The following is a 72,089-nucleotide window of genomic DNA, read 5'->3' on the forward strand; positions in this document are numbered from 1 at the left end:
GTTAGAGTCCTACCATTCTGTTATGACAAAATATGTACCAAAACGTGAGCATTTTTGTTACAACGGAATGATAGCTCGAACTCAGTTAGCTGTCTTAGATCACAATGCAAATGTGGATAGGAGTCAGGCAGAAGTCATGAAGGGCCAGAGCAAAGGTGAGAAGAGGTACAAGGTTGTTTGTGGCAAACAGAGGAAGAATTGGGTGGCCAAGGAGATCAAGACCCCAAAGTCCTACAGCCATGTTATGGGTATGATGAATGATGTCATTTTGTACAAGGAAGGCAAAAAAAAAATTAAGTATAAGCCAACTACCCAAGCTAAATGCATAGCACCAACTCCCAAGCCACCAAAACAAGATGTTATTGAACAACACAAAACCAGATTGAACCAAAAACAGTGAAATACTTGTTGTTTTGGTGAACTGGGAGTCTTTGTGTATTGTGATAGTGAAGTCAAATACCTCAAATATTAACACTGTAACAATAAAGCTATTCATCAGGAAAATGAAATCCAACAAACACAAAGTCATCTTCATCACCTGGTGGTGGATAGTGTGCTCGAATACAGCTAACAGCACAAGATGGAAGAACAACTCGTATTTCTTTCCCTATTACTCCCCAACACCATCGTACTAGCTGACGGTACGCGACATGCCGAAAGACTTTGTGTTCGGGACCTTCATAGGCTCTACTTCCATACTCCTGTTTGTATTGTAACCAAGCAGCCTGAAAAACCTATCGATTTAAACAGACTACTTGAAAACCAGGATTATCTGTTATGCAGTGATGTGGCATGGTTGGCTTTTCGTGTAGGAAAACCTCATCATTTTTATAAGCGACATGCTCAATTTCATGGCAGCAAACGCATTCTTCCTCCCTATCCATTATCTGGCAATGTCCGCATAAACACCTAACAACAAATGATTATGCTGGCAGTGATACGCTTAAAGGGCAAGAAGACTTAATTTGCCAAATATAAACCAAAAAGGTACGGTGTTTTACCAGTCAAGGTTACCCAAATGTTCCTCATTGTCAATCGACATACGCTCGTCTTCTATGTCAGCCGATGATTCACCACTATTGCCGTTGGAATCTCGTCTTGGTTCGAACTGATAGCCCAGGACATCGCCCGCTTGTATAATATTCAAATGAAATTCGTCTAAACTCTCACCTGAGGAACTAGAACTGCTTGAATCTTATGAATTCTCCATTGAGGAACTTAAAATGTTGGCATTCGTGACAAACTCTATACAAAACACTTGAAAAGCGAAGCAACAACAAGCGTCGAAGCACGCAATGACGTCAAAAATGAGGGCGCTGACCGAATTCGCGTTTGCACTGGAAATAACAAAATGGCGTTGAAATATGCAAAAATCGCGAACTTTGACGAGCGATTTCTGCTTTACTATAAAGAATTAGACCGAAATACTTCAGGAACAATCTGTTCAAGGTATCATCTTTCAGATAAACCAAACTTGTTTTGGGAGTGGAGTTCCCCTTTAAAGTCGCCGGTTAGCAATATGCCACATCCTGGGTAAGTGCTTTCTGCAGAAATAAGTGTGGTTGTTAGGAAATCTAACATCGTTCTGTCGTCGGAGCTTAGCGGATGGTATACAATTCCCAGGATAATACAGGACATACCACGGGGTAGTCTGCGGGGCCTAAGATAAGACCAGAGCACCTCCATCTGGGGGTCTTCGAATTCAAGTAAGCGTTTGTATGGAATTGGGGTTCTAACGTATAAGCACACGCCTCAATGTAATTGAGAAACACGGTTTTTAAACATGAAACTATAACCAGGGATAAGGAGATGTTCATTGATGATTAGATCTTGTAGCCATGTTTCGGTGAGGCAGACTAAGTCAGGATTCTCCTCTCGGATAACACAGCAAACCTCGTCAATCATGGGTAAAAGGGACATAGTATTTGCGACCAATAGACTAGGACCGAAGTTGTAGATCGTTGAACATGCGCCTTTGGGAGGGTAACTACAATTTGTCCGTTCATGGCTTCTTGTCCCATTTAACGGTTTATAATTCAAGGTGCCCTATTACCAATACTGACAACTGGGATATTATCTCAGGGTAGTTTATGTTCGTGTTATCCTGTAGACCGTCTTTAGATAGTCCGTCTATTCTTTTTCCTGAGAGCGCTTCCGAAAATTTGCTGCTTTGCTATGTTTAATGTGGTAGATAAGTTCTAGATGTGTTGTATTACGCAGTGGGAGATTAGGTTGCCTTCTTGTTGACTTGATAGGCCTTTTTACCCTTTGACTGAATTCTTTAGATGGTTGTACTTTGTTACGTGAGCCTAGCTTTCTCTGAGTTGATGTATTCGAAGCAGTATAATGAAGCTTGCCAGATTTGTCCCGATACGGGAAAGGAGGTCCCCCAAAGAACTGCGAGGATTCATATGTAGGTCGATGGGTTGACTCGAACGATTCTGTCACGCTGGACTCATCAGGAAGTTCCTGATGGACGTTTGATTTTCGGGTAGCACTAACAGACTTTTTAGGATTAGGAACGTCTGACTTAGTTGGTGAATATATTAAATCAATCAGTGGTAACCTGTCGATCTTTAACGGTATCTGTGTTATATGTTTGCGGAGTTGGCTTTCCTCGGAGACTTCATCCAGGTTATTATGGTCACCTTTAGCAGAGTTCTTGCTTAGCTTTAAAGTTGAAATCTCATTGCTACAAGGAGATGGCTTCATGTTAGGCGTATAGTGTTTAGTTCTGTGCTAAAATTTAGGTTCTTACGTTTTAAATGATCGACTTCGATTGGGCTATTACGAGAGGCTAAGACTTGTTGGTTCTGCTGGTTTGAGCTTAAGTAATTCATCTTGACGGGATCACCAAATTCGTTGGGTAGTTTTAACTGTGGTGAGGTTTTGCTTAGATTTGACTTAAGGGATTTGGCTGAATAGATTTGCATAATTATTGCCCTTAACGATTCGTTATTTGTTTCAGCTGCTTTTAGATTGTTCTCAAGGGAGGCAATAGTTTTACTTAATTCATTTATCTCTTGGTTTCTTCCACTGATTAAAGTGGATATATCGCTCTCTAGTTGATTACACTTTCTCCTTTCGTTATCGAGATCTCCTTTAAGACTGATAACTTCGTCTTTCTCCCGATCACTCATAGTTACCGATATCTTCGACTCTAATTTCCTATTGATAATGGCCATATCAAGCTTGACTCCCTCAAGCTCAGCAGTCAGGACGTTACAGCCACACACCGGGTTGTTTAATTGACAAACAGACGGAACCAATCCAACATTTTTATGTTCCTTTGCTTGGGCATCGATCACAGATAGGTGGTCGCTTGTTTGTGTTAATAGGTTAAGTATTGGAATCGGATTTAAGTTCTTAGTGTCATGCGATTTGAATACATTTCTATTGTCGGCTCTCAAACGTTCGCTTACGCGTGCACTCATACAATCCTCGCCCGTACTCACAATTCCAGTATTACTTGAGTTTTCTGTACAGAATCTAATACAAAATTTATGTAAGGTATCACCGTCCTTTCCTTGAAAGGTCAAGGAGTTTTGTTTGTCCGGGCACCATACGAAGCTAAGGTCGAAACAAGAGCTTTGAAATTTTTTCCTTCTGCCACCGGGCGAAGTCCATTTGCCCTCAAAATGAAAGGTGTGTGATGTTATTTGCTTCAATAGGGCTAGATCTCCGTTCCATTTGACGCTCTTTCCATCATAATTGAACTTAGAGAGGTTCTCTTCTGTTAAAGCAACTAAAATAATTAATGATTCTTAACCAATTTGGTATTTTTGATTATTCTGCTCGCTGTGCTGTGAGACACGTCCGCACACCGCCATGTTTAATATGAACCGCAGAACAAACTTGTCTATCATATCATTGTGTTGAAGATTCTGAGTTTGTTGCGGGGTGACAGGGCTGAGGAGCTCCAGATGAGACGTAGGAAGTTGTTAGCAACATAAGCACTGTTTAATGTCATTACTAGAAATACATGCATCTACCACCCTTGCCATTTTCAACCAAGAAAATAATCTCCTAGCCAATTTTATAAAAAAGTTGTGTGAATTTGCAATTAAATTGCTGACGTTATTATTGAAATACAAATTTCTGACTCAGCCAATCAGAAACTTGCTGATTAACGGTTTCCACTCATTCAAATTTCGCGCATGCCCATAACTAACAAAACCATTTAACGTCCATGACATAGAATTTTCACAACTTTGGATTCCGCTATGTTCTGTCACAATATCCTAGTGTAATTCCTAATTAATTCTTGCACGGTGCTCCTCGTAATCCTCGCATGGTGCTCAGTGCTCCGCACCGGCTCGGGGATGATAGAAAAGCATATCTTTTCTGCCAGTATTCAGCCATAAAACCAGTCGCACAGCTTGAAACAATAATTGCATTAGCGAAGTAGATCCGCCACTAGAATTGGGGGAGATATTCATATGTTAATATCCGCTTACCTTTAAGGCCGGCGCACACTAGAGCTATGTGCTTAGCAAAAAGTCATTCGTGACCATTAGCGTAAGCCAGTTGCTATCGTCATTCGTGCCAAAAGTCGCCGGAAAAGTCGCCCGCACACGAGAGCAACTGGCTTACGCCAATGGCCATGAATGACTTTTTGCTAAGCACATAGCTCTACTGTGCGCCGGCCTTCAAAGAGCCTTGAAATGGAATCAGTGCGGCAAAAGACGATCATATATAAGAATATACACTTCTATAATTAAATGTAGTAAATATTGGCTTTAAATCTCACTACTACAATAGACTCTAGAACTCACTTGAATCCCAATTTTTACTTCTCCGTCTTTTATATCTCTCTTTTATCAGTCTCTGTCTCTGAACGTACGTGTTCTCTCTCCTTTCTCTATTTTTTGATTGGTTCACAGACTCCCAAAATAAAAAGTTAATTTTAAGCTTTATGTCCTATGTCGACGACATAAACTTCCAGCAACGCCTCTAAACAGAGCAAGCCGGTTTTGACGAATCGGGATTACTCCATGCGCGTCTGATCTTTGAAGGTCGCGTCACAAATTGTACTAATTACACGTATTAGGAGCCACCCTAACAAACGTACTATGGTTTTTCCTTCGATTATATGACTTACGTTGTGCCTTTAAAGTAAAGTGAAGTAAGTGTCTTGTTTTTATGAGAACAATCTCCCAATCATTTCCTTCTCTAATTTCAGGGATTTTCAAGTTAAAGATCAGTTTAATGGATCCAATAAAAAGCAAAGCTAATTATTCCCGGGTTTGTCAACTGTTGGTAGATAAAGGAGGAGATGCTTTGAGACTTGCTCTACATTCGGTGCATCCACCTTCCACCTTGTCCTCCGCATTGAATGCCAACAAGAAGACCCTGCAGAGAATACGATACAATATAATTAAAGCCCCGCAATGGGATCTACTCTTCCCAATATCTGGTGCACCAGATTCAAACAACTTTGATATCACCTTACTGACTGTCCTACTTCGAAATATTTGTGGATTGTCTCCACCAGCGACTGGGTGGAATGTTATGCCTCTAGGTAGCGATACATCTATATCAGCGAACATTTTGAGGGTCAAAATGTTCAGGAATGAAGTGTATGGTCATATTCCAACTGCAAGTTTGGACGACACAACGTTTGAAAAATTGTGGCAAGAAATTTCGGTACTGTTGGTCAACTTGGGAATTCCTCAAAAGGATATTGATCAGTTGAAAGTGGCACCTCTCAGCTCTGAAGAAGAAAGTTATATTGAAAGATTAAAAGAATGGAAACTACGAGACGATGACTTGAAATCAGAATTAACTGATGTTAGAAGTGAAGTAGTCAAGCTAAGAAAAACAGTAGATGAGAATGTTCATCACTCAACTGTTGAATGGAAACTACAAAACGATGATTTAAAATCAGAATTAAGTGATGTTAAAAGTGAAGTAGTCGAGTTAAGAAAAACTGTAGATGAGAATGCTCATCACTCAACTGTCGAGAAACTCGCTAAATTCGACTTTACTGGAAAGATTGATGACCTTTGTAAAAAATTTCATGAAGGCACAAGAAAATGGTTTTTTGATCAACTCTCAAGTTGGTTTGTGACTAAAGAAACCAGGGTTATGATCCTAACTGCAGGTCCAGGCGTTGGAAAAAGTGTTTTGTCTGGAAAGATCTCTGAGCTATATAGAGAACGTGGCCAACTCGCAGCTCACCATTTCTGCGACTTTCAAAATTCTGATTACAGCAATCCTCACAGAATCCTCCAGTCCCTTGCAAGCCAAATGTGTGATAATGTTGATGGATTCCTTGATAAACTAACCGAAATCCTTCGTCGTGAACATTCACGGGACTCGCTGTCAGACGCATTTCGTGTTCTTTTAAACGATCCACTACACTCTCTTCGCAGAAATAATCCAATGTTGATCATTGTTGATGCCTTGGACGAGAGCAAAACTGATATGAAGAGCGAGTTTTTCGAGTTGATATCTGAGAAATTTTGTGAACTGCCTGATTGGATTAAGATATTCATTTCGAGCAGACCGGAGCTACAAGTACGGAAGGTTCTTCAACATTTACAGCCGTTAGAAATCCTTCCTGATGATGAAGATCACAATCAAGATATTGAGCTTTTCATTCGTGGTGACTTACCTAACCTTCCTGATGATAGCATATGGTCAGTTGTTTCGAAGTGTGAGGGATCGTTTTTATACGCTTATCACTTAATTCATGAATTAAGAGAAAAGGGCTTGGGAATTGAACCCGATCTAAGTGATTGCATTCCCAATTGTATTGCCGGATGTTACAAAAAAAAGTTCAAACGTTTGAAAAGCCGCCTCCAACGTTTAAAGCAAGATACCTTTTCATCTATCTTAAAAAGTTTTATCAATGTTATTGCCGCCGCATTCATGCCTCTCCCACTGAAAATTCTTTTTACATGCATGGGTCTGCCGTGGAAAGAATTCGAAATACGCACGGCGATTATTGAGATTATGTCAGAAATTCTTCCAGTTTATGATGGTTGCCTAACTCTTCATCATAAGTCATTATGGGATTGGATGACATTGAATGGGTTTAAGGAACATTCGTTTGTTGCAGATCTTAAGGACGGAGTTAGACGTCTTTGGCGGGCTTGTGAGAAAGAATTCTGTGAGATAGAATCTTTGAAGTCTGTTTTAGAATTTCAAATTTCACCCGAGAATAAGTACGCTTTGGAAAATGGTAGAAGATATTTAGTTGATACAGGTAAGGTCGAGGAATTTCACTGGTTGGTGCATGTTGCCGTAAACTATTTGAGACTAAGATTTAATATTCGCACCGTCTATATTGATTTTAAGCAAATCCTTAATACGTATGGTAGTGTTCTTCCCAAAGATGTTTATTACAGGATCATTCAATTGCATTCTTTCTTCGTACAGATGGAAGAGAATTTTTTTGGAGAGAAGCGCCCTCCATCATATCGTGACAATTATTTGAGAGATCTTTCAAACGGATACTTTGATTTTTCACAAAATAATGTCTGTCCTAGAAATGTTGCTAGAAATATCTTGGATACAATAAATGAGATTTGGATAGAACGTGTGACAACTGAAAAGAATCATAATTCAAATCATGTCACCCATGCCTTAGTTGATTCATGTCCCTGTTCTGTCTCACCAGACAATACGATGTTTGCCCTCTTTAATACTCAAACATGGACAGTACAAGTCCTTAAAATACCAAGCTTCACGACTCTTTTCAAAATACAAGTAGATGAGATACAGCGTTTTCTTAACGTCTTCTTTGGCTTTTCTCCTGATTCCTCCTATTTTTTATCCAATTCCATTCGGTCATGCGTCCTTGTTAAAGAACGAATGGAAGTGCCCTTCATTGCACACGGCCCCAAAGACATTTGGAGTTGTTCTTTTTCTTCCTGTGGAGTGAAACTTGCTACATTTGGGCAGACATTGATCCAAGTGTGGGATGTAATGAGGAAAACCCTATTAGCAGAAGTTGACAATTTGTTTTGGAGATTTAGGTGTGATTGTTTGTTTAGTTTATGTGGCTCCTACATTCTCCTTTTTGGTAGGGATTACGACTCATCAATATGTACGAATGTCTTGCGCTCTGAGAATTTGGAAGAAGTGTATATTGAAAAGAATTCTGTTGCTCCGTGTTTGTCAAGTAAAGATTCCATTCAGATACATATACCAGACGGTATCTTGCATCATTACGGATCATGCGGTAAGATTAGCTTTGATCATGTTCGCTTGCCATCTGGTGAGATAGTTCTTATCCCTAATAAAAAATGTTCAAAAACCTTTTTATGGAAGGACAATAAAAAGTGTGTAGCATTTTGCGATTACTCCTCCGCAAGTGCTGCAGCTCTGATGATATACGATTTTATAAACCAAAAGATCGTTGACGTCTTTCAGATTGATTGTTTGCCTGCTCGATATGTTTTCCATTATATTTCAAAATTAGAAGGGTCGAAATTCCTTTTACATAATTCGAATCCAAGCCTAGTATTTATTTTATCTCTGGAATGTCCTGATGCTACTTTTGTCGACAACGCCCCTATAGATTGCTGTGCATTATCTCCGGACACCTTGTATGTAGCGTGCTGTTTTGAAAATTGTATTCTTTCAATAAGAAGTATCGACAGTGGGGAAACATTGAAAACTGTTGCACTGAAACAACGAGCAGTGGCGTGTTGGTGGTCTGAGTCGTATCTTTGGTTGGTCTGTGAAGGCGTTGTTGTTAAATATCCTTATGAACCTTTGAATTCAAATATCTTAGGAAATCAAACTGAAGAATCTATTTTAAATTTTAGTCGTGTTTTTAAATTTACCAAAGATGTTCTTATAATTAGCGCTAATGGGAGAATTTCTATTTTGAAAATTTGTGGTGAAAATCTCAGTCATCAAGAAATACCTTCTTGGAATTTTGACGAGGCCCATAGTGAAAAGTTCACTTCTGTCGCAATAAGTTATGATGGGTGTGCCGTTATGTTGCATTGCAATTTGAGGAAAATCTATGAATTGTGGGAAATAGAATGTGGCAACAGATGGTTTGTACGTTCAACGGGAGAGTTGAATGAATCAGTTGAATGGTTCTGTTTAACTGGTACTAATTTGACTCGTAGTTTAGTATTAGTGTCATCTGACAATGCAATAATTGCCGAAGAGATTTTTTTTTTATTTTTTATTACGTTCCGAAAAAATGGTATAAGAATTGCGCATAGTGTTTCTATTAGATCTTTTCAGAAGGCTTTTTACATGGATTGCGGAATTGTAGGTCTTTTCACTAGTGGTAATAAGATGCATTTTGTTAATGTGTCCAAAGGCAAAATCATATCCTCTACAATTCTACCTTTCGCGTCTCCCAATGAATATTTTCATTTTTTCCTCCCATCGACGTGTTCTTTTCTATCCGTGGGAATGAATTGTAACAAACATTTTAAAATTCATAATTTTGAAACGTATTTATCGCTTCCTTGGCGTAATGATCCTTGAAAATGCGACTTTCTGTCTTAGATGAGGAAATATCACGAATCATTAATTAATACTAAAAAAAATATTTATCGAAAGAAAATATTGAGGTAAATAAGTATTGCCAATTAAACTTACGGATAATATCCCACAACTTAATTTGAATAAACGACGTAATATTAGGGACAAACCATCAGATGTGTCAAATGTTTGAACTGTGCCGAATTTGTTAAAAGAAATAAAAAAAATCCATTTTTGACTAAATCTTGTATAGTCTTTATAGCATAAGAGTCGATTGATTTAAATATTTGCTACGAAGGTACTTGTGGTAAGCGTGCAAATATACAGCTGATTCAAGAAACGGTTTCCATACACCTACATGTGACGTCGCCAGCTCGTTAGGTCGGGTAGGGGATACTCGTGTATTTGTGTTCTACATATAGTCCTAACACAAATCCATTATTCTAGCTGTCAGTGAACATACATGGATATATAAATGTGCTCAATAATAATGCTGGTACGTCACTGGTCATATAAAAGTCAAAACGAAAATTAATCAAAACAATTTCTTTCCGATTGTTTGATGGAAAATTATATGTGCACGTGTAAATAAGTCTGCGTATGCACAACATACCTGGACCATGAATCTTTGCATACCTATAACGAAATATTCTTATGTTTAAGGTTTTAACTTGTTTGGCACTTCTTTTTCTTCTTGAGTTGGCTGTTTACCGCGATCTCTTGCATATATAATAGTTGGTGCCCAAATGCGCTTGCCGCAAATTCTAATTTTAAATACTGTACTGTTTATTTCTTGTCAGTTTTTGAACATTGACATCGTAGAGTCTGTTATATGTTGTTTTGTGACGGTGAGCACCATGCATGGGACTTTGTGTCTCGTTCGTGCTTGGCCGTTTGGGTCTTCTACAAACTGTGTTATGTTGTTATTTAGTTGAGGTTCTGTTTGTAAGTTGTTGTATTTGTTCTTGTGCGTGTTTGTTTTATCGTTTTAAGACTTTAATAGTAGACTTTGTAGAATACTGAAAGAAATGAAATGAAATAACTTGGTTTACTCTAAGCAATGACGTAAAAATTGATATGAACGTTACCTGAGCAAATACTTTTCTCAGCATTGGATAATTAAGGGCAATATATTCATCAATTAAAAACCTTAATTTTAGTTCATCTGATGTCATTACTATAGTTAATCTCACGCGTAAGGCCCAATTACACTATACGGGGTCGCTATTGAATACAGTCAAATTTTTTATGTCTGATCCAAAAAAATCTACCAAATCTATCAAACCAATGAGCTTTTACTAGTAACCATTTCTTGTTAGCGACAAACGAAAGGTCGTGACCAGCTAATCCTGTGTCGTGTAATGTAGGCCTTAGTCACATAAAATTACTGTTACTTGTATATCTAAGATTATTTCAAGATAATTGGAAACTTGATTTAGCCAATATTAAGCTACATTTGAATGTTGGCGTAACTGATTACATGCTAATTGAACGATAACAAAGGTGGACCTACAGTACTGTCCTAAAAAAAACCTACCAAAAACCGCGGTTAACCTAGGTCAAACCTAGGTCTGATCGTGGTTCAACTGAGGTCAGACCGGGGTCGAATCGCTGTGAGATGGAGATTAAACCTCGGCCTCATTCTCGGTATGAGAGAGATTTCTTAAGGTTTTTTCGATTTTTTATTGTGTTGTTTTATTGTATTGCTTTTTACCTGCGAAGGTATTTTTTCCTTTGCGGTCGTCTGCGGTTTCTATCGGTCGACCGCAACCTAACCGAACTGCAACCGCAGTGTTAGGTTATGTTAGGTTATTTCTGGACACTACTGTAAGTTTGTGCAGTTCTGATTTTATCCTGGAGATCTTGAGGCTAGATCATATTTAATTGCAGATCATATTGTGGCCAATTTATACCACCTTCGGTATACTCATTTTAATAATTGTGTTTGTTTGAAAATTATTGTTCCAAAACCCTGCATGTTTTTTCGCGTCCATTAAATTCTTATAAGAATAAAAATTGTTTATTATTGGCTACTTTTCGAACATTTTTTATGCTTGTCTTCAGATTTAAAAAATGAAGTTAGAGTTAAGTTTGAAAGCGATTAGATAAACTGCAGAAACTTTCGTGTATTCCTATATTCATTTAATCAGTTAAAAACAAAGTAAAAATAAAAAAGTGAACGGAGAAAGAAAAAAACCTTCGAAACGAGGATGGTCGAATATGATTTGGTTGAACCAAGTTTCCCCAGATACTGTCAGAGATAAACTGCTTAAGGCTCATTTACACGATGTCGGATCCAATTCACTTCTGACGTATGGAATGTAGTTGTTTATTGATAAACCAGTAGTGCATTGACTTTAGTTCATTTGTTGTCCACATACGTTGCAAGTTAACAGACGATAAAACATCGATCAGAAGTGAATTGGATGCGACAAAATTGGATCGTGTGAACAGACCTTAAGGAAGCTTTAGAGGGTACATAGAAGAAAAAACATTTGAAAAGTTATAATGTTTGCCAGAATTATTTCCATTTAATTAACTGGTAATATTTTCTTATTAGTAGAAGAGCTTCAACCAGCAACAATATCGAAATACTTATTAGTGACTAATATTTTGGTAATTAATGTTTTTTTAACTTTTAACTCTTTCTTATTACTTGCATGTAAATCCACATCTGTCGTATGTATCTAAACACGTCGTTGTCCGAGTGTCAACCTTTTTATGATTGTATAAATCCTATTACTCTCTTTGATTTTAGACAATTTAGAACTATGGTTAAGATTATATGTGTGTAGCTTAGCAACAAATGAAATAAAATAAATCAATGCGTTAATAATTGTCTTTTCGTTTGCTATAAAAAGATTTCAAAGAGGAAAGATGCTTCGAAGAACAAACTTTCGCGGCTGTACGTCAAAAAAATTCTGCTACTAGAGTTATATCTTGTTGAATATCTGTTTTTAGTCTCATCATATGTTCAACGGCATACATGCACGATATCTTCATTATCAACGTGGCGTTTAACAAATAGCTCAGTCTAGTGCTGTACAACCAATGCCCTCGTTCTTCAGTTTTGTCTTTTAGCATGGTTGCTACCAGACCTAGTTGTACCTAGAACGAGAATTCAAAACGTTAACCTTCGCGGCGCATAACGACAGCAGCAAGGTCAAGGGCGACAATTCAGTCCACTGACATCAGACAAGTCAGCAACAAAAAGCATTACAGTACAACCTAAACAATTGTTTACGTTGGGAGAATTCCATGGTTAAAAGTTTGAAAAGAATTGTATCTTTGTTACAATTTATTTCTTATACTAGAATACATAGCAGTACTGTAAGTTTGTGCAGTTCTGATTTTATCCTGGAGATTTTGAGGCTAGATCATATTTAATCCCAGATCATATTGTGGCCAATTTATACCACTTTCGGTATACTCATTTTAATAATTGTGTTTCTTTGAAAATTCTTGTTGCAAAATCCTGCATGTTTTTTTGCGTCCATTAAATTTTTAAGATTAAAAATTGTTTATTATTGGCTACTTTTCGAACATTTTTTATGCTTGTCTTCAGATTTAAAAAATAAAGTTAGAGTTAAGTTTGAAGGCGATTAGATAAACTGCAGAGCCTTTTTTGTATTCCTATGTTCTTTTAATCAGTTAAAAACAAAGTAAAAATACCAAATGAAAGGACAAAGACAAAAACCGTCGAAACGAGGATGGTCGAATATGATTTGGTTGAACCAAGTTTCCCCAGATACTGTCAGAGATAAACTGTCTTAAGGCCCATTTACACGATCCAACTGTTGGATCCAATTCACTTCTGACGTAATTGCAATGTAGTTGGTTATTGATAGCAATAATACAAAAGCAAGGAATACAAAATTTTCTTTATTGCTCCCAAGTTATATCGTCATACTCATTTATCAAATATCGGTTGTGTTGTGGTGCAAACAAATTTTGATTCTTCAGCTTCAGCCTCGTATTCAGGCGCTTTAAAAGTAAATATATAACGTTGCATTCAGTTATTGTATAGGGGTCAGTTGAGAGAAGGCGAGAGCGCAGGGATATTTGGAGTGATTTGGAGAAAGGAAGCTTCTTTCTTCCGTAGCGTCAACCCCAAGCACCCCCGCGTGCTCACCTTTTTTTAACTGACCTCTATACAAAAAACTGAATGCAACGCCTGGGTACGAGGCTGGTGCTCCTTTGAGTGTTAAAACGTTTCTAATTCGAGATCAGAAATTTGGCTGACGTTCGATAGAGATCTTGTAATATAATTTTTAAAATCGACCCAGAGAGCGTTTACGGTTTTTTAAAATAAATATTAACTTCATCGGGCAGTTTATAGGTCACATTTTGGTCGCGTCGAATGCAATTCAAACAATAGATAATAAGATTTAAACCTCATTACCATCTAATCATCTTTTGCTTGAATTGCATTCGACGCGATCAAAATGCGACGTATAAACTGGGCGTTAATGCCAGTTTGTTCTGGTGGTGTCTTTCAGGAGCTGCCCACATTCATTACCATTGCCGGAAATAGTTCAATCGTCAATTTACGTCAAATAGCGTCACATTGCAACGCCCAACGAACGTGACTAATACTTCCGTTAAACGCTCAGCCTGTATCGGCTGTAACAATACACCAGCTATATACCTCGGTTATGTACACGTTGTTCCTCAAAAATTTCTTGTTTTTATAATTCTTATCTCCGAATTGTAACATTCAGGAATAAACAAGGGTATTACTGTGTTCAAATTGTATTTAAATATCAAGGTATTTGTCAGTTGTTATAATTATTAGTATATTAGATATTACAAATGTAGAACGTAGGATACTGTGGTACTATTGTAGTGTTATTTCATCTTTGAACTGTTTCATCTGCCTTTAATTGTTCATTTGGGAATAAGACAAGTTTTTTCACAATAATAATGCTGTTTAAACCTCTCCCGTGAAGAATTATTCGTATTTTAAGAACAATTTATGCGAACAGCACATTATATGGTTGGATGGTCGTGGCTCTGCTTGTTTCCGTTGCTTTGAATGCTTTGAGCATTTTCATTGTTTACACATTTTATTGTCAGTTGGACATATAAATATCTCGGCTAGCATGATATTTACGAGGATAATTTAAAATCAAGCTTTTGTTATAATTTGGATGCCTTATTAATTATTATTATGCTAAACCCATCGACGCGTAAAATTGAAAGTGAATGCTCAATCTAATTACAATGTGTAAATGACACACCAGTGCACTAATCATGCATACAAATTCCTACAAGAGCTTAATTTCAATTGTTATAGGGATACTCTTTTACAGCTTGTACCAGGTGTATAAAAAGAAAGGCAACCAACCATAAAATATTCATAAATACTCATTTTGTCTTTGACTATACATGGTATATAAAAAAACTGCAATGCCATGTTACATGACTTATATGGTGCATTTTTCTAGCAACTTGTAATGCAATCCTACTTTTAAGAGATGTAAATTAGTACCGAGTATTCAAAATGCAGTTAACTCAAATAAGACTGGATCACTGGAGCGCTCACTTTCCCTCGATCATTAATGAGTGAAGTTAAGATGGCAGATCATGAAGCCTTTCTTGTTGGTATGATCCACTGAGATATACTATAATTCCTGGCGGACTTGCCCGCGACCAAAAAGTGAAGCCAAAAACATGACGGATTTTTGCGTTTGCTGACGCCAGATTCACGCCACTGGTTCGCCGTGCTAGTTATCACTGACCAAGGCTCAATTCTGAGCCCGCTACAAATGCACTCCCCCCTGATTTTTTTTAAGAATAGTATTATTTCTCATTATCTTTTCCAGTCAATATTTTTGAACTCAAAACTTTTGATCAAATATGTTCGACGTTTTTGTGAAGATGTCGAAGTCGTACACGTTGGTCTAATACTCTTTTATTGGAAAAGTGTTTTTGCATCTGTCTTTGTAATTAATGCATGTTTATCATTATTATCTCTGCAACCATGATAATGTAATTTTTTATAGTCAAACTGTTAATATCTGAAACTTAACAGGTTTTCTTACCTTTTTCATTAAGAATCTGGATTCATTTTCACTGTGTGTGGTAACTATGTTCCAAATTGAATGATGTCTTTGCTCTGCTATTGAATGGGAAGGTAAGGGATTGTGGTTTATTACACATTTTGTATCTCCAGTTTCTGTTCATTCATTTAATAACTATATCAGCAGATGTGCATATATAAATATCTTTATTATACCAAATTCTCATTTTATGAAGTGGGAAAAGTGAACACTAGTGTATAATCCCAAAAACGGGAGATCACTAACCACTAAGGGCTGAACATTTTTATGGGGGAAGTGCTGAAATTTGGAGGAAGTTTTAGAAAAAGTAGATAACCAAAATATAAATTTTAAGGTATTGTAACATGTGAAGTTGATGTCGCAGAATTCACTGGCTTCGTTAAGTAAATTAACCTGCACACACTGGTTTTATTTTTATCTTTAATTTACAACAATTTAACATAACAACTCTCGTACAAAAATCTAAACAATCTCAAAACGATCTAAAACAATCTGCCCATAATACAGCTTTACACATTTACTTATAGTCCCAGTTCGGAAACCGTTCTGACGTACTTCGATTACCTCAAACCACTAACTTGGCACAACCAAAATACTTTGGACATCGTGCCCGTTTCGATACATTTTGGATCGTTTCCTGTTATTTTTCGTTATTTTACATTCATCTTGTTTGTTCCATGCATTATATAGTAAATATATTTATCGCTTACATAAACACACTTACAACCACGCACATTTACTAACATATTCACACAGACACCCAATATTTCCAACAGTTGACTGACAGGAACTATTTTCATGTGGATATCATCACATGGTCAAGAAAATTATGTCGAGATCCTACATAGAAAGATACATGAGTGTTGTAATGAATTATAGCCGAAACTTTGTCTATTTCAATTTATTTTCCACGAACACGTTTACAAAACATAAAACTACAAATATCGAAACTCAGCTGTCCTTGGCAGTCCTAAAAGCACATGCATTCAGTCACGTGATTGCCCGAAATTTAGGTTCAGTTTGTCGCCTTCATGTAGGCCTATTTATGTTCTTGACACTCCCCAGGCTGGTTACTGAAGTAAACAGAACTAATTAACAACAATTTATTTAAAGTAATTTATTCCTTAAGAGTTCTTCTCTAAAAAAGGCATTGGCAACCGCTGCCGCACGTCGAGGCCGACCCGTTTCCCTTGACTCTTCGACAACCGCCGAATTTTCAGTTTGTGTTTGCGCGGTTTCGTTTACGTTAGAGGGGTCTTGACCAACTTCGAGAGGCACCAGATGTTGGATGGGCCTACGCAACACGTCCGACCTTCCGTTTTCGCTACTGACCCTAACCTTAGCCGCACGAACCTTTCCATCATCACCTGGTATAAGTTCCTCAATCTTTCCAAGTCGCCAAAAATTTCTGTTCGTTTTCTCATTCTTAACAATAACGATATCGTCTTTCTTTAAATGTTCCGTTTTTTGACGTTTGCTGTTCACTTGTGCATTCTCGCGTAAATTCCTCAAATATTCCTTTCGCCAACGTGTTGTAAACTGACTCAAAATCTGCTTGTGACGCCGCGCTCTTTTGGTTAACGATGTATTCGTGCTAATGATCTCGTAATGTTGACTGTTTGGGCTTAAACAAATACGCCGTCCGTTGATTAATTGTGATGGTGAAAGCGCATACGAAATTGATTCTTCGTCATCGTAAACGTAAGTTATTGGCCGTGCGTTGATTATTCCTTCAATCTCTATGAGCACAGTTGACAGTTCGTCATAATCGAGAGTGGCTCTACCGAGAATTTTCTTAAGAACAATCTTTACACTTCCTACTAGTCGTTCCCAAAAACCACCCCACCAAGGGGCCTTTTCCACGATAAATTGCCATGTCACGCCCCAACCCACGAGAAAGTCTTGTACTTCCTTGGACCTACAAATTCGTTCCACTTCCCTGCATGCAGATTTGAACGTCTTTGCGTTGTCCGATATCAAAACGGTAGGTAACCCTCGTCGGCTCGCAAAACGTCGGAAGCTCAGCAGGAACGCCTGTGTACTAAGGGCTCGAGTTAATTCAAGGTGAACTGCACGAGTGGCGGCACATGTAAATAAACATACATAAATTTTTTCTGACGAAGTTCCGTCCGTTGAGTTCCTTTCGGTTGTATATAAGGGGCCTAAGAAATCTAGTCCAGTGTTCGCAAATGGTGGTGCGTCATCGACTCTAATTTTGGGTAAATCTGGCGTAGGTTGTGGACTGAGCGGTCTTGCCTGGTGCCGACGACATACTACGCATTCTCTTAGAATTCGTTTCACGGTTTCTCGTCCTCGCAACACCCAGAATCTTTCGCGCAACGTGGATAACGTGTGATTGATACCGCTATGTTTAACATCTTCGTGAATGCTTCGAATCGTCAATTTCGTAAAATGGTGTTTCGATGGGAGAAGAATCGGTCGTTTTTCTGATTCGGTAATAAGCGCGTTGTTTAATCTACCCTTGCACTTTAGCATACCGTCTTGATCGACATATAGCCCTAAGTTACTAACATTCGAGGGGGGTGATTCCTTCGACTTACTTCGCAGGTATTTCAATTCTTCAGTGAAACTCGATTCTTGAACGCTCCGGATCCACAAATTTTCAGCCTCTAAAATCTGGGTCGCAGATAGATTTAAACTGTTAGCAAACACCTGTCCATTGGGTTGCTTGACTCTGCTCTTCAAAAGGTAGATAAACCGATTGACATATGCAGTTACTCTTAGAAGCTTCAATTTATCGCTGAATCGATCACAATCGATCACAGATGCCACGTCGTGAGCTTGAGAACCAACAGCACCAACTAACACACGAGTGACAGTTTTAGGTTGTTTGACAATCTCATTCTCTGCTGCCTTATCGATTTCTTTAGGAAACTCCAGTTTAGGCCATTCGTCCTCGGGTTGTCGTAAAAATGCAGGTCCATTCCACCACAGGGAATTGGAAACCATCTCGTCGACTCGTATACCTCGCGATGGTATATCAGCTGGATTCATTGCTCCCGGACAATGATTCCATGACTCCTTATCCGTCAATTTTCGAATTTCATTTACACGTTGATTGACGTATTGCTTCCAGCTCTTCTGGTTACGAATCCAACATAGAACGGTTGTAGAATCTGTCCAATGAAATCTACGCAGTTCTCCGATCTTAATCACTAGCGCGTTATTTACTGAACTTGACAATCGAGCTAAAATATTGGCCCCAAGTAACTCCAAGCGAGGAATTGTTTGTTGCTTGATTGGACAAACGTTGGACTTAACTGCGATTAGCCGCACGACGATTACTCCACTTTCATAAACTGTTCGTAAATAAACCACCCCTGCGAACGCATGTTCGCTAGCATCTGAAAACCCGTGTAACTGAACTTGTACTATCTTCATCTTCGGAACAAAGTAGCATCGTGGTACCGTTATCCCGCCCAATTTCTCCATCTCCAAAAGGAGGTCCTTGTAAAGCTTGAGCATGTCAACTGACAGTTCGTCATCCCACTTCGTTTTCTCTTTGCACAGTGTTTGGAACAACATCTTAAATCTCACTGTCAAGGGACTAAGAAAACCAATAGGGTCGAAAATTTGTGCTGCCGTTTTTAATACTGATGGTTTAGTTTGCGGAAGTTGCTTCGCACAACTTGCTACCTCGGAAAACTCGAAAAAAAGTTCATCTTTTTTCGTGTCCCAGCTCAACCCTAATATCTTTGTCTTGCTCTCGTCCACAGCTTGCGGTCCCACAACAGTTTCAACGTAAGTACGATCATCTTCAACTACGCTCGCCTTCTCGGGTAAGTTGTCCATATTGAACGCGTTCATTGCCTCACATTCACCAATTCGGTCGCTCAATTCCTTCGAATTGGACTTCCATTTTCGAAGGTTGAATCCACCACGTTTCATTACTCGCTTTGTTGATTCGTAGATTTCAAAAGCCTTCTCTTCATTTGTAGCTCCAGTTGGTAAGTCGTCCACATACAAATCCCGTAACGCTTGCACAGCTTCGGGCTCAGTTTCATTGTGTTTTTCTAGGTGATGGTTGATTGTTGCGCCCAAGATTGCAGGACTCGGTTTTAACCCAAAGACTAAGCGACAAAATCTTAAGTGTAGTAGCTCGTCCTTCTCATTCATCCACAAGAACCTTAACTTGTCTCGATCTTCTGGCTTTATTTCGATTTGCAGAAATGCCTTCTCAATGTCCGCAGTGAGTGCGATCGGATAACTTCGAAATTTTATCAAAGTGTCGAATAATGATGGTATATAATTGGGACCAGCGTCCAAATGATCATTTATTGATTGTTTACTTTCGTTTTCCTTCGCGCTTCCATCGAACACTACTCGTAGCTTCGTCGTTTCCTTCTCGCTTCGCACAACACCGTGATGAGGAAAGTAATGAGCCTCGATGGTGTTAAGTTCACTTAATGGAACCTTTTCTACTATCCCGCTTTGCAACTGATCTTGAATTATATGATTATACTCAGCTAGGAGCTCCGGATTCCTTTTGAGTCTGCTGACTAACGATCGTAGACGATTGGTACAAAGTTCCAAATCGCAGGTCACCAACTGCCCTTGATCCTCCTTCTAGGGCAGACCGACCTCATCCGTTGACCCTTGAACTTGATGTCTTCCAAAAACTTTCTTTCATTGCTTTCGTTTATCTCGGTTATGCCCAACGATTCCAGATCCCAGAACCTTTTAAGAGCATCAGTTAACATGCAATTCTCATTTTCCAACGGATGGCTGGCTCCACGCCCATCGATGACCAAGTTAGCAACTGTGTGGGTAGGCGGTACACCACTTATCTTGACAGGACCTGTTAGCAACCAGCCAAATCTACTCTGAACAGCAGTCGGACCAACATCGCCTTTAATGATTTCTCCTGTCACAACTTCATAATAATAATCGGCCCCCAATAATATATCGATATCTTCATTCACACCATCGATCTCGTCTGCAAATTCAAGCCCATCAAGTTGGGGATACTCCGCTGTATCCACCCGTGTGGCCACAGGTGAACATATGACTGGAAACGCTAGGGCCTCCACTTCAATGGTAAATGCACCATCCAATCCTTGAATGCCTATCTCGACCATTTCACAACTTTGTTTCTTAAACTGTTCATCACCAAATGTGTTTAAATGTACTGTCTCCCTTTTTACAGCAGATAGCCCTAATCTTGCCTTTAAACTAGTGGTTACATAACTTCTTTGACTGCCTGAGTCAAAGAGAACCCTAACCTTTGTACTTCTGGAATTTTCTGTGTTGACAGCGTAGACTGTTGCTGTCTGCAGTAAGACTCGAGTTCCGTTTCTGTTCCTGTGTCCAGTGTTGGCCGTCGTACTGATCACTTGTTCAGGGTTTTTCAAAGATGTCTCACGTTTTGCTGTTGCATCCTTTTCCTTTGAGTCTGCGGGTTTCTCTTCGTTTTCATGGTTTGGGTGTACCACAGTACAAATCGATTGATGGTGAGAGCCTCGACACTTCCTACAGTTGTTAACCTTGTTGCACTCTCTTGCTCGATGACCTCGTTGAAGACACACAAAACACCGTCTGTCCCGTCTTAATATTTCCTTTCGTTTGTCGATGTTTGTGACCTTTTCACAGGAAGCTGAGTAATGATACTCATCACAGTAAACACACCGTATTTTGCTCCTCGTCTCACCTTGTAATGCAGCTAATGCTGCTGCTGAATTCTTGACACGACTTCGATTACCATCTTGAGTTCCTTGACTGTAGGGGCTACTTGTACTTGTCTTAGCTGTTTCACTTGCCTCCCGTGCTTCCACCTCAAACTTGATCGTGTTCAATAACTCATTAATTTTCCAGACACCACTGGCCGATTTCCTTGCTATTTCAAGTCGAATTTCATTTGGTAATTTTGCCATTATTATGGGTATCAAGAGACTCCCATACTGATCAGACGACACCCCCAGGGACTGTAGTCCTCGTACATGAACACTAAGACTGTCATATACAAAACGAAGAGAAGACAATCGTTCACCAGTGCATGCTGGTATTTTTAAGATTTCATCCATATGAGCTGTGATTACTTGTTGGGGTCTCTCAAACCGATCTTTTAGAATCTCTATTGCTGCATCGTAATTGGCCTCAGTCAATGTTAAGCCTTGGATTGCACGCAAGGCTGCACCTTCAAGCAAAGAGTTAAGATAATTGAATTTGTCAATCCTTGAAATTACGCTGTTATTGTGTATAGCGGACTTGTATGTGTCCCAAAATGGACCCCATTTTATCCTTCGTTTCAGCCATAATATCGCTCGAATATTTTCGCTTGGGACTTTAGCTTGATACCAACAAATCAAAGCCGCCCCACGTTGGGCGCCATGTAATGAAATTATAGCCGAAACTTTGTCTATTTCAATTTATTTTCCACGAACACGTTTACAAAACATAAAACTACAAATATCGAAACTCAGCTGTCCTTGGCAGTCCTAAAAGCACATGCATTTAGTCACGTGATTGCCCGAAATTTAGGTTCAGTTTGTCGCCTGCATGTAGGCCTATTTATGTTCTTGACAAGTGTTAATTGAGAAAGACAAAAAACTGTTTCTGGTCAAACTAAATGACAATATCTTGCTAATTACATAATTCACACACTGTTTCTATGTAAATGCATTGCTTTCAGTCCAGCTCTTGAAAACGTCAACAACCTTGACTGTTTGTATGAATGGCTCATGTATCAGTAGCAACATCGTAAGTGTTCGTAATTTTTCGGTTGTTATGGCTGATCATATTTCAAAAACTGAGTACCCCATGCAATACCTGATGTCCAGGAATCTAATGTCCAGCTAGCAGCTTCCATTATGTTGGCAATTGGCAATTGCACTGATTTGCTTTGCTTGTGGAAGCCGCTCGAGTGCTGTGAGGTCGATATATTGCTGTGTCAACACCAGCACACTTCATAACATGTTTTATCCATTGTCTGATAGTGCCTTTTGAGACCTTCTTATATGGACGAACAAAACTAATGAACAACTGCGACTCTTGTAACCGCAGTATCTTTGTACGATCAAGGTACTCCTCATACGTTAATAAATAAACACTTAACCGGTGAACCTGAAATAATTTTGGTTTGATAAAGATCGGGTTTTTTCTGCCTGCAGGGGCAGATTGCTTCGCCAACTCATTTATAGCACATTGATAGGCAGATGAGTTCTTTGTTAGAGAGTCCAAGTTCATGAGGTGTAAAGTCTGACAACGTTGCCCTGTAACTAAGGCGCATAGCATTATTAATTTGTATGTCAGGTCACGTAGTTTAATTCTGTGAAGCTCAGTAAAAGTTTGTAATAAATAGCGTAAAACTTTATTAGTATCCCAAGTGTCTTGGTAACGAGATAAGGAAGGTTTTGTTTGGAACACCCCTTTTGCCAGCCTCTGAACCAGAGGATGATTCCCAATTGTAATGTTTCCTTCAATTGTTGTCAACTAAGACAGGGTACATCTGTATGTATTAATCCCTGAGTAGCCTAAGCCATCATTATACAAATTAGATTAAGAAATCCAAAACATAATTCCCAGGTGGGTGAAAGGGATCAATTGATTGTTCACTACTAAAGGTTTGCCATTTATTCCAGTATGTATGATATTGTTTCCGAGTGCCCTGTCTCCAGGAGTTGAGGATACGTTCCTAGATGAGCCGGCTGTGAAATTCCTTTACTCTCCAAGGCTGACCGGATAATCCACAAGCCATTATATAGTTGAAGCTTTCTTTCCAGTAGGTCACGCTTGTCTGGATTGATGCTGTTTCGCGTTTGATAATCCCTCCCATAGTGTGGCTTTGTCAGGCATGTCAGACGAGTCAACGATTGCTTCACCTAAGCGTTTCATCAACATCTCTTGCATTTTTGCCAGCGGACATCCATGGCTCTGGTTGATTTTTGGCTAATGTCGCAGATTTCTTGGTTGACTTTCGTTACTTTTAACTGAATTTGCAATTTTCTGGTCGTCAATTTTTTTCCTTTTTTGAGGTGGCATTCTTTTCATTAAAGCCATGAGGGAGAATGCTGTTTAGTACCAACCCGATTTTCCCTTGCAATGCAGCTCCAGTTTGTTTTCTGTAATTTCAAGAATAAGGGAATCCACGATACCCGCCTCGGTCTCTGAACTGTGAAGATTTTCATTTTTCGTAGCGGCGCGATAGTAGAATAGTAGACAGATCGTCAGTGTGACTTTTGGCGCTATTGTTTTCACCATCGGAATCGCTTCTCAACAGGTCAACCTCGACCCTGGAAAGCTCTTGGTCGTAAGCCGCTTTCAGCTCACAAACGATGGGGACCACCCCCGCAACGTCGCTGACAATAGATGTTACTTTGTCTATGTTCGCATTAATTCTGCTTTCGAAATCGTCCACTGCAGTTTGACCTTTTTCCGAAGCGTCTAACTCTGCACTATACGAGATCGTTTCTCACTCGCTTTCTTCCTTATCGACCCCACTTGTCTCGATCGAGGTTTTTTCTTTTCCACTTGTACCTGGCTTCGGCATCGCCGTACCAGAAAAATCATTACTGGACGAGCACTGGTTCGAAATCACGCTGGTTTCGAGCTGGTCCATGATTTTCAAAGCGGGATATTTCCTCTATCCAGAAAATATTTCGCGGATAAACCATTCAAGAGTAAATCACAATTACCTTAAATTGCTGAATTGGTATCGATTGAAGCTCGATGTCCGAAAAAAGGAAGATACTTGAAGAAAAATTTTATTCGAAACGATCAGCAAACCAAAATGGTGTCCAGCGAAACGTGTTATGATCAGCGCAGCGCATGCGTGCTCTCTCATGGAATCTCTGCGGTGGTAAGACTGATAGAGTTAGGCAATGTTTGGCCTAAAGGAGTGTGGAGACTGAGTGATGAGAGGCAATGTTTGAAGTTGATCAAAGTGCTTTAATTGTTATTCATCAGAAAGCGGAGATGAAAACTTGAGTAAAATATCCAAAATAGTCAACACATTGTGGATGATATTTAATATACCTATATATCTATAATATGTTCCATTTTGGATATTTTGGATACTTTTATTGTTTTACTAAAAGTTGGTGAATATCACATGACATCTCTTAATTCGTTTGCTACGCCCTGGTTTTCAGGAACTCACAAAGGTACAACATGATAAACAAACACCGCAGAAATTGGTGTTTATGAGGTTTTAACATGCACGAAAATCTACTCAATGGTTCAGAATTGTGCATTTTTGTATCACTATCATAGAGAATAAGTTGAATTTCGAAATACGCATTCCGCAATCTTTTTTGACAGCTCATATATCATGCACATCTGACAGCTGTGAAATTGCCATTTTGGGGCTTAAATTATACCCAAGACGCCGGTTGTATGAAAGCCGGATGGCGCTATTGTGGCTATATTCAATCGCTTTAAAATCAGCCATTGTTTGCCAAAATCAGCCGACCCAACGTTATTAATTCAGACGATTCATTTTTACCGTGTGTGCAAGCTTTAAAATAATCTTTTGTTCAAGTTATATTTCGTTGAGCATTTGTGCTAACAGTAACAGAACAAGAACACGCTCATTAAAAGCTAGGAAATTGTTTTAGCAACGTTGTTTAAATGCTTAAGACTCTGGATTTCCTGGGGAACATCGGGCCTCAACGACGTTCCTCCAACGCACTCTGTTTTGGGCGTTCCTTTTCATCTGAGCCAGGGCGCTGTAAAACACGGGGGGGGGACGGCTGTACTCCCCTGATCTATGTGCGGTACGCGTACCTCCCGAACCTTTTTGTATTTTTATTATTTTCAACTTTAAAAAAAAACATGATAGGACGATACAAAGCGCCTAAGAGTTATTACTCTTAGAGTAGCAGAATTTTCAGTCAAGCAGTTTAATGCTATAAACAAATGTGTGTTACTATAATAATTATGAATAGTTGCCGTTCTTTCGCAGATATAAATTACATTATGCGTGTGTTCATGCGTGTGTTCCAATGCCGGAATAATAAATAAGAAATTTGCGTTGACGTTGGTTTACAGTGTTTGCGGCAAACCGTTTTAATAATTATTTTCAGGGTCGCTTGTGTCAAAAAGTTTATCGACTTTTTCTCTCTTAGACAACTGAAAAAGCCACTAAAAACCCCTTTCAATTTTATGTATTTCATATATCCCGTAACATTTCCCACAACCTAGCTGAGTTTTTAAAAAATTATTTACGTTTATATTTTGTTCCTGTCTTTGTTTGAAAAAGGTTTTCACGACTTTGTTGGCATTTGTTGCCGACATATTGCTGGCAGCCGAATATGAATTCGCTTATTTTGTATTTTTAAGATACACCCGCTCGTGCCAGGCCTTTGATGCATCGCACGTACTTTGTGTGACTATATATTGGCGTTTCCCTGCCCGTGTTTACAGCGCCCTGGCTGATCCCATGTCATCCCGGCGGTCTTCACTTCTGCGTCTATGCCTCGTCAGGTCTGCTTCAGGCTGCCCACTTTTCTTTCCCCCTGTGAGTTGGAGTCTGCGGCCTGTCTTAATTGTGCTGTTGGAATCCGGTTTTTCGTAGGGTTCAACATATCCATCCCCATTTTCTCTTCTTGATGTCAACGACAATGGGCCTTTGTCCCGTTCTTTCCCATAGTTCTCTGTTGGAGATGACATCTGGCCAGCAAACATTGAGAATGGTTTTGAGACATCTGTTGATGAAAGTTTGTAGTTTGTGGGCGCAGGTCTTTTTTTTGCTCCATGTTTCTGAACCATACAGCAGCAATGACTTCACATTTGTGTTGAAGAGTCTCAGTTTGTTGCGGGGTGAAAGGGCTGAGGAGCTCCAGATGAGGCGTAGGAAGTTGTTTAGCAACATAAGCACTGTTTAATGCCATTACTAGAAATACATGCATGTAGCACCCCTCGCCATTTTCAACCAAGAAAATAATCCCCTAGCCGGGCCTAGATCAGCTATAACTACACTGCGTCCAAAAATTATATGCAAATATATTTTTTCAAAATAACATTAGCAATTACGTTTAGGCCTATGGAAATAAAATTTGGTATACAATATTAAAACGTTGGTTCTTTCTGTCTTGTGAAATGTTTCTCATCAGTTGAGATATCCTTTGCCGTGGCTTGGATGGCATTCCAAAGTTCTTGTTTTTAATTGAACTGCTTTCCAGCCGCGTAAACCTTGCGCTTGATAATGCTCCACATATTCTCGATCGGATTAAGATCAGGGGAGTATGGAGGCCATTCCATGATTGTAGCGTTTTAGACCAAAGATTTCTTCAAGAAATCCAATGTTAGACGTGCTGCATGCGATGGTGCATTATCTTGCATGAATATCATTCTCCTCCTGAATGACAAACTTTTCTTTTTGTACCAAGGTAGAAGAAACTCTATTAAAAAGCGGTATACGTTTCTGCAGTGATTTTCACCCCATCTTTAACTTTAAAAGTTCCAACTATTTCATTTTTGATGATACCTGCCCAGAACATAATTCTTCCACCACCAGCTTACTGACGTCGTAATCTTTGAGGAGCAGTTGACTGTGCATCATACCATCCTCTACTTCAACCATCCGGACCATCGAGGGTTGCCCTGCATTCATCGGTGGATAATACGTTCTCAAAATTCACTTTGATGTTATTTTCTGCCCATGCACTTTAGTCTCTTTTGACGATGGACGCTCTTCAAAGGAAGTCTAGTCACAGGTTTTCCACATTTGCTTATGCGCTTCAGGATGAGACATCTTGTACTTTTGGGTGTATGTGGTAGACCACCTGCCTCAAAAATTTCTTTGCTAATTTGGGGAGGGTTGCGGCGAATCTCTCTTTTCAAACGCTTGACCATTCGGGGACATACAACTGAGCTCCTCCGAGATTTACCTTTGTCTGACCTTCCATTAAACGATGCTGGGTTTGCAACAATTTTTTTTATCGTTCGATGGTCACGACTAAGTTTTTTCGCTATTTGGAGGGTTGCTTGTTTCGCATGAAGGCTCTGAATTATTGCTGTTTTTTCATTGTCAGTCAAAGTGACTTTTCTGCCCATGGTGCATAAAATTATTGGACAATCCCTGAATGTTAAAAGTCTGAAATATAATTGCTATCATTTGTTTACTAGTCCGCAGAACTGCACGACACACTTTGCACACAAAATTCTGTAAATTTCTTCTCAATACTGCCCTACATATTTTGGAAAAATATATTTGCATATAATTTTTGGACGCAGTGTATAAGTTTATGCGTCATTATTGAGTCATAATGAAATGACTTAATGGCAAAGCATCGATGGCCAATATTTTTATCATTTGGTACAAAATATAGTCATAACATTGCATGAAGGTGATGTCACCCGTTTTCTACCGGTGTTTATACACCCTACCACCTTAGCTGTTAAAATTTTAACATTTGAGGCTTCAGAAAAACATCAAAACAGTAAAAAATCTTCAAGTACAGAACCTCAAATATTCTTCGAATATATTATGCCGTTGACTGTAAAAGCTTCAGCCTCACGTGATTTTGAAGCGACAGTTTACATATAATTATAAATGATTTAATTTTTAAAAAACCCTTTTGGAAGTTATGAAGAGTGGTGTGAAAAGCCTTTCAATATGACTTTGAAAAACGACATCAAATATATAAATAAACTGCATCCTTCTTCAAAAAGCAAACACAGAATGTTATAAACAACTATACTATGGACATGTACCGATTTAAAACATTTCAAAACTTTATGCAGAATATAAATCGTTCCATTTTCGAGCAACCCTTTTTGTTTTGTTTTTGATAAATGTCTCTTGATGATTTTCATTGGATCTCTTATTAAATTTTCCCATTTTATTTGGTGTAATTTTTACAAACAGCTTTATAAAAAAGTTCTGTGAATTTGCAGTTAAATTGCTGACGTTATTATTGAAATAAAAAAATTCTGACTCAGCCAATCAGAAAGTTGCTGATTAACGGTTTCCACTCATTTAAATTTCGCGCATGCCCACAAGTAAGAAAACCACCCAACGTCCATGACATAGAATTTTCTTAACTTTGGATTCCGTTATGTTCTGTCACAATACTCGGGTGTAATTCCCAATCTCCGGACGGAATTAGTACCCTCGCACAGTGCTCAATGCTCCGCACCGGCTCGGGGATAATAGAGAAACATGTCTTTTTCTGCCAGTATTTAGCCATAAAAACCAGTCGCGCAGCTTGAAACGATGATTGCATTGGGGAAGTAGATCCGCGACTGAAATTCGTGGAGAATATTCATATGTTTATATCCACTTACCCTAAAAACAATAGCCTTGAAATGGAATCAGTGCGGCATATGACGATCATATATAAGAATATACAATTCTAATTAAATATAGGAAATATTGGCTCTGAATCTCACTACTACAATAGACTTCTATAACTCAATTAAATCGAAATTTTCACTTCTCTGTCTCCTATATCTCTGTTTTATCAGTCTCTGTCTCTGAACGTACGTTCTCTATCCTCTCTCTATTTTTTGATTGATTGACAAACTCCCAAAATAAAAAGCTAATTTTAAACTTTATGTCCTATGTCTACGACATAAACTTCCAGCAACGCCTCTAAACAGAGCGAGCCGTTTTTGACGAATCGCGATTACTCCATGCGCGTCTGATCTTGATAGATCGCGTCTCAAACTGTACTAATTTCACGTATTGGGAACCACCTTAACAAACGTACCATGGCTCCTTCGAATATATGACTGCATGCTTGTGAAGATGTGCTGTTCCATTTTAACTCACTGAATTTGGTCATCCTTTTCTCTGAGTAGCTGGTACTAGGAACGTGGCATGCTTGTAAATTTTGTCAATGGCTTTCTAGAATTATCTATATATCGTGTCTTGTTTATATGAGAACAATCTCCCAATCATTTCCTTCTCTGATTTCAGGGATTTTCAAGTTAATGATCAAAAACAACAATGGATCGAATAAAAAGCAAAGCTAATTATTCCCGGGTATGTCAACTGTTGGTAGATAAAGGAGGAGATGCTTTGAGAGCTGCACTAAATTCAGTGCATCCACCTTCCACCTTAGCTTCCGCATTGAATGCCAACAAGAAGACCCTGCTGGGAATACGATACAATATAATTAAAGCCTCGCAATGGGACTTACTCTTCCCAATATCTGGTGCACCAGATTCAAACAACTTCGATATCACCTTACTGACTGTCTTACTTCGAAATATTTGTGGATTGTCTCCACCAGCGACTGGGTGGAATGTTATGCCTCCAGTTAGCGATACATTTATATCAGCAAACATTTTGAGAGTCAAAATGTTCAGGAATGAAGTGTATGGTCATATTCCAACTGCAAGTTTGGACGACACAACGTTTGAAAAACTGTGGCAAGAAATTTCGGTACCGTTGGTCAACTTGGGAATTCCTCAAAAGGATATTGATGAGTTGAAAGTGGCTCCTCTCAGCCCTGAAGAAGAAAGTTATACTGAAAGATTAAAAGAATGGAAACAACAAGACGATGACTTGAAATCAGAATTAAGTGATGTTAGAAGTGAAGTAGTCAAGCTAAGAAAAACAGTAGATGAGAATGTTCATCACTCAACTGTCGAATCGAAACAACAAGACGATGACTTAAAATCAGAACTAACTGATGTTAAAAGTGAAGTAGTCAAGCTAAGAAAAAAAGTTGATGAGAATGTTAATCACTCAACTGTCGAAAAACTCGCTAAATTTGACTTTACTGGAAAGATTGACGACCTTTGTAAAAAATTTCATGACGGCACTAGAAAATGGTTGTTTGATAAACTCTCAAGTTGGTTTGTGAGTAAAGAAACCCGGGTTATGATCCTAACTGCAGGTCCAGGCGCTGGAAAAAGTGTTTTGTCTGGAAAGATCTTTGAGCTGTATAGAAAACGTGGCCAACTCGCAGCTCACCATTTCTGCGACTTTCGAAATTCTGATTACAGCAATCCTCACAGAATCCTCCAGTCCCTTGCCAGCCAAATGTGTGATAATGTTGATGGATTCCTTGATAAACTTACCGAAATCCTTCGTCGTGAACATTCTCGGGACTCGCTGTCTGACGCATTTCGTGTTCTTTTAAACGATCCACTACACTCTCTTCGCAGAAATGATCCAATGTTGATCATTGTTGATGCCTTGGACGAGAGCAAAACTGATATGAAGAGCGAATTTTTGGAGTTGATATCCGAGAAATTTTGTGAACTGCCTGATTGGATTAAGATATTCATTTCGAGCAGACCGGAGCTAGAAGTACGGAAGGTCCTTCAACATTTACAGCCGTTAGAAATCCGTCCTGATGATGAAGATCACAATCAAGATATTGAGGTTTTCATTCGTCATGAATTACTTAACCTTCTTGGTCATAGCATAAGGTCAGTTATTTCGAAGTGTGAGGGATCGTTTTTGTACGCTTATCACTTAGTTCATGAATTAAGAGAAAAGGGCTTGGGAATTGAACCCGACTTAAGTGATTGCATCCCCAGTGGTATTGCCGGATATTACGAAAAACAGTTCAAACGTTTGAAAAGCCGCCTCCAACTTTTAATGCAAGATACCTTTTCATCTATCTTAAAAAGTTTTATCAATGTTATTGCCGCCGCATTCGTGCCTCTCCCACTGAAAATTCTTTTTACATGCATGGGTCTGCCCTGGGAAAAATTCGAAATACGCACGGCGATTATCGACATTATGTCAGAAATTCTTCCAGTTTATGATGGTTGCCTGACTCTTTATCATAAGTCATTATGGGATTGGATGACGTTGAATGGGTATGAGAACATGCGTTTGTTGCAGATGTTAAGACGGAAATAGACGTCTTTGGCGTGCTTGTGAGAGATTCTGTGAGATAGAATCTTTAAAGTCTGTTTTAGAATTTCAAACTTCACCGGAGAATAAGTATGCTTTAAAAAATGGTAGAGGATATTTGATAAAAACAGGTAAGGTGGAGGAATTTCACTGGTTGGTGCATGTTGGCGTAAACTATTTAAGACTAAAATTTTTTTATTGGATCAACGATATTGATTTGAAGCAAATCCTTGACACGTATGGTAGTGTTCTTTCCAAAGATATTTATTACGGCATCATTCAACTGCATTCTTTGTTAGAAAAGATCGGAGATGTGTATTTTACGGCACAAGGCCGTCTAGCATATTGTGAGCGTTATTTGAAAGTTCTTGCAAACGGATACTTTGATTTTCACCAATATGTCTGTCCTAAAACGTTGCTAGAATATCTTGGTACAATAGATATTTGGATAGAACGTGTGACAATGAAAAGAATCATAATTTAAATCATGTCTCCTGTGCTTTAGTTGATTCATTTACCAGTTCTCTGTCACCGGACAATACGATGTTTGCCCTCTTAAAAACTCGTACATGGACAGTGCAAGTGCTTAAAATACCAAGCCTCGTGACTCTTTTCGAAATACAAGTGCATAAGACACGCAATTATATTGACCCCTTCTTTGCGTTTACTCCTGATTCCTCCTATTTGTTATGCAATTCAATTCGGTCATGCGTCCTTGTTAAAGAACAAAAGGAAGTACCCTTCATTGCACACGGCCCCGAAGACATTTGGAGTGGTTCTTTTTCTTCCTGTGGAATGAAACTTGCTACATCAGGGCCGGAATTGATTCAAGTGTGGGATGTAATGAGGAAAACCCTATTAGCAGAAGTTGACAATGTGAATTGTGAACCTGGGTGTCGTTGTTTGTTTAGTTTGTGTGGCTCCTACATTCTCCTTTTTGTTGGGGATGATGGTTGGGATGACGTCTCGGTCTTATCAATATGTACGGACTCATCAATATGCACGGACTCATCAATATATACGAATGTCTTGCGCTCTGACAATTTAGAAGAAGTGTATATTGAAAAGAATTCTGTTGCGCCGTGTTTGTCGAGTAAAGATTCTATTCAGATTTGTTCACCGGATGGCCTATTCGATAATGACGAACCATCCCGTTGGATTAGCTTTGATCATGTTTGCTTGCCATCTGGTGAGATAGTCTTTTTCTCTAATAAAGGCTGTTCAAAAATCTTTTTATGGAAGGGAAAAAAGTGTGCAGCATTTACCAATTACTCCTCCGAAGGTGTTGTAACTCTGATAATATACGATTTTGTAGCCCAAAAGGTGGTTGACGTCTTTCAGATTGATTGTTTGCCTGTTGGATTTATTTTCCTTCGCATTTCAAAATTAGAAGGGACGAACTTCCTTTTACATATTGGGGAACCAAGCCTTGTATTTATTATATCTCTTGAATCTCCTGATGCTTCTTTTGTCGACTACGGCGAAATAGATTGCTGTGCATTATCTCCGAAAAACTTGTATGTAGCGTGCTGTTTTAAAAATTGTATTCTTTCAATAAGAAGTATCGACAATGGGGAAACATTGCAAACTGTTGCACTGAAACAACAAGCAGTGGCGTGTTGGTGGTCTGAGTCGTATCTTTGGTTGGTCTGTGAAGGCGTGCTTGTTAAATATCCTTATGAACCTTTGAATTCAAATATCTTAGGAAATCAAACTGAAGAATCTATTTTAAATTTTAGTCGTGTTGTTAAGTTTACAAAAGATGTTCTTGTAATTAGCACTAATGGGAGAATTTCTATTTTAAAAATTTGTGGTGAAAATCTCAGTCATCAAGAAATACCTTCTTGGAATTTTGACGAGGCCCATAGTGAAAAGTTCACTTCTGTCGCAATAAGTTATGATGGGTGTGCTGTTATGTTACATTGCAATTTGAGGAAAATTTATGAATTGTGGGAAATAGAATGTGGCAACAGATGGTTTGTACGTTCAACGGGACAGTTGAATGAATCTGTTGATTGGTTCTGTTTAACTGGTACTAATATGACTCGTAGTTTAGTATTAGTGTCATCCGACAATCTATTAATTACCTGTGAGAATTTTGTTTTAAGTTCTATTGCGTTTCCAAGAACTGGTATAAGAATTGCGCATACTCTTCCTATTGGATCTTTTCGGAAGGCTTTTTACATGGATGCCGAAATTTTAGGTCTTTTCACTAGTGATATGATGCATTTTGTTGATGTGTCCGAAGGCAGAATCATATCCTCTGTAAGTTTAACTTTTGGTTTTCCCAATGGATATTTTCATTTTTTCCTCCCATCGACTTGTTCTTTTCTATCCGTCGGGAGATATGGTAACAAACGTTTTAGAGTTCATAACTTTAAAAAGTATTTATCGCCTCCTTTGCGTAATGATCCTGGAAAATGCGACTTTTTGTCTTAGATGAGGAAAGATCATGAATCATTAATTAATACTAAAAAAATTATTTCTTGATAGAAAATGTTCAGGTAGATAAGTATTGCCAATTAAACTTACGGATAATAACCCACAACTTAATTTGAATAAACGTCGTAATATTAGGGACAAACCAACAGATATGTCAAATGTTTGAACTGTGCCGATTTTGTTAAAAGAAATAAAAAAATCCATTTTTGACTAAATCTTGTATCGTCTTTATAGCATAAGAGTCGATTGATTCAAATATTTGCTACGAATGTACTTGTGGTAAGCGTGCAAATATACAGCTAATTCAAGAAACGGTTTCCATACACATACATGTGACGTCGCCAGCTCGTTAGGTCGGGTGGAGGATACTCGTGTATTTATGTTCTACATATAGTCCTAACACAAATCGATTGTTCTAGCGGTCAGTGAACATACATGGATATATAAATGTGCTCCTTAATATTGCTGGTACGTCACTGGTCATATAAAAGTCAAAACGCAAACTAACAAAAACAATTTCTTTCCGATTGTTTCATGGAAAATTATATATGTGCACGTGTAAATAAGTCTGCGTATGCACAACATACGTGGACCATTAATCTTTGCATACCTATAACCAAATATTCTGATGTTTAAAGTTTTAACTTGCTTGGCATTTCTTTTTTTTCTTGAGTTGGCTGTTTACGGCGATTTCTTGCATATATAACTTGGTTTACTCTGAGCAATGTCGTAAAAATTGAAATGATCGTTACCTGAGCAAATACTTTTCTTAGCATTGGGTAATTAAGGGCAATATATTCATCAAATAAAAACCTAAATTTTAGGTCATCTGATGTCGTTACTATAGTTAACCTCACGCGTAAGGCCCAATTACACTATACGGGGTCGCTATTGAATACAGTCAAATTTTTTGGCTGCTAAAAGGCTGTGAATATTTTTTATGTCTGATCCAAAAAAATCTATCAAATCTACCAAATCTATCAAACCAATGAGCTTTTACTACCAACCATTTCTTGTTAACGGCAAACGAAAGTGTCGTGAGCAGCTAATCCTGTGTCGTCTAATGTGGGCCTTAGTCACAGATAAAATTACTGTTACTTGTATATCTGCACAGTACTGTAAGTTTGTGCAGTTCTGATTTTATCCTGGAAATCTTGAGGCTAGATCATATTTAATCCCAGGTCATATATGGTGACCAATTTATACCACTTTCGGTATACTCGTTTTAATAATTGTGTTTGTTTGAAAATTATTGTTTAAGAATAAAAATTGTTTATTATTGGTTACTTTTCGGACATATTTTATGCTTGTCTTCAGATTTAAAAAATGAGGTTAGAGTTAAGTTTGAAGGCGATTAGATAAACTGCAGAGACTTTCGGGTATTCCTATATTTATTTAATCAGTTAAAAAAAAGTTAAAATAAAAAGGGAATGGACAAAGATAAAAACGTTCGAAACGAGGATGGTCGAATATGATTTGGTTGAACCAAGCTTCCCCAGATACTGTCAGAGATAAACTTTCTTAAGGCCCATTTACACGATCCAACTGTCGGATCAAATTCACTTTTGACGTATGGAATGTAGTTGGTTATTGATAAAGCAGTAGTACATTGACTTTTGTTCATTTGTTGTCCACATACGTTGCAATTTAACAGACTATAAAACATCCATCAGAAGTGAGTTGGATCAGACAAAATTGGATCCTGTGAACAGACCTTGAGGAAGCTTATGAGGGTATATAGAAGAAAAAACAATTGAAAAGTTATAATGTTTGCCAGAAATATTCCATTTAATTAACTGGTAATCTTTTCTTATTAGTAGAAGAGCTTCAACCAGCAACAATATCGAACACTTAAAAATGACTAATCTTTTGATTATTAATGTTTTTTTAACTTTTAACTTTTTCTTATTACTCGTAAATCCACATCTGTCGTATGTATCTAAACACGTCGTTGTCCGAAAGTCAATCTTTTTATGATTGTATAAATCTTATTACTCTCTTTGATTTCAGACAATTTAGAACTATGGTTAGGATTATCAGCGTGTAAATAAATAAATGCGTTAATGATTGTCTTTGCGTTTGTTATAAAAAGATTTCAAAGAGGAAAGATGCTTCCAAGAACAAACCTTCGCGGCTGTACGTCAAGATAATTCTGCTACTAGAATTACAGTAGGAGGCAAAAGTTTGAGTCCAGTGACTGTATTTCTTTGTTTCAGCAGCATATATTAATATTCTACAGAAAACCTTACCGATAAGTGAACTAGAAAAAAGTAAACAAGTAAACAGAAAAATACATGCTGTACAACAACTATGAGATGTTATGATATTCATTTTTACGTATTTTAATGTGCAAACATGCATTTACATGTCATTGCTTAGTTCCCTCTTTTTTGCTCTTGAAATGACCTTTATTCTTGCTCGCATAGATTCCATAGGTTTTTTAATGTCACACGTTCAATACCTTGCCAGCATTCGTTGACCACTTGCCTCAAGTCAGCCTGGCTGGCGGGTCTGTGCCTCGCCCTCTTCCGGTTAAAACGGTTCTACAAGTGCTCCATAGGTTTTAGATCTGGAATATGAGGTGGAAAGCCATGACAACGAGATCACCAGAATGAGTTTGCTTCTAAACGATTTCTGGCACATAGAAGATGTGCATGTGCTTAGGGTGATTATCATGTAGTTAGACGTGCGATCATCTTTGTACCAGATGAAATTCCATGTCCTTGAAGAATTGGATGATACTTTTCTTTAATTAGGATCCTATTATATCTTTCAATATTGCCAAACCGAGCATGACCAAAGCAGCTAAAAGTTTGCTTGAGTAGGATTTAGTTTCTTCGAACCTCTCCAAGGTTAGTTGCATACCACCTTTTTAAATTCTCACTTCTTCTGCGATCTTACGAGGAAAGAATCCTTCAATACTTAATGGAACTATTTGTCCTTGTGCACCATCACTTTGCCCTTTTTCCTACCCATCTTGGGCAGTGTAAAGGAATGAGAACTTTATTTTGTTATAATTTAGATCATTAGGACCAAAACAGTGTGCAATTAATATAGTTTACAGTACTGAAACACTAGCACGCATGTCTTAACTCCAATACGCTGCCAGGATTTAATACTGGAATTCTACAACGACTGGACTCAAACTTTTGCCTCCTACTGTATATCTTGTTGAATATCTATTTTTAAGCTCATCATATGTTCAACAGCATACATGCACGATATCTTTAACATCAACGCAGCGTTTATCAAATAGCTCGGTCTAGTGCTGCACAACCAATGCCCTCGTTCTTCAGTTTTTTCTTCCAGCATGCCTGCTACCAGACCTTGTAGTACCTAGTACTAGAATTCAAAAACGCGCCCACGTCAACCTTCGCGGCGCATAACGACGGCAGCAAGGTCGACAATTCAGTCCACTGACATCAGACAAGTCCGCAACAAAAAGTACAACAGTTAGTGTAACATAAACAATTGTTTACGTAAGAAGAATTCCATGGTTAAAAGTTTGAAAAGAATTGTATCTTTGTAACAATTTATTTCTTATACTAGAAATACATGCATGCAGCAACCCCTCGCCATTTCAAACGAAGCAAAATATTTCCTGAGTTAACCAGAGCTAAACCTCTAAGCTTATAGTATGAAATGACTTAAATATAATTATGCCGATATAGCTGATGTTTCAAATTTTTCGGAAGTAAACACAAACATATAAAAGGTGGAGTGAAATTCTGCTGAGGTAACTATGTTGCATGCAATTTATAGACTTTCACAGTTTAGGCCTGGTTCACACTTGTCCTAGGAATCTGGGGTTCCCTTTGTTTGAGCCTCTGAGTCCTTTGAAACGTCGAATGTTGATTTTCGATTATTGAATTCATGCAGAGATTGCAGTCGACTGTATAAAAGCTTGAAAGTGATATTTGTTGTATACAAACTACGAATTACACTCTCAAGAACTCGTTTTAAAGTTAAAACGATGATGCAAAGAATAAAAAATAGTCGGTTAGAAATATAATTTGTGCTTTTTTTTATTTTATTCCATCTGGTTTTACATGTTTATATTGCTTGCCATCTTGAAAAAAAGATCTTTGAATAAATTAATATTAGAATGTGACATCATCCCCTATTTTTTGAAGATTTTATAAATATGTTAAAATCCTATCTATGAATTCCAATATAGCCAGGGAGCAGCGTGGCAGCGTCTTCAAACAACTTCGTCCTGACGAAGGCCCTCAGGTCGAAACGTCGAGAAGTGTTTCGTCTAATTTACACAGTTGTTATACCACATTTGATGCTAACCTATCTATGAGTGTTAATGGAGTAACGTTCTATTAGGGATTCGTTCCTTACGCCGTAATGAAGGTCTAGCCTGCTTCTGTCCGTCCTCTTCTGCATTCGCTTAAGGCCATTGAATTTCTTCAGTACCTTCAGTAACCTCCAGTTCTTTTTCATAACTCTGCTCCCTTATTTTAAAAAGTTTTATATCATCTGGTTGTCGGCACAACGTTAGTCAGGTTTCCCTTGCTCCACGATAATCTTGTTTCCTACATTGTTAATATCAATGATCTTAAACGGTTGGTCAAGGAAGACCGGATGAAATTTCGCTGACCGGCGGTATTTTCTGATCAGCACCTTCTCCCCCACGTTAAAGTTTGTTTTGTTTCTGTATTTGGAGATATTGACCTCCTTCTCGTAATTGGCTTTTCTATTTTGTCCGTTCCCTTTGCTTCCCTCACTTCTTCTTCGGTTGCATATCTTCTTGGAAACCGTGAACGTTGCCCATCTTGAAAGAGCATGGCTGCTGGAGGCATACCCGTTGCTGGATGAGGTGTTTGCCGGTAACTGTTCATTGCTTTTTTCAGAGTTTCGTTGTCGGCCACGCCCTTCTGATGCAAAATCTTCATGGCCTTACCCAAAGGTCGCATAAATGTATCTACAGGGTTCGAAAAGGTCCAGTGGAGGTGTGTATCGCAGTTCAATTGATCTATTTGTTGGGCACTTCTGTATTCGAGCGCTATTAAATGGTGGGCCATTATCCGATATCATCTGCACCTCTCATGAATTTAACTGAGTGCTGGAATGACTCTGTCTGCTTTCGTTGATGTGACCAGTTTGGCTGCGGGAAATCGCGACGCTAGATCATGCTCGACTACAACGTGTTTTGAAGATGGCATCGGTCCAAACAAGTCGACTGCTACCGTGTCCCAACATTTTTCTGGGACTTTGTGTGGCTTGGTTGGTTCTTTAGTCTTATCTACACACATAGTACAGCCGTCGCGCGCATGACTCAACCAACTCCTTCACTTTCCTATTCATATCAAGGAAGAAGAAGTGGTATCTAAGCCTTCTTTCTGGTCCGGTTTGGCCGGGATGCGATCCTCTGTGGGCAATTTTAATTGCCATCGCCTGAAGTTTCTCCGGTAGAACGATTCTTTCATCTTTCAATATTATACCATTTCCAGTGACCGTAAGCTGTGGCAGGATCTCTTTAAAACGCTGCATCTCGCTTGCCTCCGACTTCGGAATCCATGTTATATTAGGCCTTGATTTATGAGCTTCCCGATCTTTACAAGAGTTGGATCTTCCTTCGTACATTGTACAATTCTTGCATAGCCGATGCAGTCGAGTACCGAAGTGTTGTGGAGCACGTATAATAGATTATTTAAGTCGCCCGCTTTCTCTTGCTCTGACTGTGGCAGCTTTTGGAGCGGTTTTGCATGCCGTTATATGTAATCCGACTGGTTAATTTTCCCTCGCTAGTAAACCAAGATAAACTGAATGTCTTGATGTCTCAGCTTGACTCTTTCGGTTCGAATTTAACCTTGCCGTTTACCGTAAAAAATTGAGCATAAAAGTTGATGGTCTGTTATCACTTGTATTTTTGTTGGAACACCAACGACGTAGTTGCTGAATCTTCTCAAGACGAAGTCGATGCCATGGGCTTCCAGATCAGTCTGAGGATACGGATACTCGTTCGAAAACATTGTAAGATGTCTTGAAGAGCAGACTTATCGTTAGATTGTATCAGTTTCACCGGATGAAAATAGATTAATTAAGTCGTCCGCTTCCTCTTGCTCTGACTGTGGCAGCTTTTGGAGCGGTTTTGCATGCCGTTATATGTAATCTAGCTGGCTAATGCTGGTAAACCAAGATAAACCGAATGTCTTGATGTCTCAGTGTCGGGATTCGCTTTACCCGGCATATAAATCACGTTTTGTTTAGTTTAAATTCACTTTATTTCTGATCACACGCTCACGTTTTTTCCTCCTTCCCATAATTCCATGCCAACTACAAAACTACCAAATATCAACCAAAAGATTACTAGATATGCCAAACTCGCGACACTCTCCCCCTATTTTATACTGTAAGTATTAAATATTATACTGTCCGTAACGTAAACCTTATCAACTAGAAGTTTATGAATAAATTTACTGTATGGTTCAAGTAGTTAGTTCCTCTTGATTTGCAATCTCTTTTATTCGTTCTCTCGCAACTACGGCTGCTTTTCTAGGAGCAAATTCTCTTGCTCTGGGATTAAGTTCTGCACCTTTCTTTGTATTTTGTGGTATATCACAGGATAATTCCATTGGACATAACTGCTGCACCGCTCTTTCAATAAATGACTTTCCAGCTCTTAGCCTTACTGCACGAACGACGCCGTCTCTCCCTTTAATCAACTTCACTACCACACCTATATTCCATTTTCCTCTATTCCGCTCATCTGATGTTATTAATACCACATCTCCAGGTTTGATAGAAAGTTGCTTGGTCTTATGGTTAAGGTTATGTCTCTCTCTCAAGCCTTTCACGTACTCTCCAGACCATCTGGACCACAATGCATTCTTGCACCGCCTTAGATATCTTGCTCTCTTTCTCAGGTTATTATCTTCGATCGATTCGGTATCTTCCTCCGGCAATAGATTCGACTGTTCGAACATCATTGAATTTGGGGTAAGAACGGGTAACTGAATGTCATCTTCGACGTATGACAATGGGCGATTATTTAGTGCGATTTCGACATCGAGTAACAATTCTTCGAATTCGTTCCAGGTTAATTTAGCACGTCCGCTGGACTTATACAAGGCTCGTTTCACTAGCCCCACTAGTCTCTAAAATTGTCCTCCCCACCAGGGAGCTCTGCTCAAATTAAATTGCCATGCTATGTACTGGTGGGCGAGGTAATTTTGAAGCTGCTCGTCCTTCATAATCGCTCTGAGCCACTTCGCTGCAGCTACAAACCCTTTGGCGTTGTCGGAATAGATCTTAGCAGGTCTACCGCGTCTCGCTACAAACCGCTTTAAACTTCTGATGAACCCCTCAGTCGTTTGATCTTTCAAAAGCTCGAGATGGATGGCTCGGGTAAGACTACACGCGAACAACAGGATATGTGCTTTGCCATGTTTTGTCGAACTGATCTTGTATTCCATTGGCCCCGCATAATCGACACCGATTACTTGGAAAGGGGTTGAACCAATGGTCCGGTCTGTTGGTAGATTCCCAGGTGGTGGACTGTGGAACGCAGTGGCACGGAATTTCTTGCACCCAAAGCACTTGTTGATAACTTTCTTTGTTAACTGCCTTAATCGTGGGATCCAATAGTCACGTCTAACGAAAGTCATTGTGAGGCCAACTCCCCCGTGCAGAGTCAAGATGTGGGCGTCCTCAACGATCTTCCTAGATAACCTTGCTGCAGGTGGTAAATATAGAGGGAATTCTCCTTGAATGCGACCACGGCACTCGTACAACCCAGCTGGGTTCAGCTGTAGGTTCAGTTTTAACTTATCCTCTTGAAACTCCTCTGTACTGCTGGCGCTGTCTTGGGTTCGTTTGATCCACCACTCAACTTGTTGATGTATATCTTTAGTTGTCAAAGGACCAGTAACTCTAGCTAGTTTCTTCAACTTACAGTTCTTTAAGAACCTTCTAATCCAAGCCATGATACGGACTGCAGACCAAAAACGATGTTCCGACAATAACTTTTCGAACTCATCATTTATCTCTATGGCTGCTGCGAATAATTCTCGGCTCAGTTTCGCTTCTTCGGCAGTCTCTTTGCTTGCCGTAGGAACAATCAACTCCGGCCACTGGTTGGGGTATGGTAGCCATACTGGTCCGTTTAACCAAATCTTAGGGAGATTGCTTCCAAGGCACCCTCTGCTTCCGACGTCAGCTGGATTCTGGTCGGTGGTTACATGTCTCCACTCGATGAACTCCTTCTCGTTTATCTTACGCACTCTGTTAGCCACGAACTGTTTATAAGTTCCACCCCCTTTTATCCAATACAGGGCCACGGTGCTATCTAGCCATCCTGTAACAGACCTCACCGGTTGACCCTCAAGGGCATTCTTTGTATTCTCCGCCAGGTTTGCCGCCATGTGCGCTGAAACAAGCTCTAGCCTCGGGATAGACAAGCCTTTCTTCGCTAAACGAGACTTCGCGGTGAGTAGACCCTGGCTAACTCCTGACTCTTGATGAACAACCGCATAAACTGCTGCGGACGTCCCAACTCCACTCGTGTCTCCAAAAACATGTAGATCTATCGCTTTAGTCGGTTCTTGGATTGTTGTGATACTTCGTGGTACCTCCACTCTCTCAGGTAAGCTGTTCTCGAATTTGCACCACTGATCCGCAATGCTTTCCGACACTTTCGCGTCCCAGGGTATATGTTGGTCACAAACTTGCCGATACATCAGCTTTCCTGTAAGTGTTGTGGGTGTCGCTAACCCCAGTGGGTCATATATCGAAGCTAAGAATCGTAACATTTCTCTCTTGGTCGTTTCAAAAATTGGTTGTGGAAAAGTAACAGATAAAGTGTCATCGTTTTTATTCCACGGCAATCCCAGCATTTTGGTTTCTCCTGCTTTGACTCCTAGCTGATCCTTCGCGTAACTCTGCTTCTCATCACCAAGTTCACTGTTCGCTTCTAACACGGACTCATTTGAGTGCCACTTGTAAAACTCAAACTTGGCTTCTTCGAGTATTGCTACAGTGTTCTCCTTTAGATCAAGCACTTCGTGTTTTGTGTCTCCCCCCGTGATGACATCATCAACGTATAGACTTTTTCCAATTTCTGCGACTTCATTTGGATATCGTTCCTTTAAACTTTCTAGATGTTGTTTCAGCGTTGCTCCGAGTAGAAACGGTGACTGTACTAACCCAAACAGAGCTCTGGTGAATCTGAGAACTTCTATCTCTGATGTTTTCTCCTTGACCCAGTGGAATCTTAAGACATCTCGATGCTCTGGTCGGATTCTGATCTGGAGAAACGCCTTTTTGAGGTCACCGGCTAATGCAACAGGTTTCAACCGATTTCTCACCAACACATCCCAGAGGATATTTTGCACGGGCGGCCCTGTCTCTAAACAGTCGTTCAGTGATTGACATTTGTCATTGGCTTTAGCTGACGCATCAAACACGATACGTGTTTTGGTGGATTCTGCTGACTGCCTTATGACAGGCTTATGCGGAAGGTAGAATTCTTCCCCGACTGGATCACTGGTTACTCGTTCAACAACACCCTCAGCAATTTGATTTTGAATGATCTCATCATATTCATTCATAAGGTTGGGATCTCTTCGCAGTTTCTTGACTAAATTGTCTAATCGTTTTAAACTGCCATGTTCATTACTCGGAAGGGGACCATGACCCTGTTTCCAAATCAATCCCGTCTCATACCACCCCTCCTCGCTTCGTCTAAGCTGCTCTTTGAAATCATCATACACTAACTGCTGGTCACCTTGTGCTCGATCTTCCAAACCCAGAACATCCAAATTACATAACTGTTCGTAGTCTCCAAACGATGTTCTGGTAAGGTAGGTATTGCTAAGATTCATTTCTTTTCCTGGGGACATCAACGACCAACCAAGTGCTGTCAATTCTGCAACCGGCTCACCAGGATTTCCAATCTTGGGCTTCGTGTCTGTCTTTATGCGAGAGTACTCACTGGCACCCAGGATTAAATGGATTGGTAAAACAGGTTTGCTATCGTTATCACCCATCACCACTCCTTCTAGATGAGGATACTGGTTGATTTTTTCTGCATAACTTGGATTTGGAACTGCCAAGAGAACTCCCTTATCCACTTTACTGACTTCTGCTTCCATGGAAAATTTCCCTGTGACGCTAGAAACATTCACATTATACACTTCGATCTTCTGTACTGTTGAACACATCATCATATCAATTTGTTTATGGTCAGTCCGCGTTGGTCGTTTTGAAAGCCGATCTATAAGAGCTGCGGAAGCATAAGAGCTTCCCGAACCGGTATCAAGCAATGCTCTGACCTTAATTCCATCGACAAGAACCACAACTACTGGGTAAATTACTTCACCTTTGACTGAAGCTACCATCATCTGCTCCGTCCCTTTGTTACATATAGATGTGTGATGCCTTTCGCTACATTTTTGGCAAACAGTTTTACTGCGGCACTCTGATGCCCGATGTCTTGTCCCAGTACAGTTGAAGCATAACTTTTTCGAGCTTAACACCTTTCTCCTCTCAGCTACGCTAGTTACAGTTTTACAGTCAACTGATTTGTGCTGTGTAGACTCACAATAAACACATGGTCTTGGTTTCCATTCACCCTGGTTTGCTTGAAATGATTTATCTTTGGGTAGTTTCGACTTGTATTTTTGATCTTCTGGACCAACCGGGTTACGCTCACACCACTTTCTCAGAGCTTCAATCATTTGACTAAAACCCCAGTCCTGCCAATCGTCGTCTAGCCGTACCAGGTCAGCTCTAATATCAGGTAATTTATCGAGAGTTGCACGAACATAGCCATTAATTTCTCTAATCTTTCCAAGGGTTTCCAATGCCTGAACATTTGTCACCAGGGTCCCATAAAATTCATGTATCCTACCAGGCTGAGAACCCCGCACTGTTTGCAAGGACATAATCTGTTGTACATGAGCATTCGACACTTCGCTTGGTTTTCCATATTTTGTTTTGAGTATATTTTTAGCTCGCTCATAGCCTTCGGATGTAAAAGGAAGACCATCTATACTCGCTCTCACTTTAAGGACTAGAAGCTCTTTTAGGTATGAAAATTTTCCCACCTGTGTTATTTCAGATTTGTCGATTTCCGTTTCGAATTATAATAATAATAATAATAATCTGTTTATTAAAACCAACTTGCAGTATTAAAACTGAATTACATGGTTATATACTCTACCCTAATAATTATATTTAACAGTGATAAAATTACTAAATCGTTCTGTATTTGTTTGTAGTGGTCGGCTTCCGTGTTCATGCCTCAAATTATATTCATTGGTAGAAACGCTAGACTGTCTTTCAATTGCATCACGAAGGGGGTTAATTGTAACATTATCTTCTTTTAATTTATTTACAAATAATTTGCAAGAACTATCTCTCCGTGACCATAACGTTTGGAGTCCAATATGGTTCAGTGCGTTTGCATACGACAAATCTGGGATAATAATACGTAGAGCTCTTTTTTGGATGGATTCGATCATGTCCGACTGGTTCTTCGTTAACGCTGACCATGCTGGGGAGGCATACTCCAAACAAGGCCTAATAAAGGTGGAGTATATAGTTACGAGATTCTTGACACTTAGTCCGGCTTTTTTTAATTGTCGCAAAGCATAGAGCCTAGAATTCGATTTTTTGATGACATAATCAACGTGATCACACCACGAGAGATCATCCCTCAACATTACTCCAAGCAATTTAAAAGAAGACACCGACTGTACCAATTCACCGTCAATGTAGATTGGATTCCCGTATGGGAGTTGATATTGGAGAAAGGATATACTCATTTCTTTACACTTCTTAGAGTTTAATTTCATTCCTCTGGCAGATGAAAACTGGGAAATTTCATTTACGATAATGGGCATAAGGCTGGGGGAGCAACGGGGAATAACTTCCAGGGCGCTTGTGTCATCAACATACTTAATTCGCGCGTTCCAATCTTTCAGAAGGGAATTCACCAAGATCGCAAACAAGAGTGGCCCTAGTTTTGTTCCTTGAGGTAGTCCTCCGTTAACCTGTTTCCACGATGAAGTAGTAGAACCGATCTTAACGCTTTGTTTGCGACAAGATAAGAAGGATCGTATCCATTTTACTATAGCCGGGGCGACCTGGAGATTTCGAAGTTCGTCTATAACGACATTATGGTCGACCAAATCAAATCCTTTCTTGAAGTCGGCGAAAAAAATCCTGATAGAACAGTGACCATGGTCCAAGGCAGAATGAATCAAATGTAGTAAATACACAAGAGCTTGGGTTGTTGACTTCCTTGGGAGAGCAAACTGCTTGGGATCTAATTTGTGACCCAGGTCCAACATTAGGTGTTTTAAAACAAATCCTTCCATCAGTTTTGATATCTGAGCTGCTAAAGATATTGGACGAAGATCATCTTCGATAGATGAAGGTGGTGAAACTTTCGGTATAGGAACTACAAAGGAACGCTTTAGCAGGTCAGGAAATACTCCTTGACGAACTGATGCATTATACATATCGGTAATAATCGGTGCAAATTCGAAGGCAAACCTCTTGAGAATTTGATTAGGGATCATGTCTGGTCCAGGGGACTTGACAGACTTCAATTGCTTTAATTCGGAATACACCTGGCCAGGATGAACTAATAAATGTTCAGGAACGACGCATTCCTGTGCAACAATACGGCACGTTAGCGGTTCAAAATGTGAAGTTAAACCAACAAGAAAATCATTAAACGATTCAGCTAGGTCTTGTAACGTCGGATTTGAATCAGACAGTAACTGGTTCACCCAGGAGTCCTTCGGTTTAAGGCCACCCAATGACTTAACTTTCTTCCACCATCGAGTGGGATTACATTTCTCCAATCTTTTAACTGAATTAATAAAATACTTTTCACGAGCTGATTTTACATCTCTTTGCACCTTATTACGCCAATGCTTGTACGACTGTGAGTTTTTCCCAAATTTCTGAAGGTATTTTTGCCTTTTATTAATAGATGATTTAAGTGATTGCGTAATCCATGGTTTGTCAGACTCCCTCACTTTAGTTAACTTGGCAGGGAAATAATATTCAATCATGGCAGTTATTATTTCATTGAACTTCTCATACTTCTCATTAACGCTGTCGATTTCATAGACTTCGGACCAATTAAAGGTTGTTATCCATTGACCAAAAATTCTAACATTACTATCTCTTAGATCCCTTTTCTTAATCCGATTATTATTAGGTTTCACAACGCGACTAACATGTGGCTTAACTAAAATACAATTATGGTCACTCGAACCTAAGGGAGGTAACTGGCTTACTGTGTAGTCGACTATCTTAGCGTTCGTAAGACACCAATCGAGAGTAGAATTGTTTCTTGTGGGTACGTTTACTCCAAAATCGTTTGACGTTTGACATAATTGACTCCAAAATCGTTGCCAATCTAATGGTGTGCCTTGAAACTTGCTTATAACTAACTTGGGTAACTTGACTTTGTTAATGTTTCCTTGGCATGATTTACTTTCGTCCATAAGTTTTTTCTCATACTCATGTTTCATTTGCATTTTTGCTTCCTCGAGTTTTAATTCTTCTTCAAACCGCTGTCTTCGTTTGTTTTCTTCTCTCCGTTCATCCTCTTCCATAGCTTTCGCCTTTAACATTTCAACATCACCATGTAACCCCGCCATAGCTTCCTCATACTTCGCAATCTTTCCTTCGATCTCAAGTGTCCATTGTGTAACATCTTCTGGATTTTCACCTTGCTCGATTTTCGCTGTTTGTACAAAGACTTTTTGCTCGTGAATATTGTCGATTAACTCGCTAAATACTTTCTCTTGTCGCTCTAAACTCTTTAGTTCTTGTTTCTCTTGTATTCTCGGGGTATCACTTCGCGTAAATTCAAGCATACGCAGCTTCGCTTCGATCTTGTTTAACATTTGTTTTACGTCCGCCATCTTGAATTTATAATTTTCGTGTCAATAAAATAAACATACAAATACCGATATATTTCACTCTAAAATACGTTCTCCAGATAGTTCTTGTTTATAAAATCCTGTTCAGGGGTCGCCACTTATGTCGGGATTCGCTTTACCCGGCATATAAATCACGTTTTGTTTAGTTTAAATTCACTTTATTTCTGATCACACGCTCACGTTTTTTCCTCCTTCCCATAATTCCATGCCAACTATAAAACTACCAAATATCAACCAAAAGATTACTAGATATGCCAAACTCGCGACATCAGCTTGACTCTTTCGGTTTGAAGTGAACCGTGCCGTTTACTGTTTAAAATTGAGCATGAAAGTTGTTTGATGGTCTGTTATCACTTTTATTTTTGTTGGAACACCGACGACGTAGTTGCGGAATCTTCTCAAGTCGAAGTCGATGCCAAGGGCTTCCATTCTCCACGCTATCCCCTTGTGCCAGCATCGCTGCAAGGCCTGTCTTGTGGGCATCAGTGAATATAAATGCTTGTTTACCCATATCAAAATATTATAGTAGCGTTCGCTGCTTGCTTTGCGAAATTTGGGATGAAGTCTACATATGACTGCATCATATATAGGAAACTTATTACAAGTCTTCCTTCGAACTGGGCGGTGATATATATATATATATATATATATATATATATATATATATATATATATATATATATATATATATATATATATATATATATATATATAGTTGAGCGCATCCACTTTAGCAGGACTCCCAAAATGCATTTACTTAGATTAAGAGTTATGCCGGCATTGGATATTGCTCTCATGACATCTTCAATTGCTTTGTTATGTTCTACATCATTCTTTTTCGCTACGATTAGGTCGTCATGTATGAGGCGAACTTGCGGAATATTAGTAAACAAAGGTTGAAGGGCTACGTTAAGCTTGTCTTGCGCTGGTTTCACTCCCATTGTAAGACACTTGTACCTCTACAGCTTGTTGTTTGCGTGGAATAGTGTCAGATATCTTGAATCCGGATGAAGCTCGATTTGACAGAACGCAGACTTGAAATCCATCTTTGAGAATATTTTTTCCCCGCTGAGCTTTGCTTTAATATTCTCTTGCCTTGGAATAGGTAAATTTGACGCCTGGATGGCCTTGTTAACATTACGCGCATCCAGCGTCATGCGGATAGCCCCGTTTGGTTTTGGTGCAATTACCGCGTTGGAGACCCAAGGTTCTGATTCTAAAGGTGGATGTTCCTCGTTTACGTCTTGACTCACCATTTTATCGATATCTTTGCGACTCGTTCCTTAAGATGATAAGGTGTTGGCCTTGCAGGATTGGCAACTGGCTTAACTGACGTATATATCAACATGCGGTTTCACTTGATGATTTCTTAGCCTTCCTAGGCCAGTGAAATTCTGTGGAAACCGTTGTAAGATATCTTGAAGAGCAGACTGATCGTTCGATTCTATCAGGCAAGGACTGTTAATTATATGGCAGTCTACATGAACTGTCGAGCTTCCGAAATTTACAGCATATTTTGCAAAACCTGCCACTGGTATTGCTGGATTTGCTGGGCGGTCGTACGGTTTGATCTTGACGTTTGTATTAACCATTTTCTGTACAAAATTGCATCGTTCGGCCTCTTCTTTTCACAATTCCACACACACTAATACTTTCTCCCGTGTTCGCAAGGTCGGCAAGGACAGTAGCGTGACTGTTATTGACGACTAACTCGACCTTGAAGTCGTTCTTATGATGCCTGGCATCGTGCTGTGGTTGATGTTGACTCTTTTTTGCAACTCTGAAGATATTAATATTATAAACATCGTCCTTTTGGGATTTCTCTAGATCTTCAGATTTCGGCTCTTTAATTTCTTTCTTTTTCCTGCGTACTGACTCGTGGTGCCCGGTTGCATTGCAGAAATTGCATTTGCTTGTCCGGACCCTGCACTTCTTAACATGCTCTATTACAGACGCCTTTATCTCTTGCTCACAGTAGTGGCGTGTTTAGGTTTTTCTTGCGGCTTTGTGGCCTTGGAAAACTTTGCTCCGCACTAGCTCGGGAATTCTCGGGGAGTATATTCCGAATTAAATAAAACTAAAAGTAAAACCTACCTATACTTACTCCTTTTTAAAAGCAGGCGCAAAGGAACTCTTTCTGTAAAGATCAACATCCCAGCAGCTGCATGATTGTTCTTCAATGCCAAATGAATCCTTTTGGCCGAAATTTGTAAGATGTAAACGATTAAAATCAAATGGGCATGATAAACAAATCAACACGCCTAACTTGGAAGAGACCCAAAAGGGAAACTTGGCGACCAAAGTACAATGAACAACATCCCTGTCCTGATAACATCTTATAGCTAAATACCGATAGTATTATCGGTATTATGAAATAAATGTTTTATCCGTGTCAACTGTGTGTGATCAACAGCTTCCATGATACTCGTCCCAGATCTTAAGAATTCGAGCTAAAATTAATCTTCTGGTTCAAAAACTCCCAAATGCTCTTACTATTTTAAACTTTACATCCGACTTTATTCACATTTAATACGGATCTTTTTATAAGTTAGTTAAAGCATGAAGTTTTATGATTTGTTCAGATCGTTCGTCATTAATATTAAATATGATGTTGTGTTTATATTTTACAAAATAGAGTGCTTTTTTCCCTTTTGTTCGCCAATGTCGTCAAGCCGACTTAAGAAGTATTTAAATTTACAATATATGCATGAATTATGCCATATAATAAAAAAAACTTACTAACTTCGACAGTTTGGTCTATACGATATCGCTATCGCTCGGTCAATACAACAAGACCTCGGTTTGATATTTTACCGTATAGATCTCACGCTCTGTTAGAAAGTAGTCATTATATAGTTGATACAACAGTTATGATATAGACGTTAACAAAACAGACGATTTTAGGTAGTTTAAAATTTCGAAATTCCAATGAATATAGTACTTCAGGTATGTTGATATATGTATCAAATTGCATAACTTTCTTTTGTAAAAGTTATTTATAAAATCATTTGTCAAAGTTAGCTGTAAAATCATTAAGCATTGTGAGGTACAAGTTTATGCGAAAATTTCTTGTTGAAATTCAATTACAATGATTTAGGTTGGTGATGGTCCTTTTCTTTCAACATAATTTAGGGCAATTGAACGTAGTGTGGCCACCGTCAATTCCTTTTTCTTTTCTGGTACATTCTTTTCAATGACGTGATAAACTTTCTCAAAAGATGCAAATACTTCTTTCTTCATAACCTTCACAGGAAAAGCGAATTGTAATATGTTAATGTGTGGCTTTTGGCACTTTCTTTTAAATTCCTTTGCAATTAATGCACATAGAAACAATGTAGTAATTTTTAATAATTTTTAATTTCTATAACAATCCGAACATGATTAGTTAATGAGCTGTGAACGATTGAATATATTGATGCTTCACTATTGTATTTTTATCAATTAAAAATGGTGCGAGATACAGCATCGAAACGTTGTAAAATATTAAATTTCATATCGCTTTTATTTGTGTCAAAACTTTACTCAAAGAGCTTACTGTTTAAACACTTGAAACGCGATAATCAACTACCACTGTTCAGGCGTCTTGGACGAAGTAGTGAAAAAGTTTGTAATACGATATGTGCAATCGAATTCATTCAGTTGTGTCAAAGCTTTGAATTAACACCTACATTTGCCAAAGTTGAGAGTTCGAAAGCTGAGAAATGGAGCAAGTCAACTAAGGAATAGGAACAAAATGTAATTGCAGAAGAGCTTATTAAGGTGGCTCCCTACAGTTTTGATTGTGTAATGCGCAATTGTGTTGGAAAGACCATTATTTTATCATCTTACAAAGTATGATCACGAAACTTGGCCACATAACTGCTATGATATCGCAAATTACGAAATATATAAAATTTCATAAAATTTCCTCGTTGCCATGGTAACATAACGATTTTAAAAAGGGCCAATTTACAGATTCTGAGATAATTTTTTCAAATTTTCTTCGGTAAAACGTTATTAAAAGAACAAAAACGAGATTTTTATGAGTTAGCGAACCATGTGAGAGGATCAACTACAATCGCACAATATATGTGTATTTTGACTACAATGGCGGATATTCGAAGAAGATTATATGAGCGTAATATGAAAGTTAATTCTAACAAGATATCACGACTGTTGTCTCGAGTAACAGACGTTGATAAACATATTCATAACATTTCATCCTAAGAACTGTGTTATTTTCAAAAGCTAGCATTGTGCCGAGAAATTCAATTAACAACAAGAAAGATGAAAAGCAAAAAAATCCCGTGAAGGTGGGAGTTTTTGAAATACAGTATATGCCTGTCAAAACTCTTTATCACACGTTTTAAATACTGGCAAACACATCAAATTATTGTTTTTTAATCGTTTCCAAACATTGTTTGAACTCACAGACTTCATGAATGTTTTAACTCTCTTTAATTTGATTGATGAAACGTCTCCTCTATTTGAAATTCCTATTTTATATAAAGGGCGAATAATTTAAATTTTCAGTTGGGAAAAATAGAGCGTTTTTGCACAAATAATAATAGAATTAATTGAAGTTTTCCAGTGCCGATGTCATATAGAAATATAATGTTTTTAACTCTAGTTCTGAATTTTAACCAAAGTTTCTTCAGGTGATAGCTCAGTCTATCACCTCTTTGAAACATAAACCTTCGTTGGTTCACAGTTATTAGAATATACATGGTTTGGAGACTAGATGGAAGTACAATACAACTCATTATCTATGTTATTGTCCAGGTTTATGCAAAAAATGGTTCCTTATCCGTCACATGTCTATTGTATTTTAGCCCAACTAACCAATTGCAATGGCTTGGCTTAGCTCCTCAACCGCGACTTGAACAACATGTTAATTCGGACCTTACTATTGGTTTATTTGTTCAAAATACAATAGACACGTGATGAATAAGGAACAACTTTTTGCATAAATGTTCCCCAACATAGATAATGAGTTCTATTGTACTTTTATATAGTCTCCAAACCATGTATATTCTATTAACTGTGGTTGGTCTGGTGCTGTCTTCTTGGCTTCTAGTATCCTAAACACAGACCTTTCGTTCGTGAGGCTTCTTGCGGCTGCGGCTCTCAACATGAACGCTAAGCGTACCTATTTTTTACCACTGGGGAATTAGTTTCCTTGACAGGCCTTTCGGCCCTTCGTGCCGACCGGAGATCAAGCATAATAATAATTATAATATTATGGTTGCGTATTGCGTTATTTTAACCGCAATATAACAGTATACAACACTTCACCACATGTTTTTCTTCCAATTTTTTTTAAATATTAAAACTGTTTTCATAATTCTCGTCTCCGAAGTATAACATTCAGGAATAAAGAAAGGTATTACTGTTAAAATTGTATTTAGATATCAAGGTATTTATCAGTGACAGTGTAGGTGTTGTGTTAATTATTTATAGTTCATTAGAAATGCAAACGACGCAAAATTACTGTAGAGAAATGTAATACTGTTGCAGAATGAAGTGATATTTCATCTTTGAGTTTTCACCTGTCTTTAGATGTTCATTTGGGAATAAGGCATGCCTTTTTTCGCAATATTAAGACTATTTTCTATTTTAGTTTCAAGAGGAATTTATGTGCCCAGCAAGCCAGCATTCCGAATTACGCCCCCGTTGTCAATTTGCTTCACGACAATATTTGAGCATATCAAGATATTTATTGCTGTAAGTATTTATTTTAAGTTCATTAGAAGGATCATGTTATCTTAACAACCTTGCCATTGGGGTCGTAACGAACTGCCATGGTCATATGAATATATGACTCCCCCAAAATATTGATTTTATCATAGGCAGCCCAAATATGCATGATAATTTGAAAGTTTTATTCAGAATAAAAGGGTTTACAAATCTATTTCTCCAGCTTAGATAAGTGGAAGCTATTGTACATAGCATAAATTTACCTATTTGTATTAACATAGTGCTTATACCAGTCTAGGGTACATCCATGCAATTGCCATGCTGAAGCTAGGTTTAGAAATGTATTATGTTTTTATGTGAAGATGTTTGAATTTTTTGGCAATCATCAAATATAACTATGTAGTGATTGATAAGGTCTGGTGAAATTAAGCAAGATGAATGAGAGTGTTACACCTAGATTGCTTGTTTAAATTTTTGGTGACTATTTTAACCATTGACAATGGAATGATTTGTTTTATTACACACCAACATCTTAGCGATTATATGCCAACACATGCATACTGCATGAGGTGTATAAAATAATTTCTCAGGCTAAAACATAATTCTGATAAATTAAAACATTTATCCTGAAGTTGTGGAAGCCAACTTCTAAGGATTTTTATCATCCCTAGGGTCACCAAAGTGCTGCATGGCAACTGCAGCTAGGGCACCTGCACAACTGCAATCATAGTCAGAATTTTTAAAATATATTGGCTAGACCACAGTGGCGATAAAATGTTAAACTATTCATATTTAAAACTTGACAGATTTTCTTACCTTTTTCCTTAGGAATCTGGATTCATTTTTACTGTGTGTGTTAACGATGTTCCAAATTGAATGATGTCTTTGCTCTGCTATTGAATGGGAAGGTAAAGGATTGTGGTTTATTACACATTTTGTATCTCCAGTTTCTGCATTCATTTACTAATGACTACAGTTATCAGCAGATGTGCATATATAAATATCCTTATTATATTATAATATGCTCATTTTATGAAGTGGGAAAGTGAACACTACTGTATAATCCCAAAAATGGGAGATCACTAACCACTAAGAGCTTAATATTTATATTGGGAAAGTGCTGAGATTTGAGATAGATGACCAAAATTTTAAGGTATTGTAACATGTAAAGTTGACTAACAGAAACTATTTTCATGTGGATATCACCACATTGTCATGACAATCATGGCGAGATCTTTCCTATAGTGATACATGAGTGTTAACTGAGAATGAAAGAACTATTTCCGGTTAAACTAGATAGATAGATAGATAGATAGATCCTTTAATTAAAAGGGCAGTTTGCAGCGAAAAGGCTGAATTGCGAACGCTAATTTACATTATTAATGGTTGATTAAAAAACAAAACTATTTCTATATTTATATGTATGGAACTACAAAACTACAAAGAGGTTAAAAAACAATTAAGCATGCAATAAAATGCTTGGAGGTGAGGGGAAAAAACTGTTTCTAAATCTGTTTAATTTAATCTGCAGAACAACAAAGTTTCTAGAGAGTCTCAGATTATAGTATGGGAAGTGTCTAGATGGTATAACATAAATGTTTTCTGCTGCTTCTGTAGTAAATTCTTTAAATAGTTTTTCGCATGCTTTCATGCGCCTGTCACTTAATGACTTGATGCCACATTTTTCTAAGGCTAAGCAACCCGCATAGCAATTAAGTGGATAGATCGGTCCCAATATGGTTCTCTGGGGGACACCAGAAGGAACATGTAACCATTCGGACAAACAATCTTCTTCTAATTTCACTTGTTGTTGTCTGTCAGTGAGAAAGTCAATAACCCAACGTTTCATGAAACTTTCGTTTGCTAAAATCGCGTTACCAGTTCCGTCACTAAATGACATATCTTGCTATTTGCTAATTACATAATTCACACACTGTTTCTCTGTAAATGTATTGCTTTCAGTCCCGCTTTTGATAAAGTCAACAACCAACTGTCTGTATGTATGGTTCATGTACAGTACATGTATGTAGTACATGTAGTACTGTACTCCCCCTGATCTATGTGCGATGTGCGTACCCTCCGAACATTTTTGTATTTTTATTACTTTTAACTTTTTTAAAAAAACATGATAGGACGATACAGAAAATTTTAACTGAATAATTTTGACGTCCCGTCACAAGAAATTGGCGAGTTATTAAACTTAAAGTAGCAGAACTTTCAGTCGAGCAGTTTAATAGTATAAACACATGTGTGTGTCCACAGTTAATAGAATATACATGGTTTGGAGACCATATAATACTACAATACAACTCATTAACTATGTTGAGGTACATTTATGCAAAAAATTGTTCCTTTCGCATCACATGTCTATTGTATTTTGCACAGATAAACCAATAGCAATCTTATAATTAACATATTTTTCAATTAAGTCAAGGTTGATGAGCTTAGCAAGACGAATGCCATTGGTACGTTTGGCTAAAATACAATAGACACGTGACGAGAAAGGAACCATTTTTTGCATAAACGTGGACAATAACATAGTTAATGAGTTGTATTGTACTTTCATTTAGTCTCCAAACCATTTATATTCTATTAACTGTGGTGTGTCAAAATTATGAATAGACAATGTATACGTATACGATACTGATGTGGTGTATACGTTAACATATCGCGAGCATTTTTTGTCTATACGTTTGAGGTATATAGTAGCTAGGTTAAAGTAAAGTTCGGAAACGGATTGAGAATTCTCCTTTGGTACACACACGTATAAAAAAATCCCGCTTAAGTGGAAAGTAACCTTTATTCGAAAATCTAATTATCAAACACAGAGATAGGAACTTAAAAAATTTCAATTCAATTATAAACTACCGCTAACCAGAACCGAAGTCCTGTATGACCATGTCTTTGTGCACGACGCGGTATTTATAATATAATCTGTTTTTACCGTAATGATTATTCGGTAAAGAAGGTATGCAAACAGATATGTCCCGTAAGGCACTCGAGATGCTGAAAATACACTTGAAAAAAAATTGTTGTAAACGCTATAAAGCACTTGGACCACTCCACTATACACTTCATATGTGGGCGCGCGTATATTTATATACATAGCTATACTTGCCAGAGAATGACGCCTGCATGATATCATTTAATCGTGATACGACGCTGATGTGTGGTACACGTTGACATTTTGCATGAACCGGGTACAGTTTTATGCAATAAGCCGATGAACGCATTCTCATAACTGCTTATGAGCACATGCTCATCTGCTCGTAAAACTGCATTATACTGTTCGATAACAAAACACTGCCACATTCCCGCTGAATGAGATATTTCAGGACCATTGGAAATTTTTGTTGATAAAATGAAAATTAATGTATGAACTAGCATGAGGAATAAAAGAATTTCAGACATGGATGATTTTAACATTTATTATTTGTCTTGCTATTGTCTGGCAATTAGTTACATGCAGCAATAAAAAATAATTACTTCTAAATCGTTATCGCTTTTTGCTCGTTTGCCATGGTTTCCTTAAGAAAGGTTTAGTAAACCATTTGGCTAAGTTTAAGTTCTAATCTTCATCATCATCATCATCATCATCATCATCATCATCATCATCATCATCATCATCATCATCATCATCATCATCATCATCATCATCATCATCATCATCATCATCATCATCATCATCATCATCATCATCATCATCATCATCATCACTGCCTTTATTTTCCTTCACATCTTCAATCTCGTGGTCATTTAGAAGCCTTTTTTTAAGAAACTTTCTCTTATCAACTGCAGTCAACTGGGTCAAAATCATCATTTTGGATAAACGCATCTTTTGTATGCATTATTTTCTTATGTACTGGGTCTTTCTTTATTTGTCTCATCTACAAAAGGCGCTCTAAATAAATATTTCTAATTCTTTCTGGAGTCTAGGCATAACATTCAAGTTAGCTCTCTCCTTAGCAGTGTGCTCATCGAAATCACTGCTTATAAGCCTTTCTTTCATTTCTTCAAAAGCTGTGTTACTTCTTTGTTTTGCTTCTTCTATTAACGGTATCCAGGGATCCATTTCTTCTCCAGATTCTGATTCAGTCGCCGTCGAATTTCCAGATTGCTGAGTGTTGTTGAGACATCATCTTGGAAATCTCTTTCTTGACTGTCCGAGTGTGTTTCAGACATGTTTCTTTCTTGTTCTCGTAGTTGACAGTATTCCTGTTCGTGTCTGCGCTGATTGTAATCTCATTCCCTTAACACTGGAGTTGTGGAAATGCCTTGTTATCGAACAGTAATGCAATTTTATGAGCAAATGAGCATCTACTCATGAGCAGTTATGAGCATGTGCTCATCTGCTCATCGCATGAAACTACCCGGTTCATTGAGATTTTTTAGGCCCAAACTCCTATAGTTAATTTTGTTCAATTTAGAAAGTAATGTCGGTAACAATTTTTAAGCAGACGAGTAGTGCTCATAACTGCGATGAGCAGATGAGAATGAGCAACTGCTCATCGGCCCATCGCAAAATTGGTACTTTATTTTTGAATAGATTGATATTGATTCAGTGTCCTTTTCAAGCTTTGCTATAGTGCTCGAGCTAAACACATTTTGTTAATGTTATTAATACGTATAATTGATTTCAAGTCGTTTCTTTCCGGTGCCTCCGTTGGGCATCTTAACGTTTCATTATATTAACATTTACTGAATCATTTAATCTGAATTCCCGATTAGATTGAATAACTCGTTCAATTTCTGCGAATTAAAACACGCTCAGATGTTAATCCCGTTCTCCACCAGGCGAATGTATTCGCGCGAACAGATCAAAAGTAGGAAGCGATTCTACTTTTTTGCGGCGAATTTTTTCCCAAACCAATCACATCACCGGATCTCAGATATCGCTTTGCATCGCGCGAATACATTCGCCTAGTGGAAAACGGGCTTTAATCTCTCACTAGACATAAAGTGTAAAGATACTGGATATTCTGGAAAAGGACGAGCAGTTATGTACCTATTTTGATAAAGCTCAGGAACAAATATGTGAAGCAAGGATCACGCATGCGTAAGCTTTTACCCGGCGTCTACTTGTGTTCCACCCCATCCCCACACGGGATAAACCTAACGAAAGAATCACTTGACCAGCCTTGACCACGGTCTGTTTTACAGCGCCCTGGCTGAGCCCACGTCATCTTTCTGCCCCTTCACTTCTGCGTCTATGCTTCTTCGCCTACCTTTTAGTAGACAACGAGCATTGCTTAAAAACATTTCAGGCTTATAAAAATCTAGCAATTCTTTGAGAATCTACGCAATTTATCAACTTATGTTAGAATTACGAGCATTCAATTCAACATAAATATAATTTGGAAGGTTTATTTCATAAATAGATCTAAGAGGTTAGAAAGAAACGACGCTGTGTTGTTATGTACTTGATAGATCTCTTACACGAATATATATTATGTCGATAGCAAGTCGATACCTGATATTCTGCATACAGTACATAAATGATACTATACAAAACGGACATTTTGTGCAGTAATCAAATCATTTTGGCGGTATACAGTATTGATTATAAATATATTGTTTTGTATAGATTTACGCCTCGAAGTACCCACATCATAGACATAATATGCACCGCGGTTTATTTACATTATTTACAACGCAACTATTTTGGCTATTCTTATGAAATGACGGACAAATTGTTGCCATCATTGAATGTAGTCACAGTTGTTTGACGAAGAAAATAGACTAAACTGACTAACTGAGAAAATCGCGCCCGGTTTACTACAATTATTATTTAACTAAAATTAATTATTTAATAGTGACAATATCCGCGACTAACGTAACGTGAGTACTTTGAGCTAGTTCATTATATTTTTACTGGCATAAGTCAAAATGTTTATGTTGGGACAAACGTCTGGTTGCTTAGGTATTACAGGGCATGGAAACTTTGCACTATCCTTGGATCACTAGTCTTTGCCCTTGTGGGTTTGAGTCTAGGGCCTGTCTAGTGCTGTGGGAATCTGGTTTTTCGTAGGGTTTCACATATCCATCCCCATTTTCTCTTTTTTTATGTCAACGTCAATGCATGGGGCTTTGTCCCGTTCTCTCCCATAGTTTTCTGTTGGAGATGAAATCTGGCCTGCAAACATTGAGAAGGGTTCAAAGCAGCTGTTGATGAAAGTTTGTAGTTTGTGGGTGCTGGTCTTTGTTGTCCTCCATGTTTTTTAACCATACAGCAGCACTGACTTCACATTTGTGTTGAAGATTCTAAGTTTGTTGCGGGGTGAAAGGGCTGAGGAGCTTCAGATGAGGCGTATGGAGTTGTTTTGTTGAGATTACTCCCAACATGGTCATAGGGTATAGTCTATAAGGCCGGCTATTGAATTCAACTGCACGATATTTAGTCACTCACCGAAGAGGTCCCTTACGCACAAACAGTATATGCGTTTTCGGTTTTGAACAATAAAAAATCCTTGAAATACGGTTAATATTCGTTATCATTTTACACGTATTAGCGAACATAAGGTGCTGTGGAAATCGCGCCATGCAATCTCATTTCTATTTCGCGCATTTTCTTCATCAGACTTCGTGGGAATCGTAGCATACAAATACTCGCCGGCATGTTCTTTAACTGCGACCAGAGTTTCCAGACTTTACCAAGCCCTTGGCATCCTTCACTCTCTTCCCTTATTTATAAGCGACAAAAAGATTTCTTACAGCCACAAACGCACGATCTCCTCGTTCAATGTTTATTAAACTCGAAAGCGCGCTTTTTGGTTTTTGCGCCAAATTATTTATAAAATTCCACTTCAATTTTTCAGCATTCAAAATAAAGTTTAAAAATGTCAGCTGATGAATTTATTTTGTGGAAACACGGATTAAGTGAGAAGTGAGATATTCCAAGTGTGAATATTGGTCAGAATACGCGGCATATTCACGGCGTATTCACACTTAGAATACTGAAGAATACGATGCCGTATTCACACTAATATTCCATGTCGGAATACGCTTGCAATATGTGTTTTATTCACACCCGTATTCACATGTGAATACCTTGGAATACGGCGCTTTTCATGCAGTGTAAGGACATCCTAGTCGGGAAACAGCCAATGAAATTGCAAATATTGTTACCACAGCAACGCGTCACGGCAATTCGATTATAAAACAACGTATTGCCAGGCGAAAAAAACGTAAATAATCCAAACTAAGAAGTTTATCGGGTATGTTTTTTATTTTTAACAGTCTTTTAGCCTTTTCTGGAAACGTTTTCACACATTCTAGCCGTCGGTCACACATTTTAGCCGTACGTATTGTCGAAAAATAAATAAGAATATACAAGCCGTTTTTGACGAATCGCGATTATTCCATGCGCGTCTGATCTTTATAGATCGTGTCACCAACTGTACTATTTACACGTATTGGGAACCACCTTAACAAACAAACTAAGGTTTTTCCTTCGAATATATGACCGCATGCTTGTGAAGATATGGTGTTCCATTTTAACTCACTGAATTTGGTCATCCTTTTCCCTGAGTAGCTGGTATAAGGAACGTAGCATGCTTGTAAATTTTGTGAATACGTTTGACAATGACTTTAAAGTAGAGCGGAAGTATTATCTGAATATTGTGTCTTGTTTTTATCAGAACAATTTCCCAATCATTTCCTTCTCTGATTTCAGGGATTTTCAATTTAAAGATCAATTTAATGGATCGAATAAAAAGCAAAGCTAATTATTCCCGGGTTTGTCAACTGTTGGTAGATAAAGGAGGAGATGCTTTGAGAGCTGCTCTACATTCGGTGCATCCACCTTCTTCCTTGGCCTCTGCATTGAATGCCAACAGAGCGACCCTACAGGGAATACGATACAATATAATTAAAGCCCCGCAATGGGATCTACTCTTTCCAATATCAGGTGCACCAGATTCAAATAACTTCGATATCACCTTACTGACTGTCCTACTTCGAAATATTTGTGGATTGTTTCCACCAGCGACTGGGTGGAATGTTATGCCTCCAGTTAGCGATACATCTATATCAGCAAACATTTTGAGAGTCAAAATGTTCAGGAATGAAGTGTATGGTCATATTCCAACTGCAAGTTTGGACGACACAACGTTTGAAAAATTGTGGCGAGACATTTCTGTACCGTTGGTCAACTTGGGAATTCCTCAAAAGGATATTGATGAGTTGAAAGTGACTCCTCTCAGTCCTGAAGAAGAAAGTTATACTGAAAGATTAAAAGAATGGAAACAACAAGACGATGACGTGAAAACAGAATTAGGTGATGTTAAAAGTGAAGTAGTCAGGCTAAGCAAAACAGTAGATCAGAATGTTCATCGCTCAACTGTCGAGAAACTCGCTAAATTTGACTTTACTGGACAGATTGAGAACCTTTGTAAGAAATTTCATGAAGGAACTAGAAAATGGTTGTTTGATAAACTCTGAAGTTGGTTTGTGAGTAAAGAAACCAGGGTTATGATCCTAAGTGCAGGTCCAGGCGCTGGAAAAAGTGTTTTGTCTGGAAAGATCTCTGAGCTGTATAGAGAACGTGGCCAACTCGCAGCTCACCATTTCTGTGACTTTCAATTATCTGATTTCAGCAATCCTCACAGAATCCTTCAGTCCCTTGCCAGCCAAATGTGTGATAATGTTGATGAATTCCGTGATAAACTAACCGAAATCCTTCGTCGTGAACAATCTCGGGACTCGCTGTCAGACGCATTTCGTGTTCTTTGAAACGATCCACTACACACTCTTCGCAGAAATGATCCAATGTTGATCATTGTCGATGCCTTGGACAAGAGCAAAACTGATATGAAGAGTGAATTTTTGGAGTTGATATCCGAGAAATTTTGTGAACTGCCGGATTGGATTAAGATATTCATTTCGAGCAGACCGGAACTACAAGTACGGAAGGTTCTTCAACATTTACAGCCGTTAGAAATCCGTCCTGATGATGAAGATCACAATCAAGATATTAAGCTTTTTATTCGTCGTGAATTACCTAATCTTGATTATTATAGTTTAATGTTAGTTATTCGTAAGTGCGAGGGGTCGTTTTTGTACGCTTACCACTTAGTTCGTGAATTAAGAGAAAAGGGCTTGGTAATTGAACCCGACTTAAGTGATTGCATCCCAAATGGTATTGCCGGATATTACGAAAAACAGTTCGAACGTTTGAAAAGCCGCCTCCAACGTTTAAAGCAAGATACCTTTTCTTCTATCTTAAAAAGTTTTATCAATGTTATTGCCGCCGCATTCGTGCCTCTCCCACTGAAAATTCTTTTTACATGCATGGGTCTGCCCTGGAACGAATTCGAAATACGCACGGCGATTATTGACATTATGTCAGAAATTCTTCCAGTTTATGATGGTTGCCTGACTCTTTATCATAAGTCATTATGGGATTGGTTGACGTTGAATGGGTATGAGGAACATGCGTTTGTTGCAGATGTTGAAGACGGCAATAGACGTTTTTGGCGTGCTTGTGAGAAGGAATTCTATCAGATAGATTCTTTAAAGTCCGTTTTAGACTTTCAAATTTCTCCCGAGAATGAGTACGTTTTGGAAAATGGTTTGGAGTATTTAATGAAGACAGGTAAGGTGAAGGAATTTTACTGGTTGGTGCATGTTGGCGTAAACTATTTGAGACTAAAATTTTGTATTCGCACCGTCTATATTGATTTTAACCAAATCCTTGATACGTATGGTAGTGTTCTTTCCAAAGATATTTATTACAGAATCATTCAACTGCATTCTGTCTTAGAAAAGATGGGGCAGCTGTATTTAACGGTACCAGGCCCTCCAGAATATTGTGACGGTTATTTGACAGATCTTGCAAACGGATACTTTGATTTTTCACAAAATAATGTCTGTCCTAAAAATGTTGCTAGAAATATCTTGCATACAATAAATGAGATTTGGATAGAACGTGTGACAAATAAAGAGAATTATAATTTAAATCATGACTCCTGTGCCTTAGTTGATTCATTTCCCAGTTCTCTATCACCGGACAATACGATGTTTGCCCTCTTTGATACACAAACATGGACAGTACAAGTGCTTAAATTACCAAGCCTCGCGACTCTTTTCAAAATACAAGTAGATGAGATACAGCGTTATCTTAACACCTTCTTTGGCTTTTCTCCTGATTCCTCCTATTTTTTATCCAATTCCATTCGGTCATGCGTCCTTGTTAAAGAACGAATGGAAGTACCCTTCATCGCACACGGCCCCAAAGACATTTGGAGTTGTTCTTTTTCTTCCTGTGGAATGAAACTTGCTACATTTGGGCGGGCAATGATCCAAGTGTGGGATGTAATGAGGAAAACCCTATTAGCAGAAGTTGACAATGTGTTTTGGGGATCTAGGTCTGATTGTTTGTTTAGTTTGTGTGGCTCCTACATTCTCCTTTTGGGTCGGGATTACGACTCGAACTCATCAATATGTACGAATGTCTTGCGCTCTGACAATTTGGAAGAAGTGTATATTGAAAAGAGTTCTGTTGCGGCGTGTTTGTCAAGTAAAGATTCCATTGAGATACATATACCAGATGATATCTTCGATCATTACGGATCATGCGGTAAGATTAGCTTTGATCATGTTCGCTTGCCATCTGGTGAGATAGTCCTCATTCATAATAAAAAATGTTCAAAAACCTTTTTATGGAAGGGAAAAAAGTGTGTAGCATTTCGCGATTACTCTTCCGAAGTTGCTGCAGATCTGATAATATACGATTTTGTAAACCAAAAGATCGTTGACGTCTTTCAGATTGACTGTGTGCCTGTTGGATGTGTTTTCCATTACATTTCAAAATTAGAAGGGACGAAATTCCTTTTACATATTTCGCATCCAAGCCTAGTATTTATTATATCTCTGGAATCTCCTGATGCTTCTTTTGTCGACAACGCCCCTATAGATTGCTGTGCATTATCTCCAGACACCTTGTATGTAGCGTGCTGTTTTGAAAATTGCATTCTTTCAATAAGAAGTATCGACAGTGGGGAAACATTGCAAACTGTTGCACTAAAACAACCAGCAGTGGCGTGTTGGTGGTCTGAGTCGTATCTTTGGTTGGTCGGTGAAGGCGTGGTTGTTAAATATCCTTATGAACCTTTAAATTCAAATATCTTAGGAAATCAAACTGAAGAATCTATTTTAAATTTTAGTCGTGTTTTTCAGTTTAGAAAAGATGTTCTTGTAATTAGCACTAATGGGAGAATTTGTATTTTGAAAATTTGTGGTGAAAATCTCAGTCATCAAGAAATACCTTTTTGGAATTTTGACGAGGCCCATAGTGAAAAGTTCACTTCTGTCGCAATAAGTTATGATGGGTGCGCTGTTATGTTACATTGCAATTTGAGGAAAATTTATGAATTGTGGGAAATAGAATGTGGAAACAGATGGTTTGTACGTTCAACGGGTCAGTTGAATGAATCAGTTGAATGGTTCTGTTTAACTGGTACTAATATGACTCGTAGTTTAGTATTAGTGTCATCCGACAATCCAATTTTTTCCCATGAGAATTTTTCTGTACTTTCTATTACGTTTCCAAGAAATGGTATAAGAATTGCGCATAGTCTTTCTATTAAATCTTTTCAGAAGGCTTTTTACATAGATTGCGGAATTGTAGGTCTTTTCACTAGTCGTAAGATGCATTTTGTTAATGTGTCCGAAGGCAGAATCATATCCTCTGCATTTCTACCTTTTGGTTCTCCCAATGAATATTTTCATTTTTTCCTCCCATCGAGTACTTCTTTTCTATCCGTCGGGATAAATTATAACAAACATTTTAAAATTCATAATGTTCAAAAGTATTTATCGCTTCCTTTGCGTAATGATCCTGGAAAATGCGAGTTTCTGTTTTAGATGAGGAAATATCATGAATCATTGTTTAATACTTAAAGAAATGATTTATCGATAGAAAATGTTTAGGTACATAAGTAATGCCAATTAAACTTACAGATAATATCCCACAACCTAATTTAAATAAACGACGTAATATTAGGGACAAACCATAAGATGTGTCAAATGTTTGAACTGTGCCGATTTTGTTAAAAGAAATAAAAAAATCCATTTTCGACTAAATCTTGTATCGTCTTTATAGAATAAGAGTCGATTGATTTAAATATTTGCTACAAAGGTACTTGTGGTAAGCGTTCAAATACACAGCTAATTCAAGAAACGGCTTGGACACATACATGTGACGTCGCCAGCATACTCGTGTACCAATGATCTACATATAGTCCTAACACAAATCGATCGTTCTAGGCTTCTAGCGGTCAGTGAACATACATGGATATATAAATGTGCTCCTTAATAATGCTGGTACGTCACTGGTCATATAAAAGTCAAAACGCAAATTAACAAAAACAATTTCTTTCCGATTGTTTCATGGAAAATTATATGTGCACGCGTAAATAAGTCTGCGTATGCACAACATACCTGGACCATGAATCTTTGCATACCTATAACCAAATATTCTGATGTTTAAAGTTTTAACTTGCTTGGCACTTCTTTTTCTTCTTGAGTTGGCTTTTTACCGCGATATCTTGCATATATAACTTGGTTTACTCTGAGCAATGTCGTAAAAATTGAAATGATTGTACCTGAGCAAATACTTTTCTTAGCATTGGATAATTAAGGGCAATATATTCATCAATTAAAAACCTTAGTTTTAGTTCATCTGATGTCATTACTATAGTTAATCTCACACGTAAGGCCCAATTACACTATACGGGGTCGCTATTGAATTCAGTCAAATTTTTTAGCTTCTAAAAGGCTGTGAATATTTTTTGTCTGACTCAAAAAAATCTACCAAATCTATCAAACCAATCAGCTTTCACTACCAACCATTTCTTGTTAACGGCAAACGAAAGTGTCGTGACCAGTTAATCCTGTGTCGTGTAATGTGGGCCTTAGTCAGAGATAAAAATACTGTTACTTGTATATCTAAGATTATTTCAAGATAATTGGAAATTTGATTAAAACGAAGTTTATACGGGGCTTTAGCCAATATTAAGTTACATATGAATGTTGCCGTAACTAATTACATGCGAATTGAATGAAAGCCAAAGTGGACCTACAGTGCTGTCCAGAAATAACCTACCAAAAACCGCGGTTAACCTTGGTCAAACCTAGGTCTGATCGTGGTTGAACTGAGGTCAGACCTAGGTCTGATCGTAGTTGAACTGAGGTCAGACCGAGGTCGAATCGCTGCATGTGAGACGGAGGTTAAACCTCGCCCCCCTTTTCGGTATGTTAGACATTTGTTAAGGTTTTTTCGATTTGATTATTGTGTTGTCGTTCTCACAGTTCATAACATTTCGTTCGGAAGCGAACGGCCTGTGCGAAGGTATTTTTTCCATTGAGGTCGTCTGCGGTTTTTATCGGTCGACTGAAACCGAACTGCGACCGCAGTGTTAGAAAACGAGGATGAAACAAGGATGGTCGAATATGATTTGGTTGAACCAAGCTTCCCCAGATACTGTCAGAGATAAACTTTCTTAAGGCCCATTCACACAATCCAACTGTCGGATCCAATTCATTTGTGACGTATGGAATGTAGTCGGTTATTTATAAGCAGTAGTGCATTGACTTTAAGCCGATTCTCCATTAACGTCCGCTTCACCCGCGCGGGCGAAGCGGCTTTTAAAATCTGTCCATGCAAACGTGACGGACCTGAAAAACAAAGCGCGCTTCTCCCGCGCGGGCGGAGCGGAGGTAATGGAGAATCGCCTTTAGTTCATTTGTTGTATACGTTGCAAGTTAACAGACTATAAAACATCCATCAGAAGTGAATTTGATCCGACAAAATTGGATCGTGCATGTGAACAGACCTTGAGTAGGCTTTAGAGGTTATATAGAAGAAAACCATTGAAAAGTTGTAATGTTTTTCCATTTAATTAAATTCATATTATTAGAAGAGCTTCAACCAGCAACAATATCGAATACTTAATAATGACTAATATTTTGATTATTAACTTTTTTTTTAATTTTTAACTTTTTTATGTTACTTGTAAATCCACATCTGTCGTATGTATAAAAACACATCGTTATCCGAAAGTAAACCTTTTTATATATGTAAAAATCTCATTACTCTCTTTGATTTTAGACAATTTAGAATTTGGTTAGGATTATGAGCGTGTAGTTTAGCAACAAATGAATTAAAATTTAAAAATGCGTTCATGACTGTCTTTGCAATTGTTATAAAAAGGCTTCACGATCAAGAAGGAAAGATATGCTTCGAAGAACAAACCTTTGCGGCTGTACGCTAAGATAATTCTGCTACTAGAGATGTTTGATACAATTTATGTGTAAGGTTTTTGGCTGCGTTTAGGCTCATCATATGTTCAACGGCATACATCATACATGCATGTCGATATCGCACCATAAGCCCACCGCACATGAGAGCTATCAGCTGAACGTCCTCGCGAGGCAGTTATAGCTCAGCCCAAAAACCATCTGCACACGAGAAACTTGCCTCTTTAGGCGAACTCCTCACGAAAATTCCCATGAATTAATTCCCATTATTGCTCACGATTCAAAAGAAGCGGGCGAAATATTTCGCATTTCGCTTGAAAATTTCTCCGTGGAATCAGGGTTTAGAATTTGGGAATACAAAATTTTCTTTATTTCTCCCCAAGTTATATCATCGTAATCATATATCAAATATCAGTTGTATTGTGGTGCAAAAACATTTTGCTCCTTCAAGTGTTCAAAGTGTTCCTCAAGTGTTATTTTGTGCGTTTCTAATTCGAGATCAGAAATTTGCCTGATGTTCGATATAGAATTGGAGATCATATGCTATAATTTTTAAAATCGGTCCAGTGCCCGTTTACGGTTTATGAAAATAAATATTAACTTCTTAGTTCTTAATTGCAAGTTCTTTTGTGGTGCTGTCTTTCAGGAGCTACCAGCTACCCACATGAACGCACAACGTTCCTATATTTTTACCAATGCCGGAAATAGTTCCCTTGCCCATCCCTCCTCGCCGAACGGGGATCAAGCACTCAATATCAGTCTCAATATTATACCTGCCGAACGTAACAAGCAAAGCTATGTAATGAGAATTCGTAATTGAATCGAATTATAATATTTGTACAAAATCTTTTTATCGAGTTATATTAGAAAAGAAATAGAAAACTTTTTTTTTCCTTTGTTCCTATACAATTATAGAAACACTTGTGGGAGTTTGGGAGAACTCGAAACAACGTGGAAAAGCTCGCCCTACGGGCTCGTTTTCCGACTGATAATTTCTCGTTCTCCTAAACTCCCACGCGTGTTTCTATAACTGTATAATACAGCAGCAGCTGCATAGATACAGTATCTCTTTACGTTGTTCTTCAAAAATTTCTTGTTTTATTCTTATCTTCGAAGTGTAACATTCAGGAATAAAGGTATTGCTGTTAAAATTGTATTTAAATATCAAGGTATTTGTCGGTGTAGGTGCCTTTATGTAGACATCAGAAATGTGCAACGTAGGAAAATTTCTGTGGTATTGTTGTAGTGTTTATATTTCATCTTTGAGCTGTTTCATCTGCCTTTAATTGATGATTTGGGAATAAGACATGTTTTTTCACAATATACTGTTTAAATCTCTGTGAAAAGCACATTGAATGGCCGGATGATCGTGGTTCTGCTTTTTTTCGTTGCTTCGAATGCTTTGAGCATTTTTATTGCTTACACATTTAAATATTCGAAGTGGCTATTCGTACTGGAACAGTACGCCGAGTGTGATTTGCTATTCGTACTGTATTCGAAATGTTTCTTTCAATTGTCGCAATAATAAAGGTTTTTATCGACCCTTGTAATCGTACCTTTATGAAGGGACAGTAGGCGATTTTAACGTTATTTTCGTTTCGGAAATCGATGTTTGAATCCTCGGCATATCGTACGGCGTACGGCCGAAAGAGACGTGTAATTTTTTTCATATTTTTGTTTTTATTCGTGTGCGCACACGCGGGCGCAGCCACGCGCGGAAGGAACACGTTCTCGCGCCTCGTAGGGATTAGTGTTATAAATTTAATCGTGTCTTGAAGGTTACTTAAAGTGCCTATATCACTTGTGGGATCTTTACGTATTTGAATAGAGCTTTAAAAATTAGTTTATAAGTTCTACAACCCCTTTTGAAATAGTTAAATAGTTTCGGAAATATTTACATCTAAACATGACGATTTGCCTAAATTTCCGTTGTGCTCGGGGGCCTGGGACTCAGGAACCGAGTTCTTGTCAAACATAATATAATTATTAAAGCCCAACATAGTGCTTTCAGTATAAAGCCTAAGAGACAATTAAACCATCTGAGAATAATAAGAATATATTTGGTAGTAACGTTTCGTCTTAAGTTAAGACATCTTCAGACTAAATGATAAATTACATGATAATTTGAATATGTAGACTAGTAATAAGGCAATAACAAGGTAAGTAACTAGCAATAACAAGGACAAAGTAAGGACAAACGGTACATGAGACGACAAGGGACAGAAACGTAAATATATTACTAGTCTACATATTTAAATTATCATGTAATCTATCATTTAGCCTGAAGATGTCTTAAGTTAAGACGAAACGTTACTACCAAATATATTCTTATTATTCTCAGATGGTTTAATTGTCTCTTATAGCTTTACTAAAAGCAATAAGTTCGGCTTTAATATTTATATTTCGAATACACTTCCCGCCCGGTGTCACAGGAAATTTTGCCCCCCCCGAAAATTTGCCCCCCCGGGCCAAATTTCCTAGGAAATATGCCCCCCCCGGGCCAATTATCCTAGCAAATTTGGCCCCCTCTTCGGAAATTTGGCCCCCCTCTAAAAAACTTAGTTTACCTTACCATTTTAGAGCTAGAGAACCGTTACGTGTATAAAAGTTTCAAGTGTATAAAAGTCTATCTAGCCGTGGTTTGAGTTACAACTTACAAACAGCACTGACGGATTTTATATGGTGCATGTTACCTGTTTTTGTGTTTTCCGATTGTTTTTAAACGTTTTTTTGCAAATTTGTATTAATTACTCTCTAAATGTTAGCCGCATGCACATTAACACTTTTGCCAACGCATGTTGTCATCGCTTGCTAAAGTGTGGTTGTTATTCTGACGAATTTCATATTAGGTTCAGAAACTTGTTGAATATTGAGTCAAAAGTTTGCAAAACTATATATATTTTATATACATATTGAGAGTATAAAGTATGTTATCGAGGGGGACCAAATTTCCGAACTGTGCAATACGTGATTTGCCGGTCCTCCCCAGAAATTCTTAATTTGGCGACCTTATAAAATATAGGCTTAGCGGTTGTACATACACAGGAAAGGTTGTTTTAGGAAATTACCACTTATTTATTTAATAATTTATTTTTCGATTAAAGCCCCTAGTAATGTTATGATAATCCTAGAATTCGCCGAGATGAAAAGCTTTTAAAATAAATTAAGCAAACTAAGTATGAATACAAACAAACATTTACGATCTTGTTTTTAGAAGAAGCTTCGCGCTTCTCGAACTCATGGCAATAAAGTATATGTTTTCGTGGGGGCCAAATTTCCGAAAGGGGGGGCCATATTTCGACCCCCTGGGGGGCCAAATTTTAGGGGGGCAAATTTCCTAGGACACCGGCACGTCTCTGGCAACAGTATTGAATAATATAAGTTTCTAAGGTATGATTTTTTATATAAAAATGTAATATAGCACTAAAGTCCGGTGAAATTAAGCAAGATCAATATGTGTGTTATTAGCATACCTAGATTGCTTGTTTGGATTTTTGATGACTATCTTAACCATTGAGGATAAAAAGACATCTGTGGTTTCTTTTCGATAAAATTCATATCAATAGTAATGAAGGTATGACGTGCATTTTTAATACCAAAAGTTAAGGCTGTGTAAAATATTTTCTGAGGCCAATATAATGATAATTCCTGAAGTTGCAGAAGCCAACTTTTAAGGATTTCCATCATCCCCAGGGTCACCAAAGTGTTGCTGCAGGGTAACAGTAAGTGCACATGCACAACTGCAGTTATAGTTAGATTTAAGAGGAAGTAATTTTTTGAAAGTATACTGCCCACATCCTTTGTTCACCATACAGCTTTGGTTGAAACCATATTTTATTCATGGATATTTCACACAATTTTTTTAATCCCAACATGGCTTCCAAACATGCATGATTTCTCCCATGTTGTCAATAATGTGATATTTTCATTTTTTCATGATTTTTCTCTGATTTTTTCCTTAAGAATCTGGATTTATTTTTACCGTGTTAACAATTTTACAAATTGAATGATGTCTTTGATTTGCTCTGCTATTGAATTGTGAAGATATTAGGAAGGTAAAGGATTGCGATTTATTACACATTTTGTATCTCCAGTTTCTGTTCATTCAGTGTTAACTATATTCCAAATTGAATGATGTTTTTGCTCTGCTATTGAATGGGAAGGTTAGGGCTTGTGGTTTATTACACAATTTGTATCTCCAGTTTCTGTTCATTCATTTAATAACTATATCAGCAGATGTGCGTATATGTATATATATATATATATATATATATTATATATATATATATATAATATATATATATATATATATATATATATATATATATATATATATATATATATATATAAATATCTTTATTATATTAAATTCTCATTTTATGAAGTGTAAAATCCCAAATATGAGAGATCACTAACCACTAAGAGCTGAAAATTTGTATTGGGGATGTGCTGAGATTTGGAGGAAGTTTTAGAAAAAGTAGATGACCAAAATATGAATTTTGAGGTTTA

At 38.1% G+C, this 72,089-nt stretch overlaps 4 protein-coding genes across 4 annotated transcripts in view; 3 read left to right on the forward strand and 1 right to left on the reverse strand.

Annotated features, from left to right (window-relative positions):
- Positions 1-400, forward strand: part of LOC114537519 — an 855-nt gene extending 455 nt beyond the window's left edge. The window contains exon 1 of the mRNA XM_028558562.1: positions 1-400. This exon is cut by the window's left edge and continues 455 nt beyond it. Coding sequence (XP_028414363.1) covers positions 1-400 — 400 coding nt within the window.
- Positions 401-5,186: 4,786 nt separating this feature from the next.
- On the forward strand, positions 5,187-12,040 carry LOC114537536. The gene has a single exon (XM_028558584.1). The coding sequence runs from the start codon at positions 5,209-5,211 to the stop codon at positions 9,457-9,459; it is 4,251 nt and encodes a 1,416-aa protein (XP_028414385.1). The 5' UTR covers positions 5,187-5,208; the 3' UTR covers positions 9,460-12,040.
- A 1,326-nt stretch (positions 12,041-13,366) lies between these two features.
- LOC114537537 lies at positions 13,367-21,409 on the reverse strand. The gene is made up of 3 exons (XM_028558585.1): positions 21,187-21,409; positions 18,080-19,981; positions 13,367-13,440 (listed from the first exon to the last, which is right to left on the reverse strand). The coding sequence occupies exons 1-3, from the start codon at positions 21,407-21,409 to the stop codon at positions 13,367-13,369; spliced, it is 2,199 nt and encodes a 732-aa protein (XP_028414386.1).
- On the forward strand, positions 15,514-31,299 carry LOC114537538. Its single transcript, XM_028558587.1, has 2 exons — positions 15,514-15,592; positions 29,398-31,299. The coding sequence occupies exon 2, from the start codon at positions 29,428-29,430 to the stop codon at positions 31,297-31,299; it is 1,872 nt and encodes a 623-aa protein (XP_028414388.1). The 5' UTR covers positions 15,514-15,592; positions 29,398-29,427.
- The last annotated feature ends 40,790 nt before the right edge of the window (positions 31,300-72,089 follow it).

The sequence above is a fragment of the Dendronephthya gigantea genome, unplaced genomic scaffold (genome assembly GCF_004324835.1).
Source record: "Dendronephthya gigantea isolate DGI-Jeju-01 unplaced genomic scaffold, DenGig_1.0 000159F, whole genome shotgun sequence".
Taxonomy (NCBI): Eukaryota; Metazoa; Cnidaria; class Anthozoa; order Malacalcyonacea; family Nephtheidae; genus Dendronephthya; species Dendronephthya gigantea.

Coding starts and splice junctions, on each gene's coding strand:
- LOC114537538 (XM_028558587.1), top strand. CDS start 29,428: ATGGATCGAATAAAAAGCAAAGCTAATTATTCCCGGGTATGTCAACTG.
- LOC114537537 (XM_028558585.1), bottom strand. CDS start 21,409: ATGGCAAAATTACCAAATGAAATTCGACTTGAAATAGCAAGGAAATCG. Junction 19,982..21,186: donor AGCATTAGCTGCATTACAAG/GTGAGACGAGGA, acceptor ATATAATTCAAG/ATCAGTTGCAAAGCGGGATA. Junction 13,441..18,079: donor AGAATTGAAATACCTGCGAA/GTAAGTCGAAGG, acceptor TTACTTTTAAAG/CGCCTGAATACGAGGCTGAA.
- LOC114537536 (XM_028558584.1), top strand. CDS start 5,209: ATGGATCCAATAAAAAGCAAAGCTAATTATTCCCGGGTTTGTCAACTG.